Source organism: Cricetulus griseus, chromosome 4, assembly GCF_003668045.3.
Source record: "Cricetulus griseus strain 17A/GY chromosome 4, alternate assembly CriGri-PICRH-1.0, whole genome shotgun sequence".
In the NCBI taxonomy this organism is placed as follows: Eukaryota; Metazoa; Chordata; class Mammalia; order Rodentia; family Cricetidae; genus Cricetulus; species Cricetulus griseus.
In genome coordinates, this window is record NC_048597.1 from 214289484 (window position 1) to 214344625 (window position 55142).

Below are 55142 nucleotides of genomic sequence, written 5' to 3' on the forward strand. Positions count from 1 at the left end.
ACGTGTAAGATAAAACCTCCCAAGAAGGCATCTACGTTTTCATATCCCATTATGTCCTCCTTATTATAATTATTGCAATTAGTCAAAAAAGAGAAGAATTTTTAGACGATTGTAAATAAAGTCTAGTGGGAAAGTCAAACATTTATAAACGTTTGACAGCTGTGCATACATGTGATGAATATGCATTAATGACTTGATATTTACATTATATATACTACTTCAGGAAGCTGTTTGAGTCTGATGGTTTGCATTTAAACATGCAGGGCCCACCATGGAAGCAAGACATAAAACCACTAGATGAAGTGTGATTAGTTTGGGAAACCAGAGGATATTGAGTTCAAGAACTGATGATGTTGCAGTAGAGAAAGACTTCTCTCAAAGCATGTGAAACAGTTAACTCACATGAACTCACTGCAATGCTGGGTGCCCGCACACGGCTGAGTCCCTTGGGAGCAGGAGACGTGTCTGCTCTTCCGGAGGACCCAGGTTCAATTCCCAGTATACACACAGAAGCTCCTATCCATCTGTAACTCCAGTCCCAGGGGATCTGACACCCTCTTCTGGCCTCCGTGGCATCACACACACACACACACACACACACACACACACACACACACACACACACACACACACACACACACACAGTGCACAGGCATATATGCAGGCAAAGCACCCATACACTGGAAAATAAAGTTTGAGTATGCCACTTGGGCCGATAATGCTCCACACAAAAGCCACAGACTATCTTGCTGTGGGATAATCTTTTAGTCCACTGTGAATATGTGGCACTCTGATTGGTTTAATAAAAAGCCAAACGGCCAATAGCTAGGCAGGATTTCAGGACAGAGAGAATTCTGGGAAGAAGAAGGCTGCCCAGAGGAGGCATGACGTGCAAGAGACGGGGCAGCAAGCCACGAGCCATGTGGCAGCATGTAAATGAATAGAAATGGGATAATTTAAGTTATAAGGGCTAGTGGGGCAATCCTAGCTATCGGCTGAGGTTCATAATAAGTCTCCATGTCATGGTTTGGGAGCAACTGGCAAGACAGAAAAATCTGACTACACTAACAAATACCCCAGTGTCGTGCATATGAGAAATCCCCTTAAAAGTTGTCAGTCAAGGTTGTCCAAGTGATTCCCAAAACAATATAGGCTATTTCCGTTGCCTGTCGTTTCCTCTCCTAGGTTGAAGGTAAGTTCTATTACTAAAGACATCACACACTTTGGACACAAGACTCAGAAGATTCTAGCTGGATCCAGCCTGAAAGCCTCCTTCCCGTGGTCTAGCTTCTATAGTACCAGAAGGTGCTGTGCAAGCTGCCAAGGAAAGCAAACAATCAATTGTGGTGGCTATATACCATAACAATGACATGGCTAGATATCCCTAAAGGTACAATAGTGGCACTCGTATCTTGGCAGTAACCAACAACTGTCTAATCAGACTTGAGACCCACTTAACAGAAAGAAAACCATGCCTGGAACTAGAAACATAGCCAGCCACCCAACAACAGTGCACTCATGGATCTTAGACTTGGATGCCACTTTCCTAGACGGTGTACTTCCTAACTGCATTCTGAGACTTATTCTTATAATTCAGATAGTTATAGTGTTCACCCCACATCAAAAAAATGTAGACCATTTTACAGCAAATGTAGACCAGATATATATATATATATATATATATATATATATATATATATATATATATATAGTCACAGTAATAAAGAAAGAGAGACCATTAATTAGAAAGAGAATAAAGGGGTATTTGGAAGGGGTTAAAGGGAAGAAGATTGTGATGTAATTATATTTTAATTAAAATATAATGAAAGTCCCTCAATATTTCACCAAGGGTGGGGAGGGGCTTATGAGGCCCAGCCCTTCCAGAGGGACTATTGGCAGTTGGTGGTTGCTGAGGGGAGAGGATCATTCTCTTCAGTGAGTGTAGCCACAGAAAAGCAGCCAGTAGAAATGCTCCCACTTGTGCCCATGCAAGCAACCTTAATCAAACTCGGTGGGTCACACACAGAAGACACAAAAGTAGGCAGTGGGTTTCTTAAGAGTGGTGCAAAGTGTAATGGGGTGAAGATGACTGAAATTCACTATATACATGTATAAAACTGTCAACAAATCAATAAAATGAAGTTAAAACAATCTACTTTTTGTTGTTGCTGCTGTTGTTTTAATTTTTGTTTTTAACAATGCAGGAGACTGAACGCAGACCCTTGCACATTAGGTCAGTACTCTACCATTGAGCTATACCCCAGTCCAGCAGCAACCAATCTTAAGAAAGTCAAAATTAAACCAACTAATTTAACTACATCAAACAAAATAAATTAAATACACAAAATTAAATATGTCTCTATTAATATATAAACAAGTAATTATGTCCCCTATCCACTGAGCTGCATCCTCAACACAAAAATTTACTTTTTAAGATTCATTCAGTCAAAACATTACTTTGTTAGGCTAGTAGAGATGACTCGGTGGTTAAGAGCACTTGCTATTCTTGCAGAGGACCTGTGTTTAGTTCTCAGAATCCACACAGGGTGGCTTATGATCACCTGTAACTCCAGCTCTAGGGGATCCAATGCCTTTGACCTCCACAGGTTCCTGCACTGTCGTGTATGTACACACATACCCACACACCAACACACACATAATCTAAATATCTTTAATTATTTCATAATCACCACAGGGGAAAAATGATTCCAGAAGACATAGCAAAGGGTGATAAAAATCATTGGATAAAATTTTGCTGAAAAACAAGATAATCACTTCGGTGTTTAAATGATGTGTCCCCATATGTCTTGGACATTTGAGTAGTTGGTCCCCAGCTGATGGCTATATGAGGAAGATCAGGAGGTGTGGCCCTGCTGGAGGAAGTGTGTCACTGGGTGCAGGCTTTGAGGCTTCAAAGGGCTCCCACCATTCCCAGTGTGTTCTGCCTATGGGTGGATTCACATGTGAGCTGCCAGCTAGTCCTGTCACCATGCCCTTATTCTGTCATCGTGAACTCTAACCCTCAAAAACCATAAACCCAATTAAATGCTTTCTTTTATAAGTTGCCTTGATCATGGTGTTTTGCTCCAGAAATAGAAAAGTAACACAGTCTCAAGAGTATGTTTTAGTGGTGGCACACGCCTTTGATCCCAGCACTCAGGAGGCAGAGGCAGGAGGATCTCTGTGAGTTCAAGACCAGTCTGGTCTACAAGAGCTAGTTCCAGGACAGCCTCCAAAGTCACAGAGAAACCCTGTCTTGAAAAACCCAAAAGAAAAAATATCTACAGCCTTTTTAATGGCAGGCATGACAACCAAATGGTCACAACCACAAAACAAGAAAGAGAGACTGTAATCGTAGAACAATACATGAACTATCCAATACAAATGTGCACAATTTTAACACAGTTTCCCATTTTCTTTCTATCTATTCTTTATTCTCTGATATTGGCATTCTCTCTTCTCATGCTCACAGGGTTAGGATGAGCACTGGATCTGGAACTTTCTTACAGCGTAGTGTTGCAGTGTAGACTGTGAGCTCCATTGGGAGCTGTGAAGACATTCTTATGCACACATCACATTGGAACCCAAATGGTGTGTTTGGCAGTAAGAACTAACCTAAACTTCAGCCTAAAGTGATTGCATAAACACTAACATTTGCTTCCTGTACCCATTCTCAAATCTTAGCTTCTAGATATAAATACAACTTTGTTGTAAAATATTTGAGGGAAGCTGTGTCAAACATTTCAATGACAATTAATGGCTCCTTAGACTCCAAAGACAACAGTATGTAGAGCTTGGAGCTTTACACCAGCAAGTGGTGAGGAGAGAAGGCCAGCATGGCTCTCTGTGGAGCAATGAGTACATACTAATTCCCACCATGTGCCAACCACCGGTGTTAATCCAAAGATTGTCACACAATGGCTGAAGAGTTTAAACTTTTGGATGGGGTGGAGCATTGGCTGCAGGGCCATTTTAATTAGTCTATGTCTTCTCCACATGCTGACTTGTCTAATTCTTTGTGGTACCTGGTTCAGTTGGGTCATTTTCTGAAAGTGACATCAGTAAGATTAGTAGAGGTGTCTCGGGCTCACCCCAAGCCAAAAGGTTCCAGAATAATGAGTGAACACCACCATTTTGGTCAGAGTGACTAAGGTGTCATGCTGGGATGCTACAAGGGAGTGGCAGAAGCCCTGTAGAACACAGGAGTTCAAGATGGTCATTTAGAGATGGGAGGAAACACCTCACTTCTACACCCTGTTTTCCTAGTCAAAATCAGTTTAAACCAGCACATACCTCTCCTCTTGGGAAAAAAATAAGGGAGCCCCCAGGGGCCCTAAGCACGGCCCAGACATCTGCAGTCTTTGCTACTGGAAAACACTGTGATCCACAAAAGCCTCCAGCAGTTTGGGAAGCAGCCTAGAGGTCACATAACCACACTACTCCATGGAAGGAGCCTACGTTGTACTCTGCTATCTATCTGTGGCCCAAGCTGCTACTGTGTATGTCACCTTGAAGTTGAAGCTACTGCTAGGATGTATCCTGGCCCAGAAGACCACTAGGTACTGCATCTCTGTCACTGAGATCATCATGGTTATCATTGCACCAGGCTCATACATGGTAGTGTATCATCCCCAAGCCAACCTACTACAGTTCCATACTCCCTGGGGACAAGTTGATGTATCTCTCGACACCAGTTGGTAGCGGCCCCTACTCTTGACTACTCAAAACTTGGGCTTATAAGATGGACATGGTGCTACATACCTATTATCCCAGCACTTGTAAATAAAAAGCAAGAAGTTGAAGGCCAGCCTCGGCTACATAACAAATTTGAGGCCAGCCTAGACTAAGTGAGACCAGAAATGGGACGGAGCGGGGAAAGGAAGAGGACCTAGGTATAAAAGAACAGCCACATTCTCCCAGTTCCAGACCAGCCTAGTGTACTGCTGCCGATGATGATACTGGTGATAGTGGTGATGGTGATGATGATGGTGATGATGGTGATGGTGGTGATGGTGGTGATGATGGTGATGATGGTGATGGTGGTGATGATGGTGGTGATGATGATGGTGATGGTGATGATGGTGATGGTGATGATGATGGTGATGGTGGTGGTGATGATGGTGATGATGGTGATGATGGTGATGGTGGTGATGATGGTGATGATGATGATGTGATGATGGTGATGGTGATGATGGTGATGGTGATGATGGTGATGGTGGTGGTGATGATGGTGATGATGGTGATGGTGGTGATGATGATGGTGATGATGGTGATGGTGATGATGGTGATGATGATGGTGATTATGATGGTGATGTTGGTGATGATGGTGATGATGGTGGTGATGATGGTGATAATGGTGATGGTGATGATGGTGATAATGGTGATGGTGATGGTGGTGATGGTGGTGATAATGGTGATGGTGATGATGGTGATGGTAGTGATGATGGTGATGATGGTGGTGATAATGCACACAGGCAGGGGAGCAGCTGAAATCCTAGAACCCAAGTTTCCTCCAGAAATGAAGAGAAGCAAAGTGCAGTAAGAACTGAATAGAGCCCTTTCCACCGACTGACCCAGGAACGAGACACACCCAGGCAGGGAGGAGCTCCCTGCTCCCTGAACCTGGCATCACCCCACTCTTCCATCCCTTTCCGCTGACCAGCCCAGGAAAAAGAGCCCTCATCCAGTGGCTGAAGGAAGCAGAGACAGACATCCACAGATATACACTGAGCTGAAATCTGGAATTTAGTTGAAGAGAGGGAGGAATGAAGAGCGAAGGGGTCTGTACCAGGTTGGAGAAACCCACAGGAACAGTTGGCCTGAACAAGGGAGAGCACATCGACCCCAGATGCTGTCCGGGAGGCCAGTACAAGACTGATCCAGACCCCTGAACATGGATGTCAATAAGGAGGCCTCTGCACTCCAGGGAGCCTCTGGTGGTGGATTAGTATTTTTCCCTGGTGCAAGAAGGGACTTTGAGAGCCCATCCCATATGAAGGGTTACACTCTGGCCCTGGACACATGGGGAAGGGCCCAGGACCAGCATAGGAAGACTTGGTGGACTTTGCAGAGCCCCAGTTGAGGGCCCTACCCTGCCTGGGGAGTGGTGGGTGGATGGGGTGGGGGTAGACTGGGGGTGGGGGAGGAGGGATGGGGGTGAGGGGAGGGAGAGGGAGAAGGGACACACATGTGAAACAAGCTTGTTCCCTAACTAGAACTAATAAATAAATTTAAACAAAAAGAACTGAATAGAGTTAGCCAACAATTTCCATTGAGTGTCAGTCCTGCAACATGCATGTTTTATGCCTTCCTCCATGTCTCTGGAATAGTCTATACCTCAGCTCTGTCAGCCATAAAATTAGAGAGTGTGCTCAGAGTTAGTGTGAAGACATTGAAGCCGTGGAGAGGACAGATTTGTGGAAAGCTGTGAAATCAGAGGTTTCCATCACCTTTGAATGACCATCTACAAAACAGGAACCCCAAGCTGAGTCCTTTCTCATTGGTGGAACAAAACAGCAGTATTTTTTCATCAGAGATAAATGCTTTCTTTGTATCAAAGAGCTGACCACATCTTTAACTGGGCAAATCCAGGAAACAGCCTTGTTTTGATGGACATGAGATTCCAGATTCTAACAGACTTCCTATGGCAGTGGGAGAGAGCATCCCTCCCTCAAAAAGATGCAGGTGTGATGAGACACCACACAGAACACCATGGTCACCTGAGGGAACTAGGCTCTTCAGAACCAGCTGGCATCTATGTCTGTTTCAATGACTTTCATTTTTATCTCAAGAATCTCAGCTTAAAGGAACTCAGTGACATTGAACTATTTTTGTGTCATTTTTGATTTTTTTTTTTTTTTGGTTTTTCGAGACAGGGTTTCTCCGTGTAGCTTTGAAGCCTATCCTGGCACTCGCTCTGGAGACCAAGCTGGCCTCAAACTCACAGAGATCCGCCTGCCTCTGCCTCCCAAGTGCTGGGATTAAAGGCGTGCGCCACCAACACCCGGCTCATTTTTGATATCTTAAATAACTTTAAATAGAATTGGAAAAGCACACAATAACACAAACTTATCTGCTGCTGAAAAGGGTCAGATATTTCATTTCCTATCCTAAGATTCCCTGGGCTACAAACTCCAGGGAGGTGGGAATTACAACATTAACACATTTGCCAAGTTTGCTTCTGGCTTTGCAGATTCAGAAAGTGTGTGTATTTCTTCTCCCTAGAATCCTCAGGACTCCTTAATACACACCCATGAATGTGCACACACCAGGCAGGCTCTTAAGCATTTTCCAGAACCCAGCTCACAGGTCACTTCCTATCCAAGCCTGGTGGAGAGTCATTCACTCCTGTTGCTGTTTCCTTCTGAACTAGTACATGTATCTCAATGAGTAACTGAAATGTGTCAAGTTTTCTCTGTTGGCTTGTAACAGTTAACATCCATAACAGTTCTCTCCAGAATATGTTCTCCCCCCTCTTTTTTCTTCCTCACTTAACTTCATGACAACTTAGTGGCACACACCATTAGTCCCAGCACTCTAGAGGCAGAGGCAGGCGTATCTCTGAGTTTGAAGCCAGTCTGGTCTACAGAATGAGTTCCAGGACAGTAAGGGCAAAACAACCTGTCTCAAAAAAAAAACAAAAACAAAAAACTTCATGGCAACTGAAGTCTTTTGCTTTTGCTTGTATAGACCCAAAACCCTGGACTTGGCAGACACTCCTCTCCCATACACAGGAAATCTTGTAGAGATTTGGAGAGAGCTATCTAGGAATGACCCACCTGTCACTGCTACTGAAGACACCCTCATCTCTCTTTCCTGATGACTCCAACAACTTTCTGCCCTTTCTCCTGAAATCTACTGCCAACACTTCCCAGAAAGTGCTTGTGAAATGTAAGCCACTTCTCAAAACTTCCCCAGACTTCCTGTTCTTCTGAGGAAAGATGAATTAAGTTACAGACTGCTAAGTGATCTGACCCCGGCTTTTCTCCCTCACTCCTCTCTCACAGTCACTTTCAATTAACCTGGTGGAGGAGGAGGTGGGCCCTGTAAGTGTGGGCAAGCGCACATGTATGCATGCAGGGCTGGGGGGTGGGGGGGGGCAGAGAGCAACTTTGAGTGTGTTGTTCCTCAAAAGCCATCTGCCTGAAGGGACCTACCCCGTTTTCGGCAGCCATAACAGGCTAACACGTGGTTTGCCTGACCTTGCCTTGGTCACTAGGATGTCAGATGCACACCTTGTGGCAAGGAACCAATCAGAAGTTAGCTAGCAGGGCTATACTTTACGGCTCTAGGTGTGCTTTATGGACAAGCGCACAGCAGTGGCGTACAGAGCACAGCAACCACCCTGGGAGGACCTATAGATCATAGCAACCATTTGACCAATCAACACAGGGCAGGTCCTCCAAGCCTGGAGGTGGACCAATCCTGAGCCTGTGCGTACCCCTAGACGCTCCCCTTATGCTGTCCTATAAGATCTCTGTCCCATGGTTTCTTTCCCCAGCCATCCACAGTGGTGGATGGATGAAAGGCCCGAGCTAATGGGGTTAGCTCGTTAAACAACTTCGATAAAAGACTCTTTGCTTTTGCATCGAAATGGGCCTCTTGGTGATTTGGGGATTCAGAATGTAGGCACAAAACTGCCTCTGGAGACAGTGTCTCTCACTAGAGCCTGGCGCTTGCCAGTTAAGCTATGGTAAACCAGCAAGGCCCTGAGATACACCTGTCTCTGCCTCCCCTGCCTCCCTAGCATACACTGGGGACTGAAGTCAGATCTTCATGTTTGCCCTACTAAGCCATCTCCCCATCCTTCATGTTCACTTTTTATACTCATCACTTTGGTCTGCTGTTCTTTTTTTTAAGATTTTATTTTATTTTATTTTTTTATTATGTATACAACATTCTGCTTCCATGTATATCTGCACACCAGAAGAGGGCACTAGACCTCATAGCGGATGGTTGTGAGCCACCATGTGGTTGCTGGGAATTGAACTCAGGACCTCTGGAAGAACAGTCAGTGCTCTTAACCTCTGAGCCATCTCTCCAGCCCTGATCTGCTGTTCTTCAAATTAGCCAGACACTCCCTGGAGTGGGGGAGAGGGGAGGCTCTACACTTCCTGTTTCCAGGATGGGGGGGGTGGGGGGATGGGGAGACTATACTTCCTGTTTCCTCTGTTTGGAATGTTCTTCAGTATGGTTCCATGACCAAGGCGCTCACATCTTTGACGTCTGAACTCAAATGTCACCTTCACAACCACTTTGTCTGTAACTGCTACCCAGCCTTCCTTCCCTGCTCCACTTTCCCTTGTTCATGTCACTGTGGTTGTTGATAACACTTTTCACACCCCCATCTCTCTCTAGAACACAACCAAAGCCTTTCGTTTTCCATGCTGTCCTTTGAATGTGATTGTATAGATTCATTGGCTTATAGGGAAAGGCGCCTCTTTTAAGATAGGATGTTCTACAACAATTTAAAGTATCCTTGGGAAGTCTGGTATGCCCTGGTCCATCATTCTGGGAAACAGAAGATGTAAAACCTATTTATGTCCTCCTTGATTCTTTAATTACAATTAAATTTTAAAGTCATTTGCATTAAGAATATAACCACATCATGTGTGGAAGTTCATGCCTTTAATCCCAACATTCATGGGGCAGAGACAGGTGAATCTATGTTAGTTCAAGGCCAGCCTGGTCTACATATCAAGTTCCAGGACACTCAGGGATACATAAAGAGACCCCAAAATTATATGTATATATAATATATATTTGCTTTTGACAGTTAGAGGCTTTAATTTACAACATTCTAGTTTGTGTGTCTGTGTTTTTTTTTTTTTAAGCTATCATAGTATTTTAAGGGCACTAAGTTTAAGAGTCCAGAGAACACCGAAAAGGAGTCATTCTACCATTGCAACCTATCACCAAGAAGGAATCGAGGATGTGGTCAGAATGAGAAACCACCAAAGTTCAGTAAGGTAATGAGCTGTTACTTCATAGAAGGCAGGAGAAGAACTAGGGATGTTAGGATACGACAGAATAGTGAAGGCCAAAGTACCAAGCAGACAATACTCATCATTTCATTTCCTCTGAACTACGACATGCTGTATTTGCCGCTGCTGCTGCAGAGTACAGACAAGACTCCATTCCTCTTGCTCAGACACAAAATAAACATCTCCAAAGATCTTTCCAGGAAGCCCATTTCTGAGAATCTGAAACTGCCCGACAGCACTCTGGGAAAGCAGACTTTGCAAAGGTCACTGGGCTACAGTGTTCAGAGGCCAAAATAAAAATGGCCCCTCTGCATTTTGCAGCCCCTGAGCTGATTGCCTAGCTTCTAAAAATCAATACAAAAAGAAGAAGAAAGAAAGAAAGAAAGAAAGAAAGAAAGAAAGAAAGAAAGAAAGAAAGAAAGGGAGGAAGGAAGAAAAGACAGACAGGAAGGAGGGAATGCACACCAAGGACAATGCTTTGTTCTCCTGTGGACACTGTGAAACAATTCTCAGCCAGGATTTAGTGCATTCATCCCACCTAAGTCAACCCTAATGGTATTCATCATCTTGTAACATGAATTATATAAAGATCCAGAGGTTGATATTGGGGTTCAATTCTATCTTCTTACCTCTACGTCAGGCTGAATGGGTTGATCCTGTCTCCATGAGCTCTTACCAAGCCTCCTCAGTGTGTCTGGAGAATGAATGCACCTATCCTCAGTGTGGCTGGAGAATGAATGACTCCTACTGAATACTGAAGACCCTGTTTCTATCTTTTATACCCCTCCAGTGTTGGGACTAAAGGCTTGTCTGTTACTCTTTTAGACTGATTCAATCTTGTGTATCCCTGGGTGGTGGCCGTGAACTCAGAGAGCTCCTTCCACCTCTTAATCCCGAGTCCTAGGATTAAAGGTGAATACCACCAGCTCCTAGTTTCTGACTGCTGGGATTAAAGGTGTGTGCCTGGCTTCTATGACTTGTGGCTGACTTTGCTCTCAGGCAAACTTTAATAAATCATAAATAACATATCACTACACGGTCTCTATGTTTATTCAGTGAATTTAAATATAGAATAGGATCATCATGATAGGTCAGCAGGTCACCAACCCTAATGACCCCAATTCAATCCTCGGAACCCACACTAAGGAAAGGCTCTACTAGACTCCTGTGAGTTGTCCTCTGACCTCCACAAGCATGCATGACATAAACAATACATGGATAAATGTAAAAAAAAAAGTATAAATATATTTCCCAAAGCCATCTAAAATGTATATACTATTGAATTCTTATCAACTTTATGTTAAATTTCCTTAGAGTACTTTATAAAAAAATAACCATTTTCTTCAGCTCTATGCCAAAGTGTTTAGAATGATGGTCTCTACCATTTACTTTTAAATTCATTAAAATAATAATAAGATGAGCCAGGTCTAGTGGCACAGCCCTGTACTAGCTATTTAGGATTGCTAAAGCAGGAGGGTGGCAAGTTCAAGGCCAACCTAAGCAACTTATTGAGAACCTGTCTCAAAATAAAAGCTTTAGGAGTCTGTATGAATGTGGCTCAGTTGATACAATTCTGTCTCAAGCACTGCAAAAAAATTAAAATAATAATAAACTATGGGGTCTAATTAATGAATTCTGTTAGTTAAATTTTACTGTACCTTTTACTGTACACACACACACACACACACACACACACACACACACAAACACCTATGAATCCTTGTAAGCTCTCCAGAGCTGAAGAGATGGCTCAGCAGTTATGAGCACTGGCTGTTCTTTCAAAGGACCCAACCTCAATTCCCAGCACCCATATGGCCGCTAACAACTGTCTGTAATGCCAAGATCTGATACTCTTACACAGACATACACGCAGGCAAAACATCAATGTAAATAAAGTAAAAATAAATTATTTAAAAAGGAAGAAAAGAAAATCACTCCAGTTTCTGATGCGGGGTTGCCACCATCTGCTCCAGCATGCTCTGTGAAGGACAGTAGTCTTTCATCTGAGTTTTATATCTTGACTATACCTGTTGAATCACTAAATTGCCAGGGCCTTCTCCTCCCCTTGGTTCTGCCACCTAACACCAATCTGCAATTTTTAAATCTCCAAAAGCTTTGTAGCAGTGGAATAATCCACAGGACACACATCAGACCCAGGACTAATTGGGTTCTCCTTCCCACAAGAAAGAAAATTCTGGATGTGTCTCCTGCTACTTCATATCTTCTTGCTCAGTGAAAGCTCAGAGACTTGCAGGTTCCTTCTTATCACAGTTTTCAACCTGAGATATTTTCTCTATTTTTCTAGTCAGTATTCTTTTGGATTCTTCTCTGCCTCTATCCGGGCCTCACTTTCTCTCTGCCGCTTTACTATCTGAAGTCACTCCCATCTGTCTATGTGCTCACATGCCTCTTTCTCTCTTGGCCTACGGAGGAAAGAAAATACGTTTGTGGGCCAAGCATAGGTGGCATGGTGGCACCTGGCCTGTAAACCCAGGACTTTGGAGGGAAAGGCAGAAGGATCAGCAAGTGTTCAAAGCCGGCCTCTGTTACAAAGCAAGTTTGAAGCCATCCTGGGCCATGGTGAGACTCTATCTCAAAAAAATCAAAATAAACAAACAGTACAAAGAAAGAGAAAAAGAGGAGAGGGGAAGAGAGAGCATGTGTAAAAACAAAAACAATTATATCCACATTAATACATGACAAGAATGATGTCTGGTGAAACTTAAATTCTGAACGGTATCCAGTTAAAACCATTAATACCTCTATCAATAACTGGTTGATCTTACAACTGAGCAGTTATAGTCAATGTGTCAGGTAAAACATGAGAGAATGTCAACATTTAAATAGAAAGCTATTGTAATCATACTTAAAAACGGACACGTGTAGATCTTACAAACTACTTATTTAGGGTTTTGTTTTACATTAATTCATAATAAAAGATGGTTTCATGTGGAAAAAAATAAAAGAAAACAAAGTATACATCTAAACCTACCCCCTAAGAAAAGAAACTCTTACCTGACAAATCCTGAAGTCTTCTCAATTTCTCCTTATCCTCATCACTTAAGACTCTGAGCCTTAGGAATTAATTCACTAGAACTCACGAAGCCTGAAGGACTCAGTGACACACCAGCATTTCCAGTGTTTAATACTCTCCAGAGACGGGGCGGGGGGGTGGAAAGGAGGCTGAGTTTATACTAAGATACAGGGCCTGCACTCATGCATGTTTTATTGTCATTAACCAAATATGGTAATTTGCCCTGTAAACACTGGTCTTGAAAATGAACAAACATACCAGGATGAATGTTCTCAAAAAAAAAAAATAGTAATAAGGAAAATAGCACAAATGAAACCAACTTTTTTTTCAATTCTGGTTAAATTCTGCAGGGAAAATATTTTCATCATAAGTATCCCTAGCTCAATGTTTTCACTTTCTGTGAAGTCTCTAAACTATAAGTTTCTTGAAATTATTCATTTTTGAGTCATCCATACACCTACATCCCTATAGCAAAGAGTCTTAAACATACTGGGTCTCAACACAATATATATAATGGATGAGTGAAGCAAAAACTGATGAACTGGACAAGGACAGACAGTGCCTATACTTCTAACATTAATGTAGGAAGTGTTAACATTCATCTTGGATGCTGTAAACAAACGCATGACAATCAGATTAAGAGGCACATGGAGTCAAAACATATATTAGCATGTACATGTGTATGTGCATGAGTTAGACTAAGAGACTGTTCTGGTTTGATTTCTGCTGCTATGATCAACACTGTGACCATAAGCAACTTGGGGAGGAGAGGGTTCGTTTCATTTTACAGCTCATAGTCCATCATTAAGGGAAGTCAGGGCTTAGGACCTGGAAGCAGGAAGAGAATCAGAGTCCATTAAGGAACACTACCTACCGATTTGCTCAGTTTGCCTTCTTATATGACTCAGGACCACCTGCCCAGGGGATGCCCCGCCCACAGTGGGTTGGGCCCTTCAACATCAATCTTTAATCAAGAAGATTCCGTACAGGCTCACCTGCAGGCCAATCTGATGAAGGCATTTTCTCAGTTGAGGTTCCCTCTTTCCAGATGATGGCACATTGGCAAAAATAACTAAACAGCAGAGTTAAACTGCTATAATAAAAGGCCCAACAAGTTAGCTTAAAGGAGAAAGATTTGTTTCTTTCTTGCATACATATGTATTACAGGTCAGCAGGTGGCTAGCTAGCATAGACCACACAATCATTCAGGGATTGAGGCTAATACAGATGCCGTACTCCATACCTGGTACCTGAGATTCTTACAAGCATCATCCAGATAGCCAATGGGAAGTATGAAAGGGCTAAACCCAGGGACTTCCCCCTAGACAAGGAAAGAGGAAGTTGCATCGTTTCCACTCGTGTTCCATAAGTCAAAACATAGACACCCTATCCAGCTACAAAGGAAGCTGTGAGATTTGCTCTCCAGCTAGACAGCCGTGTACTCAGCTTGATTTCTTTATCATGTAAGAGCAGCAGGAGGGTAGACAGAAAGACAAGGGTCGAGGAAATTGGCTGTCATCACCATCACATTTTGGACAGATCATTATTGCCATCCTCTTAGGACCTGAGGGCACATGCTTGGCATGAAGGACTACTATTTAGTTTCTGGCGTAACTATTTGAGGAAATGGGGTCAAATGACGTTTCCAGAAACCAACTGTCACTAGAAAGACAGCCTGTCATTAAGAGAGTTGAATTCTCATTTCTCGGTGTTTTTTTCAGACTTGATAAATTTGACAGAAAAAAAACCTAAGGAGCCTCCTACATAGAGGATTAGTGCTAAAGTGAGGGACCAGCTCACCCTTCACCAGCTATTACCCGTGGCATGGGACTAATGGGGTAGAATGCTGCTCTGCTTGGAAACAGTTACTTAGCACGTAGGTGAGAAGCAGACATTGTTTATTAAGTGGTTGATTCCCTGAGAGAAGCAAGTTATCATGCTTAAAATGCCACCAATAAATATTTGTGCTTCTACCCAGGGACTAGCACTGCCCTTGACCCGGGTCCAAGAAGCCTCTTGTTGCAGCAAATAGTGATTAACGCAGAGACTGGTGCGTGCATGCTCAAGGTGTTGAGAGTGTTGAGTGCCATCTGTACTACCCCTCCGGGGCTCAAGGAACATCTCAGAAAGCAGAAAGAACATCAGAACCAGGTGATGTGAAGGTGTGTCTTGTGTCATGAAGGCTTGCTTTGGGTCATGATGTGACCATTGCATTCGAGAACTCCCAGCAGCGCGGTGGCTATAGTGGGTCTGGGGATGCTCATGGTGCCGCTGCCCCCATCCCCGACCCAGGAGCTAACAATTTCAGTCCTTCTGAGAATCCTCTGAAAAACTATACAGAATGAACCTTGGAGGCCACACATAAAAAAAACAATTGCTATCGGTCAGTGGTCACTTCCAGGACAAGGGTAAGGCTTGCCATTTCCAAGCTACCCTACGAGCAGGCTTAGTAAACACCCTGCACACTAGAAAAAGTCCTGGGACTGCAGTGGGGAAAACTCAGGGAGGGAGGCTGTGCGCATGCCTGTGACTTGTTGCAGCTGTCGGTGAGCAGCTAGGGAGTTCAGGGATGCTCTGAGATCCAGATGTGGACAGTGGGTCAGCAGCACGGGCATGCTCGCCAAAGTTTTTAAAACAGATCTTGTCTCAGAACCTCCCCCTTTCCACTCGCACTGTCTAGTCTCAGCAGGGATTGGGACCAAAATCCCAGGTTAGAGTCCACAGAGCCTTCACGTTTTGTTGTTGAAAAACAAATTTATGCCCATACCCATTATTGGCCCCGTGGGGTATAACGGGCTTGTTCCCAGCTTTAGGTTTTCCCTCGATAGATTACAAACTGTTCGAGGAGAAAAAACTGCCTCATTTACAATGGGTGGCAGGCAGTAGGTTCTCAATAAATATTCACAGAACAGATAGGCGGACAGATATTCACCTCAGGAACATAAACTCCAAAAGTCCTTCTCTGTATTCTTGTAGCTGTCAAGACATTCCCCCCCTCCCAAGTCACTTCCTGGTGTCGGGCTGTGGAAACCAGGCTGCTGTTCCCAGGAGGCCCTAATGCCCGGCATAACCCAGTCTCCACGGAGAGGATGTGTCCTCTGTGAAGCTGGGTTTTTGTTGTTTTTTTTTTTTTAAACACTTCGGGTTTTTTATTATTATTATTATTAACAAAAGGACATGAAGAAACTTGTTTTCACAAACGATGTTGTCAGAAATTCAACTGTTAAAAAAATCACAGTGAGAATGAAACACCTCCTTCCTGCCTGGAGCATCAGAGTCATTTTAACACAGTCTCCATTTCCACACCAGGTACACAGCACCAGATAAGGGATCAGCAGCCAGCGTTCTACATGTGTCTTCGCTTTGTAGTTTCCAAGGAAACAAAGATCGGAAGTTCTCAGTCTCAGCCTAAGCTAGATGTCAATCTCTAGACACATCCCAGCCTTGCCTTGAGCTAGCACATACTGCTTTTTGTTGCAATTTCATCCAAACCTCACTCCTATGAGTAATTGTGCCTCCCTCTATCTGGCTGGGGCCCTAAGGCCTCTCTGCTCTCTGGTGGGGGATTCCTCTGGCTGAGCAAGTCAACCTAATTTTGTTGGACATCAGCACAGTCTTTATCAGATGAACTTTTTCTTATTTCCTTGCTGCTTTATTTTGTTTGGTTCTGAGAGAGGCTTAACTGGTGTGCACAGCGATGCTCAGCTGGCTGGCTCACCTCTAGTCAATTTGTGTACAGCACAGATTATTGGGGTCTAGCCTGCTAGTCATTGCCATGAAAATCACATAGAGACAGACAGGAAAAAAAAAACTGGGCAGGTAAATGTCAATCAGAAGTCAAGTCAGGATTTTTTAAAAAGACTTAGAAACTCTAGGTGTGATGGGCTTTGATTTCATTATCATGGAACTGTAGAGTTTGTTTGTTGTTACTGTTGGTTATCCTTTGCTTTGCCTGAAGATGCGTGCGTACGTGCGTGAATGTGTGTGTGTGTGTGTGTGTGTGTGTGTGTGTGTGTGTGTGTGTGTGTGTGTGTGCCACAAAGGTCAGAGGCATCAGATCCCTATGGAGATGGAGTTAAAGAGAGCTGTGGATGCCCAGCATGGAGGCTGGAAATTCTACTCAGGTCCCTTTGCAAAAGCAATAGCCACTCTTAACTGCTGAGACATCATCTCTCCAGCTCGTGCTTTGTAAGACAGAGTCTCACTCTGTCACGCAGGCCGGCCTGGAACTCACAACAGTCCCCTGTCAGCCTCCCAAGTGATGGCTTACAAACCTGAGCCATTATGCACAACTTGATGGGCTTTTGAAAGAGGTACTCAGGAGGCAAACACAGGCAGATGCTCTTGAGTTCTGTTGAGCTACACAGTGGTAGCCACTCTATACCAATGGGAAACTCCCTCCTCAGCTACTTGGGGAGCTACCAATCACAGAAAACAGTTCACCCCTTAAGTGACCCAAGATCAGTTTGTGAGCACAGTCGGCCAATAACAATCTTGCCTTAGTCACAACCACTGCCACACACACAAACACACACACACACACACACACACACACACACACACACACACACACGTCAGGGGGAGGGGAGGGAGAGACGGACAGACACATAGACACATGCATACACACACACACACACACACACACACACACACACACACGTCAGGGGGAGGGGAGAGACAGACAGACAGACACACAGACACATGCATACACACACACACACACCTTGCTATAAAATTTTAGGGAAGAACAATAATGTTTCCTGGTTTCAGCTTGGTCTCTGACTCTAAAGCATAGGGAAAAAAAGAGGAACTGAAATCCTGGACTCTGCCCTTTCCACTTTATTTCATTTTACCTTGTTTGTTTGGTCTTTGTTGGTGAGGGGTGTTGTTTACAAGGGTGAGCATATGACCTTATCTGCCTAAACTGGCTCAGTGGAGTTTTGGCCGCTCATGATCCACCATCATCATCTGAGTTCATAGATGCAATTAAACTCTTTCTGCAGGGCCCCCAATCATGCTCCCTGGCTTGTCATCCATCTCATCTCTGAAAATGCAAGGTTGTGTGTGCTTCTGCATGTTAAACTACAAACCTCACAAAACAATATGGCTTCAACTGCCAGGAATCCTAAAACCAAACACAGCATCTAAAGGAGCAAATACATTTCAAATACATTTACAGTCACAGAATTTAGCCCTGGAATGGATGTACAGATGATGTAGTCAAAATCTTTCACAGAAAAAAAAAAACTTTCTTCTAAAATAATGATGCTTTTTGCCTGAGGAGCATCACGGGAGCCCTTCACAGACATGCTCTACGGTAACTGAGGTCTACTCATTCTGATCCTGTCCTGTTCAGTCCATCCTTCAATCTGACGGAAACTGCCGTCAGTGAGAACATCTCCATTCTCCTTCACTGATGGGAGGATGAGGGGCAGTGAAGGAAGGAATGATGACCTCAAGAAAGGCAGGAGGAGAATGAAGGAAGATAATAGTGTATCACCAAGAACTAATACTTCTGAAATTGTTTCAGAGCCTGGAGTTTACACCGACACCACTTCTGAAAAGGTAGAGGGCATTCATTAAGGCTATGAGAGAAGACTTGGTGCCAAACTCAAGTATCCCTAAGATTCTGTTACAATCACCTTTGTACTGAAACATAAAGATCTATGTTTAAAATGAGTTAGACAATGCTGGCCACAAATGTATACATTCAGTCAGAACTGTGGTGGCACACACCTTTAATCCCAGCACTCAAGAGGCTGAGGCAAGTGGATCTCTGAATTCCAGGCCAGCCAGGACTATAGAGAGAAACCCTGTCTCAGGAGGGAAAAAAAAAAAAAAAAAAACTCAGGATAGAGCTCTAAAGACATTTTTCCATGTCATGTGTGTAATGTGCATAAAGTCTTTAAAGCGCTTTCCCAAAGATAGTGCAAGTGGGTCTTAGAAGCAAATTGCCTTAATCTGAGAGGTCAAGTGCAGGTTCACACAGCAAACATTGTCGCTCTCAGTGTTTCAGCTTCTATCTCCAACTACCTTAGGGTCTTTGAAACAAGGACTTGCAAATTAACTCAGTGGCCACTGGAGATGAATTTTTCTTTCATAAAATCAGTGAGGTTGTGGATCTGTGGACTTGATGCTACCACTAAAGATGTTCCCCATCATTACCCGAACAGAATGGAAAAAGATGCCAGGGGCACACATAGGCACAATTAACCGTCATTATGCTCCGAGATTTCTGCCTGAGACTCACCCAGGGTGCTTTGTTTGTCAAAAGTTTCTGGTCAGTCTCTCATTTAGATGGACTCTACCTCATGCTACCTCGTGACCAAGCCTAGAATATTGTCACGTTACCCTCTGTCCCTGAAAGAACAAAGAAAGGTTTCTTTCAAGTCTATAGCTTAGTGAACCAATCGGAGTTGCTGACAGGGGCAAGGACAACAGCCCCACCACCAAAGAGGTGTCCCCTTCCTGGCAAGTGTTAACTGCTTATACATTCCCAAGGAAGGAAGGGGAATCTTGAGCCCTCCTTGCTTCCATGGGTCAATGCCGGTGGGCCCAGTGCTGTGGAAGGGGTCTCGTCTGATTTACGATGGCAATGAACACCCAGCCTGGAGGAAACAACCATACAACTAAATCCCTTCCACCAGCTCATACATTGTTTTTGTTTTGTTTTGTTTTTATTTGAATTAGAAAAAAAGATTGTTTTACATGTCAATCCCAGTTCCCTCTCCCTCCTCTCCTTCCCTACAAACCCCCCAACTAAAACCCTACCTAACACATATCCTTTCTGCTCCCCCTCGAGGGTGAGGCCTTCCATAGGGGTCATCAGAGTCTATTCTGTCCTTTGGGATAGGGCCTAGGCCCACCCCTGTGTGACTTGGCTCAGGGAGTATTCCTCTATGTGCAATGGGCTCCCAAAGTCCACAACTGTGCTAGGGATAAGTACTGAACTACTAGGTCCCATAGATTTCTGAGGTTTCCTCACTGAAACCCATGTTCCTGGGGTCTGGATCAGTCCCATGCTGATATCCCCGCTATCAGTCTGGGGAGCAAGAGTTCCCCGATGTTCAGGTCAGCTGTTTCTGTGGGTTTCACCAGCGTGGTCTGGACCCCTTTGCTCTTCACTCATCCTTCTCTGCAACTGTATTCCAGTTCAGTTCAGTGAGTAGTTGTGGGTGTCTGCTTCTACTTCCACCAGCTGCTGGATGAGGGCTATTGGGTATCATATAAGACAATCATCAATTCTCATTATCAGGGCAGGGCATTTAAGGAAGCCTCTCCTCTGTTGCTTATATTGTTAGCTGGTGTCATCTTTATAGATCTCCAGACATTTCCCTAGTGCCTGATTTCTCTGTAAACCTAAAATGTCTCCCTCTATTATGGTATCTCTTTTCTTGTTTTCTTCAATTCCCACCCCCACTCAACCTTTCTGCTCCCTCATGTCTTCATCACCCTTCCTCTTCTCCCCTTCTCATTCTCCCAGCTCCCTCCCCCCTCTTCCCGTGCTCCCAATTTGCTCAGGGGATCTTGACCCTTTCCCCTTCTCTAGGGGACCATGTATGTCTCTCTTAGGGTCCTCCCATAATTGTTTTTTATCCCTCTATTCTTCAATGTTCCCTGAGCCTTGGGGTAGGTGGTGAATGAGCACTGGGCTGTCCTGGCTCAGTAACTGTCACTTAGTCCCAGCAGTTTGACTGGTTATGCAGGAGCCACCACCCACTTCAAAAAATATCTCTGATCATGGTTGACATCAGCAGTTATCTATGGGCATAAGAATAAATGCTGAGAAGGTCATTTGACAGGCATGCTACCTCCATTGAACAACATAAGTAGCTTCCTCCCTAGGGCCTCAAATTATGCAGCCTTTGCCTCAAGTAGTTCTAATACTCAGTCCCTCCCTCCCAAAGCAATCAGACTGATCCCGCCCACCTCCAATATCCCATAGTCTCCAGACCAAGCTTTGAGGGGCTCTTTCCTTTCTTGTTTAATTCTTTTGGGGGTGAGGGAGACTAGAGAGACATGGCTCGGTGCTTAAGAGTGCTTGCTGCTTTTCCAGAGGACGTGAGTTTGTTTCCCAGCACCAACATGAGACATCTCATACCACCTACAGTTGTAGCTCCAGAGAATCTGATGCCCTCTTCTGGTCCCTATGAGCACTGACTGCATTCATGTGCACATACATACCCCCAAGAGACACACAAATACATGCATACATATAGTTAAAAATAAAATCTTCTAAGATAGCCAGCAAGATAACACTTGGCACTGAGCCTACTGGCCCAAGTTCAATCCTTGGGACCAATATGGTGGGAAAGAGAACCAATTCCAGCAGGTTATCCAGTGACTCCACATATGTGCTGTGGAATGCTTTTGTCCACATACATACATACATACATACATACATATAATTTAATTTTTTTCCTTTAAAAAAAATCTTTCCTAATCCAAGCCGTTTAGAGGCAGAGTATTCCATGATGGTTAATTTTTTCTGTACTGGAGTACAGAGCCCACAGCCCACTTCCTCTTAGCTGCAGCCAATCATCCAGGACGAGGCTCCATCATACCAAGTCACCTCAAATGTGACAAGGACATACACTTCACTGAGGAGACACCTCCCTCAACAGGGACTGGCATCAGTCCTGCCTGACATGTGAGAAATTTGGAAAGACACCGACCTCTGGGGGCCATGAAGGCAAACAATACTACAACCATCCCTGCTACTCAGCCATGTTCAGGCCCAAAGATCTGGGTGAGGTGGAACTGAGAGTTACACTTTCCTAGGTTAGGAAAACTCTAACGACCCAGACACGTGCCAGGCCTCCCCCCCCCCAGACACCAGACACCCCTCTTGCCCTTAATAAACCCGAATCTTGATGGGGTAGAGAATTTCTGTGCTAGGCCATTAAGGCCCCTGTTGGCATACTGAATCATGAATTATATTCCCTTACTTGATATTAAAGGTCCTCTATCCATTCTACCTCACTTTCCCTTTTGTCCACTTTTCCTGTCAACTCCAAAGCAAATGTGGCAGTAGTAACGTCATGTCATTTTCCCATTGTATTTATACCTTCAAGTTCTCTCTGGGTAGACAGCTATCTTAGTTAGGTTTTCTATTTCTGTGATTAAACACTATGACCAAAAAGCAAGTCGGGGAGGAAAGGGTTTTTTCAGCTTTTTCAGGGGTGACTTTTCATCAAAGGAAGTCAGGACAGAAACTCAAACAGGACAGGAACCAGGAGGCAAGAACTGATGTAGAGGCCATGGAGGGGTGCTGCTTACTGGCTTGCTCCCTATGGTTGCTCAGCCTGCTTTCTTATAGAACCCAGGACCACCAGCCCAGGAATAGCACCACTCACAACAGGCTAGGCCCTCCCCCACTGATCAGTAATTAAGAAAATGCCTTACAGGCATTCCAATAACTCCCTCTTAAGGAAGCATCTTAACTGAGATGACTTTGGTCTGGGTCAAGCTGACATAAAGCTAGCAGCACAACAGTTCAATCTGTTATGTGTCTTCCTCCCCACAGCAGAAGTCACACCAACATAGCCAGGATGAATTTCCGTCTCATTGACTCCCAGGGACTACAACATGTTCTCTAGGCTCTCAGCCCTTCTCAAGGTATCTCTGGACCCATGCAATAGAACCCATTCACCAAAGAAGTGTGCCATTTGGTACCATAGAAGGAAGACATCCTTACCCCAACCCCTGCAGCGACTCTAGCTTCGGGTGGCTCAGCCTTAATTGCATGTTGTATTACCTCTAGCTGGGCCAATGACTGCTGCCATAGCAAGACAGCACACCAACCCATTCCACAAGGGACAAGGTTAGGCCAAGGTAATAATTCCTCCCAAGTCTGGCTTGGAAAACCAATGAGTTTAACTGGAGTTATTTAAAAGAACACGGCCAACTCACAGGGGACTACACTATATAAGAGTCTCCCGTCCCAGCAATGGTTAATGGCTTAGATACCTTTGGTAAGGGACAGGGCCTCCTGTGCCTCACATACCTAGCGAGTGTCACCCCTTCCATGAGGGAATGATAGTGGACCAAATCTTATGATGGCCCCGAGTAAATGAGCACAGCTTCTCTAATTCAAGACAATGATGATCCTGCCCAACCCTGAGGAAACAGCCACGTAACACCAAGTAACAGGAAAGCAAGAAATTAAATAAGAAGCTGTTGGCTACAGAGAGAAAAGGCAAATGAGCCACAGCTTAGCTCTGAGTCCTTTTCTTTCTTTTGGTGGGTCTCATGTGGCTCAAGCTAGCTTCAAGATCACTAGTAGAGGATGACCTTGAATTCTTGACACTCCTGACTCTACCTCCCAAATGCTGGGATTATAGGCACGCACCATTAGCTCTGGGCTTCTAACTGAATGAAGGACAGTGGTTTGTGTGGCTCTAGGCCAGTGCATAGACCAGTGGACCCCAGTGGTCCCCTGGCCAGAACGGGGCCTGGGAGCCTGGTCTGATGTGCATCTTTCATCCTGAGGTACTCACTCAACCTTTGTGAACTCTGCCTCTCAGGCTATTCCTAGCAAACGTAATTCTGTCCCGGTGACTAGTTGCTGTTGCCTCAGCTTGTCTCTCACACCAAGAACATTCAGGACGCTTCTGGAAAGCATGGGTTCTGGTTATTAATAGTTATGATTCTCATTTGCATACTTAATAAGCACATGTCAAAGTTTTATTAGATTTATTAATGCAGGCATGAGCAATTCCATCTGGATCTGAGAAACCTGACTTGCATAGTCAGTGGCCAAAACTTTGATGAACTAAGAGTAAATCAGATATAGTATTAATTTCCTATAAGATAAGAAAGCCCTAATCTGTGGGGCTAGCGCCTCTATTGGACCAAAAAAAAAAAATATTTCTTTTCAGTTCAATTCAATTTATCCTCTAACTCTTCTGAGATGTAAAGTGCATTCGATCTAATCAATTGTGAATGGTAAGTCAAATAAAATGACAGAACAAGTCAGAACTCCCTAAAGCAGGCTTGTTAGAAAGCACCTTAGTGTGGCATTAAAGTGCCAGGCACTTACCCTATTACTTCATCCCCAAATTTTACATAATTTTACTTAGCAGTTTCCTTCTTTTTTTCCAAATCTGCTCTCTCAAGACATTGTTATGGGGATACCCCATTAGAAGATTCTGGGGAAGCCAGGCGTTGGTGGCGCATGCCATTAATCCCAGCACTCGGGAGGCAGAGACAAGCGGATCTCTGTGAGTTCGAGGCCAGCCTGCCTGGTCTCCAGAGCGAGTGCCAGGATAGGCTCCAAAGCTACACAGAGAAACCCTGTCTCGAAAAGAAGAAGAAGAAGAAGAAGAAGAAGAAGAAGAAGAAGAAGAAGAAGAAGAAGAAGAAGAAGAAGAAGAAGAAGAAGAAGAAGAAGCGTCTGAAGAGAATAGGGATATAGTTCGGGTTGCTAGCTCTAGTGATTTGAGTAAGAACTGCCTTCATAGACTCTTGTATCTGAATACTTAGTTTCTAGTTGGTGAAATTGTTTGAAAGGATTAGGAGGTGTGACCTTGTTGGAGGAGATGTGTCAGTTGGAATGGGCTTTGAGGTCTCAAAAGCCTATGCATTCCCAGTTGGCTCTGCTTCCTTTTTGCTTGAGAGATGTGAGCTCTCAAATTTTCCTGCCACCATACCTTTGCTTGGTCATCATGGACTCTAACCCTTGGGAACCCTAAGCCCAATTAAATGCTTTCTTCTATAAATTGCCTTGATCATGGTGTTTTATCACAACAACAGAAAAGCAGTAAGACGGTAGTACTTGCCTAGCATGCACAACTCCCAGGCATGACTTCCAGCACCCCATAAACTGGTCATGGAGGCACATGGCTATACCCTGAGCACTTTAGAGGTAGAAGAGTTCAAGGCCAGCCTAGACTACATGAAGGCCATGTCTCAAAAAAAATTTTATAGAGACTTGAGTGAGATGGTTGTTCTTCTAGAGAACCCAGATTTGGTTCCAAAATCATGACTCCGGTTCTAAGTGGTCCCTCTTATGGCCTCCACAGGAACCAAGCACATAACTAGTACACAGCTATATATGCAGACAAACAACCATACACATACATGAAGAGATGGATGGATGGATGGATGGATGGATGGATGGATGGATGGACGGACGGACGGACAGATAAATCTCACATACAGACACTTCATTACAATTGAGGCATGTCCATCAGGTTTGCCCTGGATCTCCTGATGGACATCATGTATTGCTTAACTTTTCCTGTCAATAGTCATAGGCCAGTTCACACATGCAGCACATTTTTGGACTCTACAGACCAAAGGATCTCACATTTGAGTGTTTACCAAATCCTTTGGGGGTAGTTTGATTCCCAGCGTTAGAGTACAGTTTGGTGTTTTTATAACAATTATCTCCCAGTGAGTATAGGTCTTGCCTTCTCTAATCTCTAGACCAGTGGTTTACAACCAACGGGTTACATATCAGACCCCTCTCACAGGGGTCAAATATCAGATATCTTCTATATGAGATATTTATGTTATGGCTCATAACAGCAGCAAAATTACAGTTATGAAGTAGCAATGAAAATATTTTATGATTGGGGGTCACCACAACATGAGGAACTGTATTAAAGGATTGCAGCATTAGGAAGATTGAGAACCACTGCTGTAGCCGGTTGTGGTGGTGCACGACAGTAGGATTTGCTGAGGGAGAACCACAGCTCAAGAGCAAATGTTCTCCCACTGCTGATTCTGTCCATTTCTTGATTCACTTCCCAGGATGATTCATGAGGATTTACAATGGGGTAAAGGATTTACAAACACATACACACACACATGTTAAAACTTTGTCCTTCCTCAACTCCCTCCCCGACAGGAGGAACCAGAACTAACACACCTCTTCTTCTTCCTAGAGACTTTTTTTAATCCTGTATCTATACAATTGAGGAGGATTTGGTAAGATGTTCAGAAGTAAGAGAGGCATGACTTGGGCTTGAAAAGGGAGACAGAAGTATCCTGAGACTACACCTCAAGAGTGGACACAGCCCACATGCCACACACCATGTGCCCAGGGATGGGGGCTGTGGAGGGCAGGTCTTTGTAACACAGTGCACTCCAAGGAACACCTCTCCATTTTGCAGGGAAATGGGGAGAGAACCAGCTCTGAGTGTGGCCAGTATTATGGAGCCAGGCAGCTACAACCCACATGGGAACAACCTGAACATGGGACCCCCCTTCCTTTCTCCAACTGAGCCTGTGGAGATGAGGAGAGAATTCCAGTCATTACCTACAGTTTAATTCCCTACCAGCCAGATAGAAGGAATCTTGGAATAGACCATAACGCTGAGAGAAAAAAGTACAGAAAGGAAATTGAGAGCAAGAACTCTTCCTGCTTTTACTGCTGTGATCCTGGGCCAACTGGTCTACCTGCTCCTCCCTTTTTTTTTCTTATCTCCACAGTGAAAGTAACAGTTCTGATCAATCACATAAATTCGGCATGAACTTGGAGTGAGTTAATGTGGATAAGGCTTAGGAACAGAACCATTTAGCTCCATCCTCTTGACTGGCTCACCATTCATTGTCTCAAACCTAAAAACCCTCAAGATGCTAATTTGACATCCTTTGGTTTGCAAAAGACAAAACTTCTCAGCATCATACATAAACAGGTATCAGTGTTACCCCATTGGTACAGGGGTTTCTATTGTTTTACCTTCTGTGTTTGTTTTTGTTTGTTTTATGGAGATGGAGAGATGGAGCCATGGTTAAGAGCATTGACTGCTCTTCAAGAGGACCTAGGTTCAGTTTCCAGCACCTACATGGTAGCTCACAACAATCTTTAACTCCAGTCCCAGGAGATCTTATGCCCTCTTCTGACCTCTGCAGATAACAGGCATACACATGGTATACATACATACATGTAGGCAAACAGGTAAACAGAATAAAAATAAATATCTCTTTTAAAAGCTAAATTGAAATTCATTTATTATTTTTGATTGTGTTTAAGGGTGTGTGCATATGAGCCTCCAGAGCCCTTGGAGACCAGGGCATGGGTGTCTCTGGAGCTGCAGTTGCAGGTGGTTATGAGCTGTCTGGCGTGGGTGCATGGGAGCTGACAATGGAAACTCTTGTCTCTAAACTGCTAAGTCAGCTCTCCAGCCCCTGGGCTGTGTTTGAACTCTGTTCTTTGGCAGAAAGTTGAGTCCCTAACATCTGGCTGTCTATATTCAGCCATCTGATGACTTGCTTACCTAACATGTTCTTTGCAGCTGAATCTCTCTCTTAACCGCCTCCATTGCACAGAGCACTATTCCATAGACAGATGTGGTTGTGGATATCTATTACCCTAGCACTTAAGAGTCAGAGGCGAGGAGACCATGAGTTCAAAGCCATGCTGGGCTATACAGCAAGCTTCAGGCCAGCTTGGACTATATAAAAATCCTGCCTCAAAAAAAAAAAATTCTAGGATATTAATAAAATGTTAAAATTCAGATAACCCTGCTAGCCAAAAGTGATCTCAAGGGCCCCCTTTTAAAGGAAGTCTTCCTAGCTTTAAAAGCTGTTTGTTTCTTCTGTGGTTGAAGATGAGGGCTAAGATGAAGGAGTAAGCTGGCCCTGGGCCTCAGCAGCTGAGAGCATCGTCTGCACAGGCCATTGGCAGAGCTTTCTAGGCAGACCTTTTCTGAGTCCAAAAGATAAAGGCTGGTTTCCAGCAAATTCCAGCCTCCGTTCCAGGCTTCTGAGCACAAAAGAGGTCAGCCTCTCCACAAATCTCCTTCAAAAGCTGGATGGAAGACCTAGTCACCCCAGTAACAGTGGGAATCTTGATCTGATATGAGCTCGGGAACAGTTGCAAGGACATGGACACAGACTGCCATCTGCTGGCCATGCTGTGCATAGCAGAGGCCGGGTCATCCCTCTATAGCTGTTTTTTTCCCTTTCCTAATTTGAAAAAATGCAAGTGTCTCCGTGACATCAAAGCCTTAGATAAAAGAAGTTGGAGATGGTCTGTTTCTATTCTGTATGCTCTGCCTACAGCCCTGTCTGGTTCCAAATTTCCAGACTCCTCCCCACTTTGCAGACCAGACAATGGAGGCTTGGAAAATGTGTGTTATCTACCAGTCTTGCAGCCCCAGAAAGATGGGACTAAGTTCTAACTCTGAACTCGTCACCTAGTTCACCTCTGTGGTTCCTCAGTTGTTAAACAAGATAGCCATAGGACCTAACTCAGTACACAAAGATTAACCAAGTTCATACTTTCAAAGTACTTAAAAGGTCATCCTAGCTTGAAAAGCACTCCATAAATTTCAGCATCCACTCAACAAATATGCCCAGAGCATTTATTTTCAGTTCTGACGACGCAGGGACAAAGGAATAAGGCGTCTCTCACGTTCTCTGCAAGTGTCTCACCAACTTACAAGCATTTGGAAAACTGTCAGGATGCTCATTAAATCTGTGTGTTCTGGGATTGAACAAGAGCCTCACACATGCTAGGCAGGTGTTCTGACCCTGAGCTACATGCCCAACCTTGTGACCTTATTAAAGCACGGGTGAGAGGGACCCCACTTCCAGGGTCTCTGAGACCTGGGAATCTGCATTGCCTGATGCTGCTACCCAGGAGTCATATTTTAAAAATGGTTAGCCAAACTGTGTGTGGTGGGACAAGCCTGTAACTTCATACTCCGGAGGCAGAGACAGAAGAATCACCTAAGCTCAAGGCTAGCTTTACCTGTAAAATAGAAAGTTCCAAGCCAGCAACGGAGACATAATGAGGACCGGTCTCCAAAACCAACAAAAATTGTATGTACACACTGTGGAATATTTGTTAGCCTTAAAAGGGAGGAAACTGGGAGCTAGAGAAATGGCTCGGCAGTTATGAGCTACAGCTAAAATTCCTTCCCTGAGAGAGACAAATGGCTACCCGTCTTCCTAAGGTCAAATTCCACCAAAGCTCACCCAGAGGAATCAGTGAGTTCCCACGATTGCTCACTTACAGTAAATGCAGGGCCGTGGCCACGCTCGTGAGTAACTGTAGAGAAGCACTGGAAGGGGTTAGGCCATGCACGTGGGGAACGCTGGGAAGCCTGTATGCAGCAGAAATGACTGCACCCCCACAGCTGTGCAGGTGGAGCCCTCCCCTCATCTTTCCCCACCTATATCCTCTAGCCCGAGACCATGTGCAATTAGGGGGAAACTACATACACCTGGTTGGGAGGGCCGTGGATACTCAGATGAGGGTCTCTTGAGCCTCCCCACACCTTCCTTCTATGAGGGACAGTAAAGAATTAACAGGCCCAGCTGTGGTGATCATTTCTCACAGGCCCAGCACAATTCCTGGAGACAGTGGCAATTTAGGTCAGAGCATAGTCCTGTGCAACCAGAGTGATTACAGAGGACCTGGGTTCAACTCCCAGTACCCACATGGAGGCTCACAAAGTTCAGAAATCGGATGTCCTCTTCTGATCTCTGCAGCCTCTCGTACACATGTGGTCCACTTACATACATTCGGGCACTGGCACGTATGTATTTTTAAGTAGAAGAAAACAGGCTGGCAAGATGGCTTGGTAGGCAAAGGTACTTGCCACCAAGCCATGATGACCTGAGTTGAATCCTTAGGACTCAAGTTGTAAAAGGAGAAACAACTCTCAAAATCTGTGCTCTGAGCCCCACCCCCACCCACCCGCCATGCACACAAGTAGGTAGATGTTAGGATTTTTAAAGAAGGAAGTGGTGTGGAGAAGAGAAGTAAGAGGGGGCGGAGAAGGTAGGGTGGTGGGGTAGGGGAAGGAGGGGGAGGAGGGAAGAAGGGGCAAAGGGAGGCAAGAGGAGGCAGAAGCCTGTGGAGGAGGGAATAGCACTGACATTTGAAACAGCCTGTATGGAACTGGAGGCATTTCAGCTGTTGAAATTAACCAGACACAGCCGGGCATTGGTGGCGCACGCCTTTAATCCCAGCACTAGGGAGGCAGAGGCAGGAGGATCTCTGTGAGTTCGAGGCCAGCCTGGTCCCCAGAGCGAGTGCCAGGATAGGTTCCAAAGCTACACAGAGAAACCCTGTCTCAGAAAGAAAGAAAGAAAGAAAGAAAGAAAGAAAGAAAGAAAGAAAGAAAGAAAGAAAGAAAGAAAGAAAGAAATTAACCAGGCACACTAGGGAAATGTCTGGAGAGCTACAAAGATCATACCAACTAACAATCTCAGCAACAGAGGAGAGGCTGCCTTAAATGCCCTCCCCTGATAATGAGATTGATCAATGACTTATATGCCATCCTATAGCCTTTTTCCATCAGCTGGTGGAAGTAGAAGTAGACACCCACAGCTAAACACTGAACTGAACCAGAATCCAGTTGCAGAGGAGGAGGAGTGATAAGCAAAGGGGTCCAGACCAAGCTGGTGAAACGCACAGAAACAGCTGACCTGAACAAGGGAGAGCTCTTGGTCCCCAGACTGATAGCTGGGAAAGCAGCACAGGACTGTTCCAGACCCCATGAATGTGGGTGTCAATGAAGAGACCTTGGAAATCTATGGAGCCTCTTGTAGTATTTCAGTACTTATCCCTAGCATAGGAATGGACTTTGGGAGCCCATTCCACATAGAGGGATACTCCCTCAGCCTAGACACACAGGGGTGAGCCCAGGCCCTATCCTAAAGACTATGACAGACTCTGAAGAACCCCTATGCAAGGCCTCACCCTCCCTGGGGAGCAGAAAGGGTATGGGATAGGTAGGGTATTAGTTGGAGGGGGGCAGAGGAGGAGGGGAGGGAGAGGATACTGGGATTGACATGTAAAACAATCTTGTTTCTAATTCAAATAAAAATGGAGAAAAAAAGAGAAATAAACCAGACACACAAAGACAAAAACCACATATTTTCACTTCAGCATGGAATCTAAAACATTCAGACTCACAGAAGCAGAGAGCAGCATGGTAGCTATGTAGGCTGGAGAGTGAGGGGAACCAGGAGGTCAAAAGGCACAAACCTCGGGCCGGGGGATTATTCTTTTTAGTTCTTCTGCCCAGTTTACTGAGTAATAGTTGACAAGAGAGTAGGAAACATTTCAAGACTGTGGAATGTTCCAAATGTTCTCATAACAAAAAGTGTTTAAAGCGGTATTCCATTTGACTAGCTGCATTATAGCATTGTATTCATACATCCTCACAGCGCTTTGGGCCCCATCAATTTATACAATTGTAAATTGCCAATTTACAATTTCAAAAGATTCACTAGCTACACTTCTGTTCCACAGTGGGAGGAACAAAGGCAAGCTCAGCACTTGTCAGATAGCAATTATTGATAGAAAACAGCAAGCGGTGAGGAAACCGAACCCAGACAGGGAAGGGAGTCAGACAAAACAGAATTTGAGGAGGAGCATGAAGGGAGTTGATATGAGATGTCCTTCTGTATGCTGTGAATATGTGTTGCTTTTATTGGTCAATGAATAAAGCTGTCTGTTTTAACCAATGGCCAGGCACAATATAGCTAGGTGGGAAATCCAGAGTTACAGAGAGAAAGAAGGCGGAACCATGGAGATGCCACATAGCTGCCAAAGGAATAACATGCTGGAGCATTACTGGTAAGTCCCAGTCTCATGGCAATACACAGAGTAATAGAAATGGGTTAATTTATAAGAGAGAGCTAGCCGGGAGTATGTCTGAGCCATTGGTCAAACAATTGTAATTGATATTAAGCCTCAGAGTGTTATTTCATAAGGGCTGAGGGAACTGATGGGAGGGATAGAAAAGTTTCAACTACAGGTAGTTGATGAGCAAATCAAAGTTGTGAGGGACAAGGGACAATCTTCCCCAAAAGAAAAGTGAGTGCAATGAAGCCTTCCTGTGACCTAGAGATCTGTAGAGCTGCTGACCATGTGGCCTTTCTAGGCTGGGAACCTCAGATGATGGGATTTCTTTCATAGTGACTGCCTTCTGTGACATTCTGAAAGAACCAGAAGAACCTTCAGAAATTATATGGCATCACACCTTCCTACAACTGTCTGCCAAATCTATTGAGATAACATCCTCAAATTCCCAAGGAAAGGGCATAGACCCAGACTCTCAATGGGGATGTGTGGTGGGGATGTGAAGATCATACAATAATACATTATACAAATGCATCCATGTGCACACCTCAGGTAGGGGGTTACAGCAAAGTGGGAGGGACTCTGCTGTTGGCCTCAGATGCTGTCTGGAAGCAGTCTTGGCCCTTTGGTTGGTGGAACTAGGGGTCTGTTCATACGTTCCAAAGGCTCTGCCTAATGGTCATAAAAGATGCTAGGTCATGTACAGAGAACAATGGCCCCCAAAAGGAGTGGCAGTATTAGGAGATGTGCTCTTGTTGGAGTAGGTGAGCTCTTTTGGAGGAAGTGTGTCACTGTAGGGGAGGGCTCTAAGGACTCGTGTGCTCAAGTCACACACAGTGAGTCAAACCACTTCCTGTTGCCTGCCTTTCAAGATGTAGGACTCTTAGCTCTGGCATCATGTCTGCCTGCATGCTGCATGTCCCACCATGATGATAATGGACTGAACCTCGGAAACTGTAAGCCAGCCCATTAAATGTTTTCCTCTGAAAGAGTTGCTGTGGTCATGGTGTCTCCTCACAGCAATAGAAACCCTAACTAATACAGGATGTGTGTCTAAGAATTTGCAGACAGAACTTCTACAAAGGAAGTAGAGCCTGTACATATATGTCTCGTATTTCTTAGATAGGAAGAAAGAGAAAGAGAAAGAGAAAGAGAAAGAGAAAGAGAAAGAGAAGGAAGGAAGGAAGGAAGGAAGGAAGGAAGGAAGGAAGGAAGGAAGAAAGGAAGGAAGATCTCAGAAATTGAATCTTAGCTCTGTTTGTCCTCATCTCTGCTCTTGCCAACATTTCTAGACAGTTGGAAGATCTTAGAGCAAAGGTTGGTGTTAATCCGGAAGCTGAGACTGGTGGGCATAGACAGCACTGGAATGCCAGCTGCTCAGGAGGCTGAGGGATAATCACAGGCTCGAGGTGTCAGTGAAAAGCAGCTCTCACCTCAAAGGAAGACACAGATGTTTTATTCTAGAGCCAAACACGAGAGATACAGCCCAGAACAGATTTGAGTTTCTCCAAATACCACGTTCCAATGAGGTAATGATTTCATGAGCCTTTTATAGTAACAAGACAAGGAAGATCATACAATAATACATTATACAAATGCATCCATGTGCACACCTCAGGTAGGGGGTTACAGCAAAGTGGGAGGGACTCTGCTGTTGGCCTCAGATGCTGTCTGGAAGCAGTCTTGGCCCTTTGGTTGGTGGAACTAGGGGTCTGTTCATACGTTCCAAAGGCTCTGCCTAATGGTCATAAAAGATGCTAGGTCATGTACAGAGAACAATAGACAGGGGCCAAGATGGATGGGCAGAAATGATATCCAAAAACGTTGTTGTCTTACCAACCTCTTGTGCTCTACTCTTTGACTATCACACTACTGAAAGAGTGGGTCCCAAGAAAGTAGATTCCCCAGGGATCTCTGGCTGGGAGGAACGGGGTCTGGGACACCCAGAGGAGGAACTTGTCTCCAGGACAAAGATTGCAACTTGTTAGGTGAGCTTACTGGAAAGATTTGGAGCTAAGGGAAACGGTGGCTGGGCTACCTAGTTAAACATCTTTTTTTTTTTTTTTTTTTTTTTTGGTTTTTCAAGACAGGGTTTCTCTGTGGCTTTGGAGGCTGTCCTGGAACTAGCTCTTGTAGACCAGGCTGGTCTCGAACTCACAGAGCTGCCTCTGCCTCTGCCTCTGCCTCCCGAGTGTAAACATCTTTCTTGCACTCCAGAGATGATAGGGTGGCGGGGTGGTCACTGGATCCTCTTCCCTAAGTAGCCACATTAAATAAATCTCCTTCTGCTTTTCCCTGTAGAGAGCAAAGAGCATTATCCACACAGATAAGCACTGGAGAAGCCAGGAAAATTAAACACGAAGCTCACCTCTTCAAAGGAATGCGGTTCAAAGCTGCTCTTCCTGGAACGCTAGGAATGATGCCCTTTTATTACCTGGTGATCCCAGTGGCAACACTCGGGAGAGTAGGCCCTGCACCTTGCCAGGGCAGCACAAAAGAGCCAACATGTTAGGCCAGGTGTAGGTGACCATGGGAGAGCTGTCCTCATTTCCCATCTGTGGGACCAACCCTAGAGCTGTGCAGGCCCAGACCCAGGGTTATGACTTGGCCTGCCCCAATATCCACCCCATCTATAGTCTGTGGGAGCACGTTAAGGGACCTGATCTGCAGACCCAAAGCTGCAGGATCTCCATATCACACAGTGGCAGAGTCCTGGTGGGGCCTTGAACCAGACCAATGACTTTGCAATGAACACTTGCAAGTAGAAATGAATGGACAAAGGGGTATTCAGTGTGACTTGTTGGGTAGCACTACAGCTTCCATGGTGAGATTATTAATTCCTTCCTTTTAAAATTCTTTCTTATTTTATTTTCTTCCTTTCATTCTCTTGAATTTTGTTTTACTCAGGGGTGGGGTGCAGGGGCAGAAGGTGGATGAGAAGAGACAGGGAATGAATGGAATCAAGATACATGATTCGAAAAACATATGTAATAAAGAAATGTTTTTAAAAATTAAAAAAAAAAAAACAGCTCGGAGGTTAAGAGCACTGACTGTTCTTCCTGAGGTCCTGAGTTCAATTCCCAGCAACCACATAGTATCTCACAACCATCCGTAATGAGATCTGGTGCCCTCTTCTGGTGTGCAGATATACATGGAAGCAGAATGTTGTATACATAATAAAGAAATAAAATCTTTTAAAAAACTTTAAAAAAACAACTCACCAGTCTTTCATTTGACATAAAGAAAATAGTTATTATGAAGCAACATGGTCTCCTCTTATCTTGCTTTGAGTCTTCAGTTTAAGAACCGCATCACTGAGCTCTCCATGAGCCAGAATATTTACCTCTGAAATCATTGCCTTGTCATTCTGATATGTTTTGGATATAGAATGTCCACACAGGTTCATGTGTTGAAGTCTTATACATCAGCTTGTGGCCCTGCATTTGGAGATGTTAAAAAATTAGGATATGAGGCTATGATAGAGGAAGTAGTTCACTGATGAAGTGCCCAGAAGATAAATACTGGTACCCATCCCTTTCCTGCCTCTGCTTTTCAGGTGTCATGATCTGGTCAGGGGAGTATTTTTCTTCTCTTCTGCCCTTCTGACATAGTATTCTCAGTTATTATGGCCTACCAACCATAGAAACTACTGATCTGAATGGAACACTCTGAACCCATGAGCCAAAATAAATATTTCTTCTTTAAATACATACACACAAAATAAAAATCTGGTGATTCTTTGCTGTCTGATGAGATAGGCTCTGCTTTATCTCCTAGAATTTATGTTTTTACTTATACAAGACCTTTTCCCCTAAATCTTGAGCATTGCATTTAGACCATAAAACCCACTCTTATGAGGGAGGTCACTTGTGCTGTGTAACAGCCTAAGTGACTTCTATGTTGTCTTAGAGCCATGCCAATCCTAACACCAATAGGTGTTATGTTTATTTCAATCAAGCTCCCTAGACCCTAAATCTTTGGGCACTATCTCTGACTCAGTGGTACCCACTCTTGTGAAAGAAACCAGATGTACTTTGTAAGGTTAATCTCAATGTAAACATGTCTTAAATTGTGTGCACTTGGGACTGAGTTAATTGTTATCTAAATAGTTTTTTTCAAAAATAGTGCTGTGCTTAAATATGACTAAAGCAAAATGATCTGTGCCCAGACTCTAGAAGTCCTGGTTCAGGCCGGGTTACAATAAAATTGGGCTAAGCCGAAATTCCATTCTTCTCTCTTCATGGACAGTTTTTTCCCTGCCTACTGTAAAGCCTGCAGGGGACACTGTAAAGTCTTCAGGGGACTCACCACATTTCACTATTAATTTGGCTCCTTTAGTTGGATTGAGGATGTACGGCTGAACCTGGCTCACTGGGGTCCACTCCTTGAGTCTACATTAAGTTCTACCCTAGGAAGATGTCTATGGAAGTTGCTATCTCCACATGGTACTACACTCACACTCTCAAGGGCAAACATATCCACATGCTTTACAACTGAAAATCACCCCTACTTGTTAAAACTGAAATGTAAACAAATTAAAAACCACTCCCTATCAGCCAGGCCTTTTCTTATTTCTTAAACTGCTTGAATCATTCACCTGCCCGGACATTCACAAGAGCCCCAGATTGTTCAATGAAATGAATTCAAACTCCTTCCATGAATAAATGAACAGGCACTTACAAAGAAGTGATTAGTGAGAGGTGAATGAAAAAAGAAACAAAAAGGAAAGGAAAGGACATGACTGCTCCTAGCTATGGTGGAAGAGAACGTTTATTATGTGGGAGAGCATAGCCAGAGACAGGGACATCTGAGAGGCCAGAGGGAGGGAGACAGAAGAGAGGGGGCCAGGTGCAGCAGCCAGGAGGCCCAAAGAGTAGATGAAGGGACTAGGTAACCAAAATGGTTGGATTACATAGGGAAGGGTAGCTAGAAGGAAAGCAGCCCAGCCATTTGGCTGTAGAAATTAGGACAGGGGGTCTGGCCATGCCAGCCAGAAGGGTTCCGTCACAGGTAGGAACTAGAGGATACAGGGAGAACCTAGCAGCCAGGTCCAGGTCCAGTGTGATGGGTTAAAAAGGCACCTCAGCCTTTTAAGGGTTCCACCATCTCTAACCATTAACACACAGGCCTTCAGGAATCGTAACCAAACCACAGACACCACCTAATCCTATGCTTCTATATCCTATGCTTCTATATCCACAAGTGCTGGAGCTACAGGTATCGCCACTATGGATAGCTGGAGGGCTTTAAATGCACTGCTTGTAACCACTCTGAGTTTCCAGTTCAGTACATCTGAGTTGAGGCCCAACTAACAAGTTGCGGATGATGCTGAGACTGCTGGTCTGCGTTCCGTGATACGAGGGCTGAAGCCAAGGAAGAAGACAAGTTAGTTAACATTCCTGGGCACCAGTTTATTTGCAATAAAATCATGTCAAAGAACTGGTTCACTGCCAGGTGTGGTGACACACATCAGTAATCCTAGAAATTAGAGGGCTGGAAGCTACGGGAGTTGAAGGCCATGCCCAGCTGGTTTGTTTTTGAGACAGAGTTTGCTATGTAGCTCAAGCTGGCCTTGAACTCACAGAACCCACCTGCTTTTGCCTCTTGATAATTAATTTAATTATTTAATTATATATAATTAATTAAATATAATTATATCATTCCTTTTCCTTCAACATTTCCTATGCCCCCCCAAACCTTTTCAAATTGATGGCCTCTTAATATATGGATGGATGAATGGATGGATGGATGGATATAGGTATGTATGTATATATGCATAAATATATAAATATAACCTGAGTTTATCTAGTGTTGCTTCTGTGCATATGGTTTCAGGTCTAACCTCTTGATATTGGATAGCCAATTAGGTGATTCTTTTTTAATTAATGTTTTGGTGAGACTCCAAACAAATGGGTTCCATTGTGACTTTCAAAAATATATATCAGTTTATCTTGTTCTTATTTGTTACAAATTACCCTCCTCTTCTCTCCTTTCTCTCTTGTTGGTCGCACTCTTTCCCCCAAATAGTCTTTCCTGCCCTTGTGTCACCTAGATTCCATGGTCCTCTTTTGTCCCCTCAGATCTCTTTCTCCCTTCTCGTGGTCCCCCTTCTTCTTCCATGAGGTGGATAGACACATAGAAACGTATCGCAGAGATAACATATATACACAGGTATGATATTTGACCTTCTGAATCTGGATTATTTCACTTAACAAAATGATCTCCAGTTCCATTCATTTTCTGGCAAATGTCACAATTCCACTTTTCTTTGCAGCTGAGTAAAATTCTGTTGTGTGCACATAGCATATTCTCTTACAACACTAGAGTCTACTGGGATGTGGGAGAGAAAGAATCAGGTGGACAAGCCGGCAACTAACTATGACCAGTTAAATTTAAAAACAGATGCTGAAAAGGGGAGCCATTCAAATGGCAGCCTTGGGGCTGGAGAGGTGGCTTGGTAGTTAAGAGAACTGATGCTCTTCCAAAGGACCTGGGTTCGATTTCCAAATGGCAGCCTTGGCAATGGTGGCAAATAGAGCTCTATTCAGAGTATTCTGGTACCAGTTACATAAGAGTGACAGCTAAGGACAAAGTGCGGATGTATTAGCCTTTTAGAGCAACATCATCTAGAGTCAACATTTAGATTCATTAATAAGACTGCATTAAAAAAAAAAACAGCTGGTGTCTGAGGCTGGAAAGATGGCTCAGCAGTTAAGAGCACTTACTGCTTTTGCAGAGGATCCGGGTTCCTCTCCCAGCACACACATCAAGCACCTCACAACTGCCTGTAACTCCAGGTCCAGGGGATCCAACATTCTCTTCTAGTTTCCTCAAGCACCTGCATGCATGCGATATACATAAACACACACAAAAATATACACATAAATAAAAATAAATAACATATCTTCTAATCCCCTGGTGAGTGTGACAAAATACAGCCTCCCAAGCAAGTCTGATACTGTAGGTCTGAGAAGAATGCATTCCAACTGTCTAAAATGTTCCTCGTGCTGGCAGGTTTTGGTGTATGCTTCAAGCAAGCCTACTCAGCTAGGTATGCGGCCCTTCCTGGTGTTCCCAGAACTTTGGTAGTCTGTAGCTAAGGAGTTCAAGACCAGCTTGTGTTATATAGCAAGACCCTTTGTCCGAACAAACAAACAAAAGGCCTTTTCTACCTGCTTGAATTGCAGACAACATCTCAAACTTATCCTGTCTGCAGAAGCTGAGAACTGGAAGTTATTTTTATAAAGAACTCATAGGAGAGCAATTTATAGACACAGGAAGTAGGGGGAAAAGATGCCCTTTATTTTAGCGTCATAATCCTCTAAATGCCGTTCTAGAGTTCTTATTAAGGGTTGGTAAATGCTGCTTACCCTCTTCACAAAGATTGTGACTGTGGCCAAATCAGCTGCACGGGTAGATAGCCTCAAAGCAGTGGAAAGGCCACTAGTGCCACCTAGAGGCCACCATGAACCCACACTGAGTGCAAAGCTAGAGGACAGTTCCTGGGATAGCAGAATGTGACAAAGGCAGTGATAACTGCAAACGAAAAGGAGACTTTAGGAAACACAAGTCAGTTGTTTGATGGTTTTTTGTTTGTTTTGTTTGTTTGTTTGTTTTGTTGAGACAGGTCTCATGGAGCCCAGGCTGGCCTTCAACTGTCTATGTAGTCAAAGATGGCTTTGAACTCCTGGTCCTCCTGTCTCCATCTCTGTACAGCTGGAAATATTCAGTCCTGGGATAGAATGCAGGGTTTCACACATGCTAGGCCAGCACTCCGCCAGCTGAACTAAACCCCTATATCTCCAGTCCTTGGAGTTTTGGGGAGTGTGATAACCATTCTTAGTTGTCAATTTGATTACTTCTGGGATTAACTACAGCCCAAGTGGCTGGGCACACCTGTGAGGGATCTTTTCCTTAATTAAATTTTTCTTAATTAAATTATTTGACGTGGATGGTCCAGTTTTAGACTGGATCTTTTGAGGTGGGAAGATCCACCTTTAATCTGGTCCACACCTCCTACTGGCAGTCTATATAAAAGACATGAAAGAAGGAAGCTTGCTCTCTTTACCTGCTTGCTCTCACTCTCACTGACAAGTCCATTCCTTCACTAGCATTAGAGCCTACTTCTTTGGGATTCTGGTATATACTGAAGACCAGCTGAGACATCCAGCCTCGTGCACTGATTCTTGGACCTTCCATTAGTAGACATCTATTGTTGGACTCGCTAAACTACAGCCTGTAATCCAGGATGGATGGATGGATGGATGGATAGATGGATGGATGGATGGATGGATGGATGGATAGATGGATGGATGGATGGATGGATGGAGAGAGAGAGAGACAGAGACAAAGAGAGACAGAGACAGAGACAGAGATTTATTCTATCAGCTATGTTCTCTAGGGCAGCAGTTCTCAACCCGTGCATTGCAATGCTTTTGGCAAACCTCTATTTCCAAAAATATTTACATTATGGATTCATAACAGTAGCAAAATTACAGTTATGAAGTAGCAACAAAAAATAATTTGTGATTGAGGGTCACCACAACACAAGGAACTGTACTGATGGGTCACAGCATAGAAAGGTTGAGATTTATTACTCTAGAGAACCCTGACATGCATCCACCACTCCCAGTTTCATTTTTTAATTTTTTTAAAGCTGGGCCATTATCACAAGCTTCACATTTGCCATTAGCATCAGCACCATCTCCATCCTTCGTGCCATTGTCGCCATCACCACTAGCTCCGAAGCCATCATTACACCTTCGCCGTATTCACCATAATCGTCTTCATCACTTACCACCCCCAGGGCACCATAACTATTACCCCATCACAAGCACCTCCATCCCTGCCAGCATGGTCTCCACAGCCCCACTCCCATATTCACCACTAACGCCCCCACCTCGGTCCTTATCCTCCGCACTCCTGTCAACCTCATTACCATCCATCACTCTTAGAATGCTTATTTCATGTTCCTATTTCCAACACACTCAAAACTGTCTCCTGGAGGAGACAGGAGCCGTGTTCACAAGGCTCAGGAAGTAAACAAAATTTACAGGACACAGGAAGTTCCTGGATCCTACAGGATTTACAAGACCCCCTAACCCCAAAGTTATGTAATATAGCAATTGCTGGAGAAGAGGTTCCCTTACCTAGTGAGTGAGCTGTGCAGAGATCTCCAGAGATGCAGCCTCTGAATCTTTGCCCGTGGTAGCCTAGGGTCAGCCTGTCAGCCATTCAAATGTTTTGACTTGCTCATGTTCCTTGTAAGTAACACCGATAGACTTCCTGGTTCACTAAGCTGGACTTGGATGGAATTGTGTCTTTGATCTGTCATCACTGCCCTATCTAGGGTGGATAGACATTTGTTCCTGTCTCTCCAGGAAATCACCCACCATCATCACCATCATTCCTTCCGTCATCGCCATCACTTCCTCCCGCCATCGCCACGTCTACTGTCATCACGGTTACCTCCTCCAGGCCCATCAGCACCTACACAGCACCATCCCTCATTCCAGCAGGTCACTGAGTTCCATCCCAAGTCTAATCAATTCTTCTTACCAAGAAAATACAGATAAGTTTCACTCTGTCGTGTCTGTCACAGCCAAATCTAAACATTAACTAATGTCACATTTTCCCACCTAATCTTAGCATCAGTCAGAGCATTTGGCTAATGAACTCTTGCAACTGAGTTGTCATTTCTCTGTGACATATCACTGTGGTGCCAGTTCCTCAAGAACTTTTCAAAAACATCACCTCCAACCCCAGCAGTGATTCTTTTTATTTTTTTAACTATGGAGACTGTTTAATTCCTTTAATTTTCTTCTTAAGCATATAAAGTAATGGATTTTTAACATCTTCATACGTGTGAAGATTGGATCACCCTCCGGTGGCCCTCCCTCCATCCTCTTGCTGATACCTTCTTTCCTGTAAATATGTTTTATTTCATGTGAGATATATGTGTTTTTGCATGCACTTTTAAAATCTAGGGCTTATATATGAAAGCATGTGATATGTTGTTTCTTTTATCCCTCACGTTATCCTCTTGTTCCCCCCCTCTCCTTTTAGGCACCTTCCTCCCCCAACAAGATATATATATATATATATATATATATACACACACACACACACACACACACACACACACACACACACACACACATATATATATATATATATATATATATATATATATATATGTCCCACATGAGAGAAATTGTGAATTGTGGCCTTTGTCTTTCTGAATCTGAATCTGGTTTCTTTCATGTAACACAAGTATTTCCAGCTCTGTTTGTTTTCCTGCAAATGGCATCAATTCTGGGTAAGTAAACCTCCATGGTGTATATCACATTTTCACACATTTTCTTTAGTCAGTCACCTGTTATTGATAGTACCTCAGCTGGGTCCATGCCTTAGTTGTTGTGACTAGCCCAGCAAGTACTCAATGGTAATTAGAAAAGTGTCCGGGTCTCCTTGTAGTCTAACAGACATGGCCCTGAGAGTGCAGCCGAAGACACAAGGCCTCCCTCTTCTCTCCCCAACTTGCTGTCCACTGTGACTCAGACTTCAGGACATGGTGGCCTATGACTTAGGATCTCTTTCCAAGCAATAAGATTTTTTTTTCTTTTGGTTTTTTGAGACAGGGTTCTCTGTGTAACAGTTCTGGCTGTCCAGGAACTCACTCTGTAGACCAGGCTGGCCTCGAATTCACAGAAATCCACCTGCCTCTGCCTCCTAGGTGCTGGGTTAAAGGCGTGCGCCACCACCATCCGGCCACAATAAGATTTTTGTGGAAACCTAAGGCCAAGGATTGCTGCTCCCACTTCACAGGTAGGGAGACTGAGGCCCTGAAATGGAGTCCATTGTGAGCACACACACTGCTGGTCATACAAAGCTGGGCTGGCATCTGGATGCTCTGTCCAGCCCCAGGGCCCTCCTTGTTACCCCTCCTGGTTCTATAACCCTTCCTGGCCAGCAGTCAGAGCAGGCAGCTGCGCCTAGTGATGAACAGGGTGTACTATGGGGAGGGGGCAGGAATGGGGAGCAGGTGGGGAAGCGGCAGGTGCGGGATAATAGGGCCACCAGGGGAGACCCAAGGAGCAGGTGCTGCCCACGGAGGGGGTGAAGTTGTCATTGTACAGTCAGCTCTGGTGGGCTCGGGGCAGAAGGGGAATTCCTGTGAGCCCCTGGGCCACCCTGGCTTATGCTCAGAGGTCCTCAGGATGCCTGGGCTCAGGCACACAGCCAGGCCCCTCCCCTGGGTCCCAGCAACCCTACCAGGTTGTCATGACAACCAACACTTTCATCCCTGTCCCTTTGTCTAGTCATGGTTCAGCTTTTGTGAACAACCATAATTGGGAAATGGGGGGAAGGGGACCAGCCTTAGCCGGGGTGGAGCTGTGAACCCCAGGCAATGGGGGACTGGAGGGTAGACTAAAGAAAACTAGAGATGTGAAAAGACTAGGTTCTGCTGCCCAGTGGCCCCCTGGAGCCTCTTCTCAAGCCGCTTGGCCACACTCTCAGAGCTGGAGCTTCCAGACTGGGAATGACCCAGGCCCAGGCTCTCCTGAGCCACCCCTCGGCCTCATTTTTCCATCTGTGAATGGAGCTGTGGGTCACCCCACTCCCCTGGTGCACTGTGAGAGGCAAATGAGCATGAGCCAAACAAGCATTTTAACTCCCTGGACAACTGGAGAAACTGAGGCATAGAGCAAAGCTGGGCCCTAGTCCAGATCATACCCACAGTAAACAAATGACAAAGCCAGAATTCCTGAGAGCCCAGGTCCTCAAAGGCTCAGGTCCCCAAACCGAGTCTTCAATACTGATTTTTGTTTCTCCCTGACACTCCCAGAGAGAGGGAACAAGAATTTGGTGGGTGTATGAAGAGGCCTATGGTGTTCCGCCTTGCATCGTAACCAGCCCCCGTCAGTGTATAAAAAACAAGAGGAATGAAGTAAAGGTACACCCACCCATCATCTCTCAGCTGGGGTCAGGAAAAGTAAGGCCTCCTCTGTCTGTCCCCTCATACCTGTCCCCTCCTCCATTGTCACCCTGCATGATTCAGGAGCCCCTGAATGGCTGCAATCTCTTGTTCTAGGCCTTTACACTTGCATCTTTGTCCACCTCTGGCACTGTCCTTGGACAAGAACTAGGAGGTTCTGTGTCACTGGACATAGAACACAGTAACCAGCACCATCTGAGTCCATAAGAAGCCCCTTGAGATGGCCCTGGCTTGCACTTAGGGAAACCCTGAACTGAAGCAGGAGGCAGGCCACAGCCCAGCAGATGAGAGCTCATGAGATGGGATGGGATGGGGTGGGGTGGGGTGGGGTGGGGTGGGATGTGGCAGAAGAACAAGAGCAGAGTGGCAACAGGGTGGCAATTGAGATGAGGCAGCAACACCCTTTGTTCTTTCCTGGGCTGCATCTTCTGTGTTTAGGGGATCCAGGATGTCCAGCAAGCCCCCTATCCTGGACTCACCACCTCTCCAGTCTTGTGGAAGGAAGGATTCTGGGCACCCTGAATAATAATCTATAGAGTCTGCCATCCTCCAAGGAAGCCAGCTCACATTGTAGAATGTGGTCCTCAGAACCGAACAACCAGCATCTTCACCAGGGCAGCTATACCTGCTTGCAAATGACCATCAGAAGCAGGCCTATTGCTGCTGACATTACCTCAGAGAAGGAAGGGATGGGGAGAACATCGGACCCTCACCTGAGAGTCCAGCTGCTCCCCTAAGCCATTTGTGTACAGCTCTGCTGGAGATGCACATGCCTTCTGGTCTCAGGAGTGGCTAGAGTGGGTACATAAACTGGGGGAGGTTAACTGAGGGAACTCCATCTATGCAGATCTGAGGACGCCATCCACACTGGGTGAATGACATCATCAGTGTGGCTGCTTTGGAAGTCACCCATAGTCCTATCAGTAACTCTGGCTGAAATCACTACATGTGCTCTCGGTGCTGGCTTCGTTTCTGCCTGAGTAGATTCTCTGTAAGTAAGACTAACAAACTCACTGCTTTGTGGAATCATGCTTTGGTTTGTCACTAAGACCTTAGGAGGAGTGGGCAGACATCCATGTCTTCTCAGGCAAGGAATTCTCACAACAGCTCAGGAAGGACCTATACCACCACAGATACCGAATATGCATGACAGGGTCTATTGCATGTTCCTGAGGTCCCTGTGGGCATACACACTTACGTCAGGATGAACCTGCCTGCACCATCCTCAGCTACCACTGGGACATCTGAGTGAGAGACCTGAGGAGCAGCGGGAGTGGCGGGGCCTGCTCCCTCTCCAGCTCCTGCTCCGGCTTCTGTACCTGAAGTGGATGTGGGAGAGAGAATCTGTGCGGTAGACCCTGCATCTAGTCACAGCTCTGCTGTCCCAAGAATGTCACTTCCTCTCCCCATGAGCCTCTTCCTCTCTGATTAGCCACACAGCTGAATGGGGTATAAGAGTCAAGTCAACAGTAGTGCTGAGACCTGGGCTAAGACTGTCACTGTATGACCCAGGCCAGGAGAGGACAGTATCTACCTCTGTCATTACACACTGGTATTATAAGCTTGGGGCTACTTATTGAAACATTAGCATGTGCCAAAAAGGTTTATACCTATAATTTCATCCTCACATTAGCCCTCACACTAGAAGTGCAAAGGCTATTATGTTCCCTCTTTTACATTTGGAAATGCTGGAACTGAAAGAGGTTAAGGTATCTTTGGAAAGGCAATCAGCAGACTCATCCGTGGAGTCAAGATGAGTAGGCAACTCACACTGTCCCAAAGATAATACAAAACAAACTTGGGATCTGGGAAGATGGCTCAGTCAGTAAAGCACTTGCCTTGCAATTATAACGACTTAAATTCAACCCCCAGAACCAGCACTAAAAAGCCAAGCATGGTGGCCTGTGCCTGAGACACACAGTGACCCGATGGTGAGATAGGAGGGAAAGAAGACAGAGGGGTCCCTGGGGTTCACTGGCCAGCCATGTAGCCTACCTGACCAAGTCCCAGATCAACCGACACCCTGTCTCAAACAAAAAGTAGAAGGAACCTGGGGGATGACACCTAAGGTTGTCCTCTGAGCATCACACGTGCGTCACCACACACACACACACACACACACACACACACACACACACACACACACACACACACACGACTTAGGACTAAGCATTCTTCCTACTAATCCAAGTCTAGAACTGGGCTTCCTGAATGATGAGTTTTCCTTTCATGACAGGTGTCCCAGAGGCTGGATGGGAACTTGTCGTTCTGGAAACAGCGGAGATGAAGCCAGCACTGAGAGCAAATCTAGTGCACGTCTCCCTACTTAACCTCACCTGACCCTTGTCTTCCAAAACGATGTGAAACATGTTTTCCTTCATTGTCACTATCATTGCCATGCATGAGGCATTTGGGACAGCTGTCCCCTCCAGCATATCCATTGTGCAATGTCAAAAATATCACAGAGTTCAGGGACAGAAATCCCCAGGAAGATGATGGCCTTTGTTCTTAAGTTTTGCAAAACAGCTGAGGCAGGAGGATCGTGGGTTCAAGGCCATCCTGAACTACATAGTAAGACCCTGTCTCAAAGAGAGAGAGAGAGAGAGAGAGAGAGAGAGAGAGAGAGAGAGAGAGAGAGCTTTGTGTAACTCAAGAGTATTATGACTAAGTGATTAGAATCAAATTTGTATCATCTGGCCATAGACCTACACCCGTGAGACGCACCAAGCTGTCTGAGATCACCCATCTCCTGGGTAAACTGCCCTTAGTCAGCCTCCCAGCAACAGAGACTTTGGGGAACTGAAGAGACGGCTCAGCAGTTAAGAGCACTTGCTGTTCCTGCAGAAAAAGACTTGGCTTGGGTTCCCAGTGCTCACATGATGGCTCACAACCATTTGTAGGCACACGTGTGATGTATATATATACATGCAGGCAAAACACTCACATACATAAAACAAAATAAATCTTAAAAAAATTAAGATAGACTTTGAATAAAAGTCCTCCATCTTGTCAGTTAGATAGCTTTTCAAATAAAGTCATCTTGGGCCTGGAGATGTCACAAGAGCACTTACTGCTCTTGCAGAGGACCTGGATTCAGCACCCAGCACCCACATCAGGCGGCTCACAACCGACTAACTCCAGATGCAGGGGATCTAATGTCCTTCTGGCCTCCAAGGGCAACTCTACACATGTGGTGCACATAAACTCACTCAGGCACACATACACAGAAATTAAATTATAAATCTTTAAAAAATAATAAAGTCATTTTTGCATCAACACTTTGTCTCTTAATTAGACTGCTGGCTTCAAGCAACCAGACTTGGGTCTGTGGACAGTTTTTGGTGAGCCAGCCAGGAGGATTGCTGCCTGTGGTGACAGTCCCGTGACAGACTATCTCCAGCACATTTCATTCCATTTTGTTCCAGGGACTGTCCCTTGTCCTCCTCAGTCATAGTACAGAGTACCCAATTACTCCCCCGCTACACACACACACACACACACACACACACACACACACACACACTGATCCAACAAATTAATAGTTGGGTGAGCAGATTGGCTCCTGCACTAGGAGGAGCTTTTTGTCATTTGAAAGCAGTAATGTTAAGGACAGAAATAATTGTTGGACTTTGTGCCCGGTGTTGCAATTTTAGTGTTAGTGTCACGGTTACCACTGTGGTGTTTGACAGTATGTTTGTGTGCTTGTGTGCATAAGCCAAAGGAGGAAGACTCAGCATCTGTCTGACCAATCGCCCACTTAGGTACACAGGAAAAATAGCCTGAGTTACTCACCACTGTCTCAGAAAGACACGAGTATGTGTGCACGTGTGCATGTGTGCATGTGTGCCCACCCACACATGTGGCCATGTTCACATGGAGACCATGTTGATGTCAGGTGTCTTCTTCAATCACTATCCTGCCCAGCTTTTACACAGGTTCTGAGGATCCAGACTTGGGTCCTCATACTTGGACAGCAAATGCTTTATCCACTGAGCTATTTCTCCAGGCCATGTGTTTGGTTTTAAAGACAGCCTCAAACTCACTGCATAGCCCAGGCTGGTCTCTGATGGGTGAGCTTCCTGGCCTTCATCTCTGAAGTGATGGAATTGCAGGTGTGCACCACCACACCCAGACAAGAGAAGAAATGTTACTGACTACATGGGTCTGAGAGACAGTTTTAGATAAAATGTAATTCAGCTTTAATAGAGGTGCCTGGGTGGGTGCACAAAGATTTTCCCAGCAGTCTTTTTTTTTTTTTTACTTTTATGTGCATTGGTGTTTTGCCTACATGTAGATCTGTGTAAGGGTGCCAGATCCCCTGGAACCAGAGTTATAGACAATCAGGAACTGCCATGTGGGTGCTGGGAACTGAACTCAACCCTGTCCTTTGGCCAGTGCTCTTAACCTCTGAGCCATCTCTCCAGCCTTGCACTTTTTTATACTCATGTTTTACTGTTTAATTGTATGTTTGGGGGGGGGTATGTGCACATGACAGTAGGTGTCAAAGGAAACCAAAAGACATCAGACCTCCTGCAGGGAAATTACAGGCAGTTGTGAGGTCCGGGACCTGAACTCAGGTCCTCTGCAAGAACTTTTACCCATTGAGCCACCTCTCCAGTCCTTTCCTGTACTGTTTAACATGACTGACCTCATGGTGACATTTTATGGACTTTTTATAATGAATCTACTTTTGTTTCTGTAGGGCTAATGTAGTATTTTTGCTTGATCAACATGCCAAATTTAGAAACATTTAAAGCCTTTTGAATTTTTTTAACCAAATGAATTTAGATCAAGAAAATATGAGAGGCAATTAAGAGGCTCTTTCAAAATAAGCTGCTCAAAGATAGGGGGTAGCTCAGTGGGTTGGAGGTTCGATCCCCAGCACCCACCTGAAGGCTCACAGCCATTCCTAACTCTAGTCTCAGGGGATCTGCCTGCCCTCTTCTGCTCCAAGGGCACCAGGCACGTGGGCAGTACACAGACTCACGTGTACGCAGGGAAACACCTGTACACATAAAAATAATTATTTACAAAAAAAATCAAGCTAACTCATGGGTAATGGTGCTGTTTGCCAACCCTGACAACCTGAGATCAATTTCCAGGGCCCACATGATGGAAGAGAACCCTAACTGCCTCAAGTTGCCCCAACCTCCACACAATCACTGTAACAAACCTGAGAACACACAAAAACAAAAATGTGATTTTTTTTTCTACTCAAGCTGCTATGCCAATTTTTTTTATCTGAAAAGTTTTGGTCAACAGCCTTAAGCAGAATTTGGATTCAACCGTCTTTTTATAAACTAGTCACAAAAGTTAACAATGTCCAATTGATTTAGATGCCTTTTAGTCACAAACCTATTAAGTTTGCTAGTCAAATGAAGATGTCTCCAGGATTGTTAGTATACACTTTTTTTTTTTTTTTTTTTTTTTGGTTTTTCGAGACAGGGTTTCTCTGGTAGCTTTGGAGCCTATCCTGGCACTTGCTCTGGAGATCAGGATGACCTCGAACTCACAGCAATCCACCTGCCTCTGCCTCCCAAGTGCTGGGATTAAAGGCATGCACCACCAATGCCCAGTGTTAGTATAATACTTTTACCTGGACTTTTTATTGTGTCCATACAAGCTGCGTTCATGTGTGCAGCTTTTTTCAATAGCTTCCCTACCATTGGGGGTTTTGTTTGGGGGGGGTTGTTTCATTGTTGGTTGAGTTTTGGGGGTGTTGAGTCTTTAGGTTTTTTGTTTGTTTTTTGATACAGGGTTTCTCTGTGTAACAGCCCTAGCTATACTGGAACTATCTCTTAGATCAGGCTGGCATTGAACTTGCAGAGATCTGCCTGCCTCTGCCTCCCAAGTGCTAGGATTAAAGGTGTTTGTAAGACATGCCCTCTCACTGAACCTGGAGCACACCATTTTGGCTAGATTGCCAGTCAGTGAGCCCTCAGGATCTGCCAGTCTGCTCCCCACATCCCCCAATGCTGGAGTTAAGATGTACTTAGGTGCTGGGGATCTGAACTCAGGCCCTCATGCTTGCACAGCAAAGTCTTCACTCACTAAACCATCTGCCTGGCCAGTTTGTTTTAAACAATCTTGTGTAGCTCACGCCAGCTACACAACCTCTCAACCTCTCCTGCCTCAACCTCTCAAACGCTAACATTACAGATATACCCTATTGTGCCTAGCTTGCCCAATCAAGGTTATATAATCTCTGCTAGATGTTTAAGACCTAAGAACAGATGCGTAAATGAAAGTACAATGTGATGTTATGACTTTTCCTGGGAGACACAACACATACCTGTTTACTCACCCCAGAGAGAAAGCCCACAACAGACCAAAGTATGGACACCGCCAAAGTTCAACTTGGTAAACCAATGAGTTCTATGGGAATTACTTCCAGAAGCAGAAATGACTCAAAGAGAGCATCACCAAAATCCATCAGAAAAGGTGGAAATCTGGTGCACTCTACTTAGCCTGCAGGCAGGTTGGAGAGTATCCTTTCCATGTGGCTCCATTGGGCTAAACCTCTTCTAGGTAGCTCAGCTTCTTCTCCCAGGCAACCAGGTTTATCTCAGAATCTTTAAAACCCGACTCCTGTGAGTTGGGTTGTAAAATTGGGGAGGGAGGGTGTTACGATAAATCTTTCTGCCGTCTGAGCCCCACTGCCACGTGTGAGCTTTACCGCCAGCTGCCTGCCCAAGTTAGGCCCAAATGAATACACAGAAGCTTGTATTAGGTTCAAAGCTGCTTGGCCAATGACTAGGACTTCTCATCTGCTAACTCAGTCTTAACTATCATAAACTTATATATTTTATAAGACTTATCTTATCGGACACCTTATTGGCGTCCCTCCGTGTTGGGATCACATCTTGCCGCTGAAGAAGGAGCAGAGGGGAAAAAGGGGTGCTTCCTGTTTCTCCTTCGCTTAAATATGAGTCTCCTTGCTATGTCACTTCCTGCCTGGATCACACTTCTCTACTACATTTCCCAGAATCCTCTTTGACTCCTAGTCCCATCTACTTGCTGTCTCATTGGCCAAATAGTATTTTATTTAACAATCAATAAGATAAACATACACAGAAGTACTTCCCCCATCAGGAGGGGCCTACTGAGTCTGTTCAGTTTTAGGGACTTCCTGAAACAATAGTTTATTTCCCATCTTAATGAGCTTCCCCACAGGAAAGAATGTTTCAGGCTGGGATATACAAGACCCTATCTCAAATAATAGATAGATAGATAGATAGATAGATAGATAGATAGATAGATAGATAGATAGATAGATCAGAGCAGCTGGGGGGATGGTCCAGTGTTTAAGAGCACTTGCTACTTTTGCACAGAACCTGGGTTCTATTCCCAGCATTCATATGGTGGTTCCAGTTCCTGAGATTGTACAGCCTCTCCTAGAGTCTGCAGACAACAGGCACACACAGAGTTTACATACACAAAGGCAGGCTAAACACTCAATACACCTAATAAAAATAAGTAAATCTTTAAAAAAAATCCAAGTTATTTCCAAGTAATTAGAAAACTGCCAGATCAATTGTTAAATTAATTTTGAATACTCTTAGAAAAACAATATATATTTTGGTCTATTCATAAAAGTGTTATCATAAGCTGTTGATATATGAAAAACCAATTTGCATGTGTGATTCTATATGCCCAGAATACAAAAAGAAATTAAGCTGTATTTGAGGAGAAAATTAGAAGAAAAGCATAAATGTATTTACTGAGGAAAAAGCAATTTAGTCTAAATTAGGTAAGTATTGTTACCAAATGTAAATTTAAGGAAGGAAATAAGACAGAAAGGAACTCCCATAAGGAGGAGGGAGAGAAATGTAAAGGAAACTATGAAGCTAACCCTTGGTGAAAAGAATTATAAAGAGAAAAGGGCTAAAACAGTGGATTGGGTCTCAGACTCCTGCACCCGATGGGGACGCCAGTCTGGTCAAGGGAGTACTCTGGATCAGGGCATTCAGAAGGACTAAAGGGTGTTCCTGGGAGCTCCTTTGGACTTTGAAGCACTCAATCTACATTTCTCCACTGCAGCCTCATAGGCACTCACAGTTGGAATATGTTAATTTAATTTTAATTCCAGTCAAGACTGGTGCCACCCATAAACCAACTCCAGTTAACATTATCTCTGAAGAAAACTGGAACAATTTATTTCTGCAGCCACTGGAATGTCAGCTGACCAGACAAAACTATTCCAAACATACTCTCCTGGGCCAATATCTAATCTACAAACTAAATTCACATGTAACTTTTACACCTGGATAGCTAGATGTGAGTTCCTCCAGGGATGGATCGAGGTGGTTCAATTAACAGAGCCTTCACTGCACAAGCGTGAAGATCTGTGTTCAATCCCCAGAACCTACATAAAAACGCCAAGCTTGGTGACATGAGCTTGTGATCTCAGCTCTGGGGAACTAGAGACAGGCAGATCCATGAGGCTTGCAGCCTAACTGATGAACTCCAGGCCAATAAGAGACCCCGTCTCAAAGGAGATAGGTAGCATTCCAGAGTGTTGTAATTTAAGAGAAGTGGGGCAAGAAACAGGGTTCATGAAAAGGGTTTTTTTTTATTAGGGAAATGGATCATAAAAGGCACAAAGGGGAGAGAGGAAGACCTCAGGGACAGGAGGGGAGAAACAGAGGGAGAAAAAGAGAGAGGAGGATGGAAGGTGGGCAGGGCCTTTTAAAAGGGAACATAGTGAATGTGCACAGGTGGTGCTCTTAGTGCCTGCAGCTGAGGGCGTATCCTGTCAGAACCCCAAGGACACGTCAGTACAGATGCCTGAATACTAACATTCCTCCCTTTTTATTTATTATAAAAAGGTGGGGAGTTGGAAAGGGGTAACAGATGAGGCAGGAATGAGGACACTGTGTTCTCAATACTACTTCCTGCTGACCTGAGAATATCATTGTTACGATAACTCTTCCCGCCAGCCTGGTCCCAGGGCCGAGTTAGCCCCAAATAAAGCACAGACACTATTAGTTATAATGGCCAATGACTAGGGTTTTTTTTCTTTTGTTTGTTTGTTTGTTTTTGGTTTTTCAAGACAGGGTTTCTCTGTGTAGCTTTGGAACCTATCCTGGCACTCGCTCTGGGGACCAGGCTGACCTTGAACTCACAGAGATCCGCTTGCCTCAGCCTCCCGAGTGCTGGGATTAAAGGCGTGCGCCACCAACGTCCGGCGACTAGGGTTTTTATTGGCTAGCTCTGTCTTAATTTCTAACCCATTTCTATCAATCTAAGTATTTCCACAAGGTCTTATCTTTACCAGAGAAAGGGTCTGGGCCTCTTACTCCTTGTGTCCTACATCTCGATCCCTCTCTGCCTACACCTCCCAGAATCCTCCTTGTCTCCTAGTCCCACCTATCATCCTGCTTCATTGGCCACAGTGCTTTATTCATCAACCAATAAGAGAAACATATTTACAAAATGACATCTCCCATCAATTCATCTTTGGGGAACCTGGGAAACCTGGGGTGCTAGCCACATACTGGAGTAGCTGGCTGTTTCACTTCACTGTGTAGGCTCTGTGAAACCATCAGGCACCACCTGCACCTGACAAAATGCCATTCTTGGTGGATCCAAGACGACTCCCTAGGGCTTAAAGCACCTGACCCTTTCCCATCATCATCAAAAACATGTTTGGTCGTCTTGTATATCCAGCTCTATGGCCAACAGCTGGCAATCCTGCAACAATTGCTGGTTAAGAATGGTCAGTGGGTCTCAAAAAAACATCCCAATGGGAGCAAGGGGGTATAGACGATGACATAGCTCCCATGAGTAAGGCAGAGAAGACCCAAGGGTCTGCAATTCCTAGCGTCCCAGGAATTCAGAGACAGTCGATTTGGAGACAGGCACAGGTCACCCAGTGGGTCCTCACACAAAGGGTGGGGACCAAGGGCTCTGTGCCCGAGAGAAACACAGTTGCCTGGTACTAGGACTTCGAGAAAAGCCGGAAGGCCAGGAAACGACTGTGTTCAAGAAAGGAAGCCTCACATCCAGAGGAATGGTCAGAAGTGGATAACCCCACCAGAGCCCCAACTGTTGGTACTGAATGGAAGGCAAAGCCATCAGTGCACGAGAAAGCAGATTTGTTGCAGGTGGAAGAGAATGGATCTATTGAGGGTGGAGCAGGTGGGTAGGGTTCCATCCTGAAGTGATTACAATGTGCTGGGAAGCGGATTTTTGGTAGGCTTATTCCCCACGAATGAGGCAGAACAGGATCCAATGGCTTTTACCAAGTGAGGATCGAGCGAGAAACGCACAAGCCGTCTTGGTGATTCGTCAATCAAGGGGCAGGGCCCGAAGGACCCGAGGGTCGGAGAAAAGAGACTGGCATAGGCCACCCAGTGGGTGGGGGTCTAGGGCTCAGAGATGGAGAGAGCCGTGGTTACCTGATACCAGGACTTAACGGGGCCAAAAGGTGAGAAACTAGGGAGAGAGCTGGGAATAGCTAAGGTAGGAAGGGTGGAGTGAATACTAACACAGGGTGCAACATCCAACTTCTTCCAAAACTGTCCCACGATTACAGACAGGTTTGTGTTACTCAGCTTTCCGTCACTGTGACAAACACCTGAGAGAAGTGGCATGAAGAGAAGATTCATCTTGGTTCACGGTTTCAGAGACTTCAGCCTAGCAGGGGCCAAGAGGTATAAGACAGCAGGCAGGGCAGCACCTGTAGTCCCCGCACTCAGAAGACTCAGGCAGGAGGATCAAAAGTTCAAGGCCGGCCTGGGCTACACAGTGAGACCCTAACACGGAAAAGAAAAGAAAAGGCAACAAAGGGAGAGGTAATTAGGATCTTATTAGAAGAGATGATTCCCAGAGAAGTTTGTCTAAATACAATCCAGAGTGAAATAAGGACTTCATTCATCTTGGTGACCCCAAGACAGAAAAGATGAATCATGCTTTCAATAAACGAACAAAAGGGGCTGGAGAAATGACTCCGGAGTTAAGGCTGCTCCTGCAGAGGACCTGGGTTCAGTTTCCAGGATCCACATGGTAGCTCACAACTGTCTCTAACTCCAATTCTGGGGAATCTGACACCTTCTTCTGGCCTCAGCAGGCACCAGGCACACACATGGCTCAGAGACATAACTGCAGGCAAAACACTTATAAGATTAAAAATAAACAAATCTTTTTTTAAAACAAAAAAAAAAAAAGCTTTAGTATAAGCCTCTTGCCCTGCTACATTAGAGTGCCCACCCCACTCCAAGGCCTATTTGCAATTCTTTGGACATCTGCAGTACCGTCCTTATCTCCTCACTTTGAATACTTTTTAAAAATCATGTTAAATATATCCAGAGACAACGTCAAATAATAAATAACATACAGCAGCTTGCTTCTTCTGGGTCCAGACTTCCATCAGGCAAACCCCTGCAACTTTCTTCACCATGGATCAAGGGCTGCTCAAGACCTGGAGAGAAACAAAAATCTGACCACCAGAGAGGTGAGTCAGATTCCTGTTTCTTAAAAACAATGAGTAACTTCACACACACACACACACACCCATAAAGTTATGGTTTTTATTTGCTTTGCGTGGCCACTCTGCTTCACAGAAAGATGAAGTGA

At 44.7% G+C, this 55142-nt stretch overlaps 1 pseudogene; it reads left to right on the plus strand.

Annotated features, from left to right (window-relative positions):
- The first annotated feature begins 884 nt into the window (after positions 1-884).
- On the plus strand, positions 885-21803 carry LOC113833588 (annotated as a pseudogene).
- The last annotated feature ends 33339 nt before the right edge of the window (positions 21804-55142 follow it).